Source organism: Bufo bufo (genome assembly GCF_905171765.1).
Source record: "Bufo bufo chromosome 7 unlocalized genomic scaffold, aBufBuf1.1 SUPER_7_unloc_4, whole genome shotgun sequence".
NCBI classification, from domain to species: Eukaryota; Metazoa; Chordata; class Amphibia; order Anura; family Bufonidae; genus Bufo; species Bufo bufo.
Window position 1 is genome coordinate 92,560 of NW_024400006.1, and position 72,089 is coordinate 164,648.

The window sequence follows — 72,089 nt, forward strand, 5'->3', positions numbered from 1 at the left end:
TAGACAGGGCACAGCTCCTATAGACAGGACAGGGCAGAGCTCCTATAGACAGGACACGGCACAGCTCCTATAAACAGCACAGGGCACAGCTCCTATAGACAGCACAGGGCAGAGCTCCTATAAACAGCACAGGGCACAGCTCCTATAGACAGCACAGGGCAGAGCTCCTATAGACAGGGCACAGCTCCTATAGACAGCACAGGGCAGAGCTCCTATAGACAGCACAGGGCAGAGCTCCTATAGACAGCACAGGGCAGAGCTCCTATAGACAGGACAGGACAGTGCGCCTATAGACAGGACACAGCAGAGCTCCTATAGACAGGATAGGACAGTGCTCCTATAGACAGGACAGGGTACAGCTCCTATAGACAGGGCACAGCTCCTATAGACAGGACAGTGCTCCTATAGACAGGACACGGCACAGCTCCTATAGACAGGGCACAGCTCCTATAGACAGGGCACAGCTCCTATAGACAGGGCACAGCTCCTATAGACAGCACAGGGCACAGCTCCTATAGACAGGACAGGACAGAGCTCCTATAGACAGGACAGGACAGTGCTCCTATAGACAGGACAGGGTACAGCTAGACAGGACAGGGTACAGCTCCTATAGACAGGACAGGACAGTGCTCCTATAGACAGGACACGGCACAGCTCCTATAGACAGGCCACAGCTCCTATAGACAGGACACGGCACAGCTCCTATAGACAGGGCACAGCTCCTATAGACAGGGCACAGCTCCTATAGACAGGACAGGGCAGAGCTCCTATAGACAGGACACGGCAGAGCTCCTATAGACAGCACAGGGCAGAGCTCCTATAGACAGCACAGGGCAGAGCTCCTATAGAAAGGACAGGACAGTGCGCCTATAGACAGGACACAGCAGAGCTCCTATAGACAGGACAGGACAGTGCTCCTATAGACAGGACAGGGTACAGCTCCTATAGACAGGGCACAGCTCCTATAGACAGGACAGTGCTCCTATAGACAGGACACGGCACAGCTCCTATAGACAGGGCACAGCTCCTATAGACAGGGCACAGCTCCTATAGACAGGGCACAGCTCCTATAGAAAGGGCACAGCTCCCATAGACAGCACAGGGCACAGCTCCTATAGACAGGACAGGACAGAGCTCCTATAGACAGGACAGGACAGTGCTCCTATAGACAGGACAGGGTACAGCTAGACAGGACAGGGTACAGCTCCTATAGACAGGGCACAGCTCCTATAGACAGGACAGGACAGTGCTCCTATAGACAGGACACGGCACAGCTCCTATAGACAGGCCACAGCTCCTATAGACAGGACACGGCACAGCTCCTATAGACAGGGCACAGCTCCTATAGACAGGGCACAGCTCCTATAGACAGGACAGGGCAGAGCTCCTATAGACAGGACACGGCAGAGCTCCTATAAACAGCACAGGGCACAGCTCCTATAGACAGGACAGGGCACAGCTCCTATAGACAGGACAGGGTACAGCTCCTATAGACAGCACAGGGCACAGCTCCTATAAACAGCACAGGGCACAGCTCCTATAGACAGGACACGGCACAGCTCCTATAAACAGCACAGGGCACAGCTCCTATAGACAGGGCACAGCTCCTATAGACAGGGCACAGCTCCTATAGACAGGACAGGGCAGAGCTCCTATAGACAGGACACGGCAGAGCTCCTATAAACAGCACAGGGCACAGCTCCTATAGACACGGCACAGCTCCTATAGACAGCACAGGGCACAGCTCCTATAGACAGGACAGGGCACAGCTCCTATAAACAGCACAGGGCACAGCTCCTATAGACAGGACAGGACAGTGCTCCTATAGACAGCACAGGGCACAGCTCCTATAGACACGGCACAGCTCCTATAGACAGCACAGGGCACAGCTCCTATAGACAGGACAGGGCACAGCTCCTATAGACAGCACAGGGCACAGCTCCTATAGACAGGACACGGCAGAGCTCCTATAAACAGCACAGGGCACAGCTCCTATAGACAGCACAGGGCACAGCTCCTATAGACAGCACAGGGCACAGCTCCTATAAACAGCACAGGGCACAGCTCCTATAGACAGCACAGGGCACAGCTCCTATAGACAGGACACGGCAGAGCTCCTATAAACAGCACAGGGCACAGCTCCTATAGACAGCACAGGGCACAGCTCCTATAGACAGCACAGGGCACAGCTCCTATAAACAGCACAGGGCACAGCTCCTATAGACAGCACAGGGCACAGCTCCTATAGACAGGACACGGCAGAGCTCCTATAAACAGCACAGGGCACAGCTCCTATAAACAGCACAGGGCAGAGCTCCTATAGACAGGACACAGCAGAGCTCCTATAAACAGCACAGGGCAGAGCTCCTATAGACAGGACAGGACAGTGCGCCTATAGACAGGACAGGACAGAGCTCCTATAGACAGGGCACAGCTCCTATAAACAGCACAGGGCAGAGCTCCTATAGACAGGACACGGCAGAGCTCCTATAGACAGGACAGGACAGAGCTCCTATAGACAGGGCACAGCTCCTATAAACAGCACAGGGCAGAGCTCCTATAGACAGGACACGGCAGAGCTCCTATAGACAGGACAGGGCACAGCTCCTATAGACAGCACAGGGCACAGCTCCTATAGACAGGACACGGCAGAGCTCCTATAAACAGCACAGGGCACAACTCCTATAGACAGCACAGGGCACAGCTCCTATAGACAGCACAGGGCACAGCTCCTATAGACAGGGCACAGCTCCTATAGACAGGACACGGCACAGCTCCTATAGACAGGACAGGACAGAGCTCCTATAGACAGGACAGGGCTCCTATAGACAGGACAGGGCACAGCTCCTATAGACAGGACAGGACAGTGCTCCTATAGACAGAACAGGGCACAGCTCCTATAGACAGAACAGGGCACAGCTCCTATAGACAGCACAGGGCACAGCTCCTATAGACACGGCAGAGCTCCTATAGACAGCACAGGGCACAGCTCCTATAGACAGAACAGGGCACAGCTCCTATAGACAGGACAGGACAGTGCTCCTATAGACAGAACAGGGCACAGCTCCTATAGACAGCACAGGGCACAGCTCCTATAGACACGGCAGACCTCCTATAGACAGCACAGGGCACAGCTCCTATAGACAGGACAAAATGGAATGTCTTTCAAGTATTTGGTTTTCCGTTAAAGCAATTACGTTATTTTCCATTTCAATCCCTTTTTTAACTGAATGCTATAACGGAAATCAAAACGCTAGTATGAGCTCCCCCGTATCCTACACATTATACGCCTCGTCATGAGTTACAAACCCCCCATTTGCTACGACATGGCAGCAGGAGTCCTCACTCCCCCATATTGTATGTGATTGATTATTATTTATGTGATTGTAATGTTTTACCTTATATTTAATCACATTTACTAAATAATTTTATCACTTAACCTGTTAAGCCTATTCATTCTCAAATTGTCAAATTCACATTATAAAGCACCTCATCATACTCCTCATCCTTCTCATCTCCCTCATCATACTCCTCATCCTTCTCATTATACCCCTCATCATAATACTCATCCTTCTCATCTCCCTCATCATCATACTCCCCATTATCCTTCTCATCCTCCTCATGATCCTTCATGCTCCTCATAATTCTCCTTATCATTCTTCATCCTCCTCATGTTTCTCATCCTCCTCAACATCCTTCATCCTGCTTATCTTCCTCCTCCTCATTCTTCATCCTTCTCATTTTCCTCCTCATCTTCCTCCTCCCTGTCAGCAAAGTCATTAGCAGTGCAGTTGGGAGGTCTGAGGACTGATCCCCTTCCCCTGATAAGACGCAGCTTAGATACAAAGCCTTCGGTTTAAGTGCAAGAAATGGAAATTGACAAGATAACACAAGTCGGAGACGGGGATCCCGGGAAGGTGTCGGCTCCGCTCATCCTCTGCATTAACATCCAATCTGCACACCCAGCTCTGCACAATGAGGTGCCGGCTCTGCTCAATGCTTCTCCACATCTCAATGTTCAGCTCAGTAATCTGTATTCCCAGGAGGACGGGGCTGATGCCATTCTGATGCTGAGAGAGTCTGCAGAGACAGGAGCTCCGAGAGGCAGAGACTGATGAGACCAAGGAGGTCAGCAGAGGCACAGGTGGCAGCCCCTAGAGAAAGTACTGGGGGCAGCCACTAGAGAAAGTACTGGGGGCAGCCCCTAGAGAAAGTACTGGGGGCAGCCCCTAGAGAAAGTACTGGGGGCAGCCCCTAGAGAAAGTACTGGGGGCAGCCCCTAGAGAAAGTACTGGGGGCAGCCCCTAGAGAAAGTACTGGGGGCAGCCCCTAGAGAAAGTACTGGGGGCAGCCCCTAGAGAAAGTACTGGGGGCAGCCACTAGAGAAAGTACTGGGGGCAGCCCCTAGAGAAAGTACTGGGGGCAGCCCCTAGAGAAAGTACTGGGGGCAGCCCCTAGAGAAAGTACTGGGGGCAGCCACTAGAGAAAGTACTGGGGGCAGCCACTAGAGAAAGTACTGGGGGCAGCCACTAGAGAAAGTACTGGGGGCAGCTTCAATACACAGTACTGGGGGCAGCTTCTATACACAGTACTGGGGGCAGCCCCTAGAGAAAGTACTGGGGGCAGCCACTAGAGAAAGTACTGGGGGCAGCCACTAGAGAAAGTACTGGGGGCAGCCCCTATACACAGTACTAAGAGCATCTTCTATACACAGGACTGGGGGCAGCTCCTAGAGAAAGTACTGGGGGCAGCTTCAATACACAGTACTGGGGGCAGCTTCTATACACAGTACTGAGGGCAGCTTCTATACACAGTACTGAGGGCAGCTCCTAGACACAGGACTGGGGGCAGCCCCTAGAGAAAGTACTGGGGGCAGCCCCTAGAGAAAGTACTGGGGGCAGCTCCTAGAGAAAGTACTGGGGGCAGCTCCTATACACAGTACTAAGAGCATCTTCTATACACAGGACTGGGGGCAGCTCCTAGAGAAAGTACTGGGGGCAGCTTCAATACACAGTACTGGGGGCAGGTCCTATACATAGCACTGAGGGCAGGTCCTATACATAGCACTGAGGGCAGGTCCTATACACAGGACTGGGGGCAGCTTCTATACACAGGACTGGGGGCAGCTCCTATACACAGTACTGAGGGCAGCTTCTATACAGAGGACTGAGGGCAGCTTCTATACACAGTACTGGGGGCAGCTCCTATACACAGGACTGGGGGCAGCTTCTATACACAGGACTGGGGGCAGCTCCTATACACAGTACTGAGGGCAGCTTCTATACAGAGGACTGAGGGCAGCTTCTATACACAGTACTGAGGGCAGCTCCTATACACAGTACTGGGGGCAGCTCCTATACACAGGACTGAGGACAGCTCCTATACACAGAACTGAGGGCAGCTCCTATACACAGTACTGGGGGCAGCTCCTATACACAGGACTGAGGACAGCTCCTATACACAGTACTGAGGACAGCTCCTATACACAGTACTGGGGGCAGCTCCTATACACAGGACTGAGGACAGCTCCTATACACAGAACTGAGGGCAGCTCCTATACACAGTACTGAGGGCAGCTCCTATACACAGTACTGGGAACAGCTCCTATACACAGTACTGAGGGCAGCTCCTATACACAGTACTGAGGGCAGCTCCTATACACAGTACTGAGGGCAGCTCTTATACACAGGACTGAGAGCAGCTCCTATACACAGTACTGAGGACAGCTCCTATACACAGTACTGAGGACAGCTCCTATACACAGTACTGAGGGCAGCTCTTATACACAGTACTGAGGGCAGGTCCTATACACAGGACTGAGGGCAGCTCCTATACACAGGACTGGGGGCAGCTCCTATACACAGTACTGAGGGCAGCTCCTATACACAGTACTGAGAGCAGCTCCTATACACAGTACTGAGAGCAGCTCCTATACACAGGACTGAGGGCAGCTCCTATACACAGTACTGAGGGCAGCTCCTATACACAGTACTGAGAGCAGCTCCTATACACAGTACTGAGAGCAGCTCCTATACACAGGACTGAGGGCAGCTCCTATACACAGGACTGAGGGCAGCTCCTATACACAGTACTGAGAGCAGCTCCTATACACAGGACTGAGGGCAGCTCCTATACACAGTACTGAGGGCAGCTCCTATACACAGTACTGAGAGCAGCTCCTATACACAGTACTGAGGGCAGCTCCTATACACAGTACTAAGGGCAGCTCCTATACACAGGACTGAGGACAGCTCCTATACACAGTACTGAGGGCAGGTCCTATACACAGTACTGAGAGCAGCTCCTATACACAGTACTGATGACAGCTCCTATACACAGTACTAAGGGCAGCTCTTATACACAGTACTGAGGGCAGCTCCTATACACAGTACTGAGGGCAGCTCCTATACACAGTACTGAGGGCAGCTCCTATACACAGTACTGAGGGCAGCTCCTATACACAGTACTGAGGGCAGCTCCTATACACAGTACTGAGAGCAGCTCCTATACACAGTACTGAGGGCAGCTCCTATACACAGTACTGAGGGCAGCTCCTATACACAGTACTGAGGGCAGCTCCTATACACAGTACTGAGAGCAGCTCCTATACACAGGACTGAGGACAGCTCCTATACACAGTACTGAGAGCAGCTCCTATACACAGTACTGAGGACAGCTCCTATACACAGTACTGAGGGCAGCTCCTATATACAGTACTGAGGGCAGCTCCTATACACAGTACTGAGGGCAGCTCCTATACACAGTACTGAGGACAGCTCCTATACACAGTACTGAGGACAGCTCCTATACACAGTACTGAGGGCAGGTCCTATACACAGTACTGATGACAGCTCCTATACACAGTACTGAGGGCAGCTCCTATACACAGTACTGAGGGCAGCTCTTATACACAGTACTGAGGGCAGGTCCTATACACAGTACTGGGGGCAGCTCCTATACACAGTACTAAGGACAGCTCCTATACACAGGACTGAGGGCAGCTCCTATACACAGGACTGAGGGCAGCTCCTATACACAGTACTGAGGGCAGCTTCTATACACAGTACTGAGGGCAGCTCCTATACACAGTACTGGGGGCAGCTCCTATACACAGTACTGAGGGCAGCTCCTATACACAGTACTGAGGGCAGCTCCTATACACAGTACTGAGGGCAGCTCCTATACACAGTACTGAGGGCAGCTCCTATACACAGTATTGAGGGCAGCTCCTATACACAGTACTGAGGGCAGCTCCTATACACAGTACTGGGGGCAGCTCCTATACACAGTACTGAGAGCAGCTCCTATACACAGTACTGAGGGCAGCTCCTATACACAGTACTGAGGGCAGCTCCTATACACAGTACTGAGGACAGCTCCTATACACTGCGTGCAGAATTATTAGGCAAATGAGTATTTTGACCACATCATCCTCTTTATGCATGTTGTCTTACTCCAAGCTGTATAGGCTCGAAAGCCTACTACCAATTAAGCATATTAGGTGATGTGCATCTCTGTAATGAGAAGGGGTGTGGTCAAATGACATCAACACCCTATATTAGGTGTGCATAATTATTAGGCAACTTCCTTTCCTTTGGCAAAATGGGTCAAAAGAAGGACTTGACAGGCTCAGAAAAGTCAAAAATAGTGAGATATCTTGCAGAGGGATGCAGCACTCTTAAAATTGCAAAGCTTCTGAAGCGTGATCATCGAACAATCAAGCGTTTCATTCAAAATAGTCAACAGGGTCGCAAGAAGCGTGTGGAAAAACCAAGGCGCAAAATAACTGCCCATGAACTGAGAAAATTCAAGCGTGCAGCTGCCAAGATGCCACTTGCCACCAGTTTGGCCATATTTCAGAGCTGCAACATCACTGGAGTGCCCAAAAGCACAAGGTGTGCAATACTCAGAGACATGGCCAAGGTAAGAAAGGCTGAAAGACGACCACCACTGAACAAGACACACAAGCTGAAACGTCAAGACTGGGCCAAGAAATATCTCAAGACTGATTTTTCTAAGGTTTTATGGACTGATGAAATGAGAGTGAGTCTTGATGGGCCAGATGGATGGGCCCGTGGCTGGATTGGTAAAGGGCAGAGAGCTCCAGTCCGACTCAGACGCCAGCAAGGTGGAGGTGGAGTACTGGTTTGGGCTGGTATCATCGAAGATGAGCTTGTGGGGCCTTTTCGGGTTGAGGATGGAGTCAAGCTCAACTCCCAGTCCTACTGCCAGTTTCTGGAAGACACCTTCTTCAAGCAGTGGTACAGGAAGAAGTCTGCATCCTTCAAGAAAAACATGATTTTCATGCAGGACAATGCTCCATCACACGCGTCCAAGTACTCCACAGCGTGGCTGGCAAGAAAGGGTATAAAAGAAGAAAATCTAATGACATGGCCTCCTTGTTCACCTGATCTGAACCCCATTGAGAACCTGTGGTCCATCATCAAATGTGAGATTTACAAGGAGGGAAAACAGTACACCTCTCTGAACAGTGTCTGGAAGGCTGTGGTTGCTGCTGCACGCAATGTTGATGGTGAACAGATCAAAACACTGACAGAATCCATGGATGGCAGGCTTTTGAGTGTCCTTGCAAAGAAAGGTGGCTATATTGGTCACTGATTTGTTTTTGTTGTTTTTGAATGTCAGAAATGTATATTTGTGAATGTTGAGATGTTATATTGGTTTCACTGGTAAAAATAAATAATTGAAATGGGTATATATTTGTTTTTTGTTAAGTTGCCTAATAATTATGCACAGTAATAGTCACCTGCACACACAGATATCCCCCTAAAATAGCTAAAACTAAAAACAAACTAAAAACTACTTCCAAAAATATTCAGCTTTGATATTAATGAGTTTTTTGGGTTCATTGAGAACATGGTTGTTGTTCAATAATAAAATTAATCCTCAAAAATACAACTTGCCTAATAATTCTGCACTCCCTGTACACAGGACTGTGGGCAGCTCCTATACACAGTACTGAGGGCAGCTCCTATACACAGTACTGAGGACAGCTCCTATACACAGTACTGAGGGCAGCTCCTATACACAGAACTGAGGGCAGCTCCTATACACAGTACTGAGGGCAGCTCCTATACACAGGACTGAGGGCAGCTCCTATACACAGTACTGAGGGCAGCTCCTATACACAGTACTGAGGACAGCTCCTATACACAGTACTGAGGGCAGCTCCTATACACAGAACTGAGGGCAGCTCCTATACACAGTACTGAGGGCAGCTCCTATACACAGGACTGAGGGCAGCTCCTATACACAGTACTGAGGGCAGCTCCTATACACAGTACTAAGGGCAGCTCCTATACACAGTACTGAGGGCAGCTCCTATACACAGGACTGAGGGCAGCTCCTATACACAGGACTGAGGACAGCTCCTATACACAGTACTGAGGGCAGCTCCTATACACAGTACTGAGAGCAGCTCCTATACACAGTACTGAGGGCAGCTCCTATACACAGGACTGAGGACAGCTCCTATACACAGTACTGAGGGCAGCTCCTATACACAGTACTGAGAGCAGCTCCTATACACAGGACTGAGGGCAGCTCCTATACACAGAACTGAGGGCAGCTCCTATACACAGTACTGGGGGCAGCTTCTATACACAGTACTGAGGGCAGCTCCTATACACAGGACTGAGGGCAGCTCCTATACACAGTACTGAGAGCAGCTCCAATACCCAGTACTGAGGGCAGCTCCTATACACAGGACTGAGGGCAGCTCCTATACACAGGACTGAGAGCAGCTCCTATACACAGTACTGGGGGCAGCTCCTATACACAGTACTGAGGGCAGCTCCTATACACAGTACTGAGGGCAGCTCCTATACACAGTACTGAGGGCAGCTCCTAAACACAGTACTGGGGGCAGCTCCTATACACAGGACTGAGAGCAGCTCCTATACACAGTACTGGGGGCAGCTCCTATACACAGGACTGAGAGCAGCTCCTATACACAGTACTGAGGGCAGCTCCTATACACAGGACTGAGGGCAGCTCCTATACACAGTACTGAGGGCAGCTCCTATACACAGTACTGAGGGCAGCTCCTATACACAGTACTGAGGGCAGCTCCTATACACAGTACTGGGGGCAGCTCCTATACACAGGACTGAGAGCAGCTCCTATACACAGTACTGAGGGCAGCTCCTATACACAGTACTGAGGGCAGCTCCTATACACAGTACTGAGGGCAGCTCCTATACACAGTACTGGGGGCAGCTCCTATACACAGGACTGAGAGCAGCTCCTATACACAGTACTGGGGGCAGCTTCTATACACTGTACTGAGGGCAGCTCCTATACACAGTACTGAGAGCAGCTCCTATACACAGTACTGAGAGCAGCTCCTATACATAGTACTGAGGGCAGCTCCTATACACAGTACTGAGGGCAGCTCCTATACACAGTACTGAGGGCAGCTCCTATACACAGTACTGAGAGCAGCTCCTATACACAGGACTGAGAGCAGCTCCTATACACAGTACTGAGAGCAGCTCCTATACACAGTACTGAGGGCAGCTCCTATACACAGTACTGAGGGCAGCTCCTATACACAGTACTGAGAGCAGCTCCTATACACAGTACTGAGGACAGCTCCTATACACAGTACTGAGGGCAGCTCCTATACACAGTACTGAGGGCAGGTCCTATACACAGTACTGAGGGCAGCTCCTATACACAGTACTGAGGGCAGCTCCTATACACAGTACTGAGGGCAGCTCCTATACACAGTACTGAGGGCAGCTCCTATACACAGTACTGAGGACAGCTCCTATACACAGTACTGAGGGCAGCTCCTATACACAGAACTGAGGGCAGCTCCTATACACAGTACTGAGGGCAGCTCCTATACACAGGACTGAGGGCAGCTCCTATACACAGTACTGAGGGCAGCTCCTATACACAGTACTGAGGGCAGCTCCTATACACAGTACTGAGGGCAGCTCCTATACACAGGACTGAGGGCAGCTCCTATACACAGGACTGAGGACAGCTCCTATACACAGTACTGAGGGCAGCTCCTATACACAGTACTGAGAGCAGCTCCTATACACAGTACTGAGGGCAGCTCCTATACACAGGACTGAGGACAGCTCCTATACACAGTACTGAGGGCAGCTCCTATACACAGTACTGAGAGCAGCTCCTATACACAGGACTGAGGGCAGCTCCTATACACAGAACTGAGGGCAGCTCCTATACACAGTACTGGGGGCAGCTCCTATACACAGGACTGAGAGCAGCTCCTATACACAGGACTGAGGGCAGCTCCTATACACAGTACTGAGGGCAGGTCCTATACACAGTACTGAGGGCAGCTCCTATACACAGTACTGGGAACAGCTCCTATACACAGTACTGAGAGCAGCTCCTATACACAGTACTGAGGGCAGCTCCTATACACAGTACTGAGGGCAGCTCTTATACACAGTACTGAGGGCAGCTCCTATACACAGTACTGAGGGCAGCTCCTATACATAGTACTGAGGGCAGCTCCTATACACAGTACTGAGGGCAGCTCCTATACACAGTACTGAGGGCAGCTCCTATACATAGTACTGAGGGCAGCTCCTATACACAGTACTGAGGGCAGCTCCTATACACAGGACTGAGAGCAGCTCCTATACACAGTACTGAGAGCAGCTCCTATACACAGTACTGAGGACAGCTCCTATACACAGTACTGAGGGCAGCTCCTATACACAGTACTGAGGGCAGCTCCTATACACAGTACTGAGGGCAGCTCTTATACACAGTACTGAGGGCAGGTCCTATACACAGTACTGGGGGCAGCTCCTATACACAGTACTAAGGACAGCTCCTATACACAGTACTGAGGGCAGCTCCTATACACAGGACTGAGGGCAGCTCCTATACACAGTACTGAGAGCAGCTCCTATACACAGTACTGAGGGCAGCTCCTATACACAGTACTGAGAGCAGCTCCTATACACAGTACTGAGGGCAGCTCCTATACACAGTACTGAGGGCAGCTCCTATACACAGTACTGGGAACAGCTCCTATACACAGTACTGAGAGCAGCTCCTATACACAGTACTGAGGGCAGCTCCTATACACAGTACTGAGGGCAGCTCCTATACACAGGACTGAGGGCAGCTCCTATACACAGTACTGAGAGCAGCTCCTATACACAGGACTGAGGGCAGCTCCTATACACAGTACTGAGAGCAGCTCTTATACACAGTACTGAGTACAGCTCCTATACACAGTACTGAGGACAGCTCCTATACACAGGACTGAGGGCAGCTCCTATACACAGGACTGAGGGCAGCTCCTATACACAGGACTGAGGACAGCTCCTATACACAGTACTGAGGACAGCTCCTATACACAGTACTGAGGACAGCTCCTATACACAGGACTGAGGGCAGCTCCTATACACAGGACTGAGGGCAGCTCCTATACACAGTACTGAGGGCAGCTCCTATACACAGGACTGAGAGCAGCTCCTATACACAGGACTGAGAGCAGCTCCTATACACAGTACTGAGGGCAGCTCCTATACACAGTACTGGGGGCAGCTCCTATACACAGTACTGAGAGCAGCTCCTATACACAGGACTGAGAGCAGCTCCTATACACAGTACTGAGGGCAGCTTCTATACACAGTACTGAGGACAGCTCCTATACACAGTACTGAGGGCAGGTCCTATACACAGTACTGGGGGCAGCTCCTATACACAGTACTGAGAGCAGCTCCTATACACAGTACTGAGGGCAGCTCTTATACACAGTACTGAGGGCAGGTCCTATACACAGTACTGAGGGCAGCTCCTATACACAGTGCTGAGAGCAGCTCCTATACACAGTACTGAGGGCAGCTCCTATACACAGTACTGAGAGCAGCTCCTATACACAGGACTGAGAGCAGCTCCTATACACAGTACTGAGGGCAGCTTCTATACACAGGACTGAGGGCAGCTCCTATACACAGGACTGAGGGCAGCTCCTATACACAGTACTGAGGGCAGCTCCTATACACAGTACTGAGGGCAGCTCCTATACACAGTACTGAGAGCAGCTCCTATACACAGGACTGAGGGCAGCTCCTATACACAGGACTGGGGGCAGCTCCTATACACAGTACTGAGGGCAGCTCCTATACACAGTACTGAGGGCAGCTCCTATACACAGTACTGAGGGTAGCTCCTATACACAGGACTGAGGGCAGCTCCTATACACAGTACTGAGGGCAGGTCCTATACACAGTACTGGGGGCAGCTCCTATACACAGTACTGAGAGCAGCTCCTATACACAGTACTGAGGGCAGCTCCTATACACAGGACTGGGGGCAGCTCCTATACACAGTACTGAGGGCAGCTCCTATACACAGTACTGAGAGCAGCTCCTATACACAGTACTGAGAGCAGCTCCTATACACAGTACTGAGGGCAGCTCCTATACACAGTACTGAGGACAGCTCCTATACACAGTACTGAGGGCAGCTCCTATACACAGTACTGAGGGCAGCTTCTATACACAGTACTGAGGGCAGCTTCTATACACAGTACTGAGGGCAGCTCCTATACACAGTACTGAGGGCAGGTCCTATACACAGTACTGAGGACAGCTCCTATACACAGTACTGAGGGCAGCTCCTATACACAGTACTGAGGGCAGCTCCTATACACAGTACTGAGGGCAGCTCCTATACACAGTACTGAGGGCAGGTCCTATACACAGTACTGAGGACAGCTCCTATACACAGTACTGAGGGTAGCTCCTATACACAGTACTGAGGGCAGCTCCTATACACAGGACTGAGGGCAGCTCCTATACACAGGACTGAGAACAGCTCCTATACACAGTACTGAGGGCAGCTCCTATACACAGTACTGAGGACAGCTCCTATACACAGTACTGAGAGCAGCTCCTATACACAGTACTGAGGGCAGCTTCTATACACAGTACTGAGGGCAGCTCCTATACACAGGACTGAGAACAGCTCCTATACACAGTACTGAGGGCAGCTCCTATACACAGTACTGAGGGCAGCTCCTATACACAGTACTGAGGACAGCTCCTATACACAGTACTGAGGGCAGGTCCTATACACAGTACTGATGACAGCTCCTATACACAGTACTGAGGGCAGCTCCTATACACAGTACTGAGGGCAGGTCCTATACACAGTACTGAGGGCAGCTCCTATACACAGTACTGAGGGCAGCTCCTATACACAGGACTGAGAGCAGCTCCTATACACAGTACTGAGAGCAGCTCCTATACACAGTACTGAGGGCAGCTCCTATACACAGTACTGGGGGCAGCTCCTATACACAGTACTGAGGGCAGCTCCTATACACAGTACTGAGAGCAGCTCCTATACACAGTACTGAGGGCAGCTCCTATACACAGTACTGAGGGCAGCTCCTATACACAGTACTGAGGGCAGCTCCTATACACAGTACTGAGGACAGCTCCTATACACACTACTGAGGGCAGCTCCTATACACAGTACTGGGGGCAGCTCCTATACACAGGACTGAGGGCAGCTCCTATACACAGTACTGAGGGCAGCTCCTATACACAGTACTGAGGGCAGCTCCTATACACAGGACTGAGGGCAGCTCCTATATACAGTACTGAGGGCAGCTCCTATACACAGTACTGAGGGCAGCTCCTATACACAGTACTGAGGGCAGCTCCTATACACAGTACTGAGAGCAGCTCCTATACACAGGACTGAGGGCAGCTCCTATACACAGTACTGAGGGCAGCTCCTATACACAGTACTGGGGGCAGCTCCTATACACAGGACTGAGGGCAGCTCCTATACACAGTACTGAGGGCAGCTCCTATACACAGTACTGAGGGCAGCTCCTATACATAGTACTGAGGGCAGCTCCTATACACAGTACTGAGGGCAGCTCCTATACACAGTACTGAGAGCAGCTCCTATACACAGTACTGAGGACAGCTCCTATACACAGTACTGAGGGCAGCTCCTATACACAGTACTGAGGGCAGCTCCTATACACAGTACTGAGGGCAGCTCTTATACACAGTACTGAGGGCAGGTCCTATACACAGTACTGGGGGCAGCTCCTATACACAGTACTAAGGACAGCTCCTATACACAGTACTGAGGGCAGCTCCTATACACAGGACTGAGGGCAGCTCCTATACACAGTACTGAGAGCAGCTCCTATACACAGTACTGAGGGCAGCTCCTATACACAGTACTGAGAGCAGCTCCTATACACAGTACTGAGGGCAGCTCCTATACACAGTACTGAGGGCAGCTCCTATACACAGTACTGGGAACAGCTCCTATACACAGTACTGAGAGCAGCTCCTATACACAGTACTGAGGGCAGCTCCTATACACAGTACTGAGGGCAGCTCCTATACACAGGACTGAGGGCAGCTCCTATACACAGTACTGAGAGCAGCTCCTATACACAGGACTGAGGGCAGCTCCTATACACAGTACTGAGAGCAGCTCCTATACACAGTACTGAGGACAGCTCCTATACACAGTACTGAGGGCAGCTCCTATACACAGGACTGGGGGCAGCTCCTATACACAGTACTGAGGGCAGCTCCTATACACAGTACTGAGGGCAGCTCCTATACACAGTACTGAGAGCAGCTCCTATACACAGTACTGAGGGCAGCTCCTATACACAGTACTGAGGGCAGCTCCTATACACAGTACTGAGAGCAGCTCCTATACACAGTACTGAGGGCAGCTCCTATACACAGTACTGAGAGCAGCTCCTATACACAGTACTGAGGGCAGCTCCTATACACAGTACTGAGGGCAGCTCCTATACACAGTACTGGGAACAGCTCCTATACACAGTACTGAGAGCAGCTCCTATACACAGTACTGAGGGCAGCTCCTATACACAGTACTGAGGGCAGCTCCTATACACAGGACTGAGGGCAGCTCCTATACACAGTACTGAGAGCAGCTCCTATACACAGGACTGAGGGCAGCTCCTATACACAGTACTGAGAGCAGCTCCTATACACAGTACTGAGGGCAGCTCCTATACACAGTACTGAGGGCAGCTCCTATACACAGGACTGGGGGCAGCTCCTATACACAGTACTGAGGGCAGCTCCTATACACAGTACTGGGGGCAGCTCCTATACACAGTACTGAGAGCAGCTCCTATACACAGGACTGAGAGCAGCTCCTATACACAGTACTGAGGGCAGCTTCTATACACAGTACTGAGGACAGCTCCTATACACAGTACTGAGGACAGCTCCTATACACAGTACTGAGGGCAGCTCCTATACACAGTACTGAGGGCAGCTCTTATACACAGTACTGAGGGCAGGTCCTATACACAGGACTAGGGGCAGCTTCTATACACAGGACTGAGGACAGCTCCTATACACAGCACTGAGGACAGCTCCTATACACAGGACTGAGGGCAGCTCCTATACACAGTACTGAGGACAGCTCCTATACACAGGACTGAGGGCAGCTCCTATACACAGTACTGAGAGCAGCTCCTATACACAGGACTGAGAGCAGCTCCTATACACAGTACTGAGGGCAGCTTCTATACACAGTACTGAGGACAGCTCCTATACACAGTACTGAGGACAGCTCCTATACACAGTACTGAGGGCAGCTCCTATACACAGTACTGAGGGCAGCTCTTATACACAGTACTGAGGGCAGGTCCTATACACAGGACTAGGGGCAGCTTCTATACACAGGACTGAGGACAGCTCCTATACACAGCACTGAGGACAGCTCCTATACACAGGACTGAGGACAGCTCCTATACACAGTACTGAGGGCAGCTCCTATACACAGTACTGAGGACAGCTCCTATACACAGGACTGAGGGCAGCTCTTATACACAGTACTGAGAGCAGCTCCTATACACAGTACTGAGGACAGCTCCTATACACAGGACTGAGGGCAGCTCCTATACACAGGACTGAGGGCAGCTCCTATACACAGGACTGAGGACAGCTCCTATACACAGTACTGAGGACAGCTCCTATACACAGTACTGAGGACAGCTCCTATACACAGGACTGAGGGCAGCTCCTATACACAGGACTGAGGGCAGCTCCTATACACAGTACTGAGGGCAGCTCCTATACACAGGACTGAGAGCAGCTCCTATACACAGTACTGAGGGCAGCTTCTATACACAGTACTGAGGACAGCTCCTATACACAGTACTGAGGGCAGGTCCTATACACAGTACTGGGGGCAGCTCCTATACACAGTACTGAGAGCAGCTCCTATACACAGGACTGAGAGCAGCTCCTATACACAGGACTGAGGGCAGCTCTTATACACAGTACTGAGGGCAGGTCCTATACACAGTACTGAGGGCAGCTCCTATACACAGTGCTGAGAGCAGCTCCTATACACAGTACTGAGTGCAGCTCCTATACACAGTACTGAGAGCAGCTCCTATACACAGGACTGAGAGCAGCTCCTATACACAGTACTGAGGGCAGCTTCTATACACAGGACTGAGGGCAGCTCCTATACACAGGACTGAGGGCAGCTCCTATACACAGTACTGAGGGCAGCTCCTATACACAGTACTGAGGGCAGCTCCTATACACAGTACTGAGAGCAGCTCCTATACACAGGACTGAGGGCAGCTCCTATACACAGGACTGGGGGCAGCTCCTATACACAGTACTGAGGGCAGCTCCTATACACAGTACTGAGGGCAGCTCCTATACACAGTACTGAGGGCAGCTCCTATACACAGGACTGAGGGCAGCTCCTATACACAGTACTGAGGGCAGGTCCTATACACAGTACTGGGGGCAGCTCCTATACACAGTACTGAGAGCAGCTCCTATACACAGTACTGAGGGCAGCTCCTATACACAGGACTGGGGGCAGCTCCTATACACAGTACTGAGGGCAGCTCCTATACACAGTACTGAGAGCAGCTCCTATACACAGTACTGAGAGCAGCTCCTATACACAGTACTGAGGGCAGCTCCTATACACAGTACTGAGGACAGCTCCTATACACAGTACTGAGGGCAGCTCCTATACACAGTACTGAGGGCAGCTTCTATACACAGTACTGAGGGCAGCTTCTATACACAGTACTGAGGGCAGCTCCTATACACAGTACTGAGGGCAGGTCCTATACACAGTACTGAGGACAGCTCCTATACACAGTACTGAGGGCAGCTCCTATACACAGTACTGAGGGCAGCTCCTATACACAGTACTGAGGGCAGCTCCTATACACAGTACTGAGGGCAGGTCCTATACACAGTACTGAGGACAGCTCCTATACACAGTACTGAGGGTAGCTCCTATACACAGTACTGAGGGCAGCTCCTATACACAGGACTGAGGGCAGCTCCTATACACAGGACTGAGAACAGCTCCTATACACAGTACTGAGGGCAGCTCCTATACACAGTACTGAGGACAGCTCCTATACACAGTACTGAGAGCAGCTCCTATACACAGTACTGAGGGCAGCTCCTATACACAGGACTGAGAACAGCTCCTATACACAGTACTGAGGGCAGCTCCTATACACAGTACTGAGGGCAGCTCCTATACACAGTACTGAGGACAGCTCCTATACACAGTACTGAGGGCAGGTCCTATACACAGTACTGATGACAGCTCCTATACACAGTACTGAGGGCAGCTCCTATACACAGTACTGAGGGCATGTCCTATACACAGTACTGAGGGCAGCTCCTATACACAGTACTGAGGGCAGCTCCTATACACAGGACTGAGGGCAGCTCCTATACACAGGACTGGGGGCAGCTCCTATACACAGTACTGAGTGCAGCTCTGGAGTATAATACAGGATGTAACTCAGGATCAGTGCAGGATAAGTAATGTATGTACACAGTGACTGCACCAGCAGAATAGTGAGTGCAGCTCTGGAGTATAATACAGGATGTAACTCAGGATCAGTACAGGATAAGTAATGTATGTACACAGTGACTGCACCAGCAGAATAGTGAGTGCAGCTCTGGAGTATAATACAGGATGTAACTCAGGATCAGTACAGGATAAGTAATGTATGTAGACAGTGACTCCACCAGCGGAATAGTGAGTGCGGCTCTGGAGTGTAATACAGGATGTAACTCAGGATCAGTAATGTATGTACACAGTGACTCCACCAGCGGAATAGTGAGTGCAGCACTGGAGTATAATACAGGACGTAACTCAGGATCAGCACAGGATAAGTAATGTATCTACACAGTGACTGCACCAGCAGAATAGTGAGTGCAGCTCTGGAGTATAATACAGGATGCAACTCAGGATCAGTACAGGATAAGTAATGTATGTACACAGTGACTGCACCGGCAGAATAGTGAGTGCAGCTCTGGAGTATAATACAGGATGTAACTCAGGATCAGTAATGTATGTGCACAGTGACTGCACCAGCAGAATAGTGAGTGCAGCTCTGGAGGATAATACAGGATGTAACTCAGGATCAGTAATGTATGTGCACAGTGACTGCACCAGCAGAATAGTGAGTGCAGCTCTGAAGTATAATACAGGATGTAACTCAGGATCAGTACAGGATAAGTAATGTATGTGCACAGTGACTGCACCAGCAGAATAGTGAGTGCAGCTCTGGAGTATAATACAGGATGTAACTCAGGATCAGTACAGGATAAGTAATGTATGTACACAGTGACTGCACCAACAGAATAGTGAGTACAGCTCTGGAGTATAATACAGGATGTAACTGAGGATCAGTACAGGATAAGTAATGTATGTACACAGTGACTGCACCAGCAGAATAGTGAGTGCAGCTCTGGGGTATAATACAGGATGTAACTCAGGATCAGTACAGGATAAGTAATGTATGTACACAGTGACTCCACCAGCAGAATAGTGAGTGCAGCTCTGGAGTATAATACAGGATGTAACTCAGGATCAGTACAGGATAAGTAATGTATGTACACAGTGACTGCACCAGCAGAATAGGGAGTGCAGCTCTGGAGTATAATACAGGACGTAACTCAGGATCAGTACAGGATAAGTAATGTATGTACACAGTGACTGCACCAGCAGAATAGTGAGTGCAGCTCTGGAGTATAATACAGGATGTAACTCAGGATCAGTACAGGATAAGTAATGTATGTACACAGTGACTAAACCAGCAGAATAGTGAGTGCAGCTCTGGAGTATAATACAGGATGTAACTCAGGATCATTACAGGATAAGTAATGTATGTACACAGTGACTGCACCAGCAGAATAGTGAGTGCAGCTCTGGAGTATAATACAGGATGTAACTCAGGATCAGTACAGGATAAGTAATGTATGTACACAGTGACTGCACCAGCAGAATAGTGAGTGCAGCTCTGGAGTATAATACAGGATGTAACTCAGGATCAGTACAGGATAAGTAATGTATGTAGACAGTGACTCCACCAGCGGAATAGTGAGTGCAGCTCTGGAGTATAATACAGGATGTAACTCAGGATCAGTAATGTATGTACACAGTGCCTCCACCAGCGGAATAGTGAGTGCAGCACTGGAGTATAATACAGGACGTAACTCAGGATCAGCACAGGATAAGTAATGTATCTACACAGTGATTGCACCAGCAGAATAGTGAGTGCAGCTCTGGAGTATAATACAGGATGCAACTCAGGATCAGTACAGGATAAGTAATGTATGTACACAGTGACTGCACCGGCAGAATAGTGAGTGCAGCTCTGGAGTATAATACAGGATGTAACTCAGGATCAGTAATGTATGTGCACAGTGACTGCACCAGCAGAATAGTGAGTGCAGCTCTGGAGTATAATACAGGATGTAACTCAGGATCAGTACAGGATAAGTAATGTATGTACACAGTGACTACACCAGCAGAATAGTGAGTGCAGCTCTGGAGTATAATACAGGATGTAACTCAGGATCATTACAGGATAAGTAATGTATGTACACAGTGACTGCACCAGCAGAATAGTGAGTGCAGCTCTGGAGTATAATACAGGATGTAACTCAGGATCAGTACAGGATAAGTAATGTATGTACACAGTGACTGCACCAGCAGAATAGTGAGTGCAGCTCTGGAGTATAATACAGGATGTAACTCAGGATCAGTACAGGATAAGTAATGTATGTACACAGTGACTGCACCAGCAGAATAGTGAGTGCAGCTCTGGAGTATAATACAGGATGTAACTCAGGATCAGTACAGGATAAGTAATGTATGTACACAGTGACTGCACCAGCAGAATAGTGAGTGCAGCTCTGGAGTATAATACAGGATGTAACTCAGGATCAGTACAGGATAAGTAATGTATGTACACAGTGACTACACCAGCAGAATAGTGAGTGCAGCTCTGGAGTATAATACAGGATGTAACTCAGGATCATTACAGGATAAGTAATGTATGTACACAGTGACTGCACCAGCAGAATAGTGAGTGCAGCTCTGGAGTATAATATAGGATGTGACTCAGGATCAGAGCAGGATAAGTAATGTATGTACACAGTGACTGCACCAGCAGAATAGTGAGTGCAGCTCTGGAGTATAATACAGGATGTAACTCAGGATCAGTACAGGATAAATAATGTATGTACACAGTGACTGCACCAGCAGAATAGTGAGTGCAGCTCTGGAGTATAATACAGGATGTAACTCAGGATCAGTACAGGATAAGTAATGTATGTACACAGTGACTGCACCAGCAGAATAGTGAGTGCAGCTCTGGAGTATAATACAGGATGTAACTCAGGATCAGTACAGGATAAGTAATGTATGTACACAGTGACTGCACCAGCAGAATAGTGAGTGCAGCTCTGGAGTATAATACAGGATGTAACTCAGGATCAGTACAGGATAAGTAATGTATGTACACAGTGACTACACCAGCAGAATAGTGAGTGCAGCTCTGGAGTATAATACAGGATGTAACTCAGGATCATTACAGGATAAGTAATGTATGTACACAGTGACTGCACCAGCAGAATAGTGAGTGCAGCTCTGGAGTATAATATAGGATGTGACTCAGGATCAGAGCAGGATAAGCAATGTATGTACACAGTGACTGCACCAGCAGAATAGTGAGTGCAGCTCTGGAGTATAATACAGGATGTAACTCAGGATCAGTACAGGATAAATAATGTATGTACACAGTGACTGCACCAGCAGAATAGTGAGTGCAGCTCTGGAGTATAATACAGGATGTAACTGAGGATCAGTACAGGATAAGTAATGTATGTACACAGTGACTGCACCAGCAGAATAGTGAGTGCAGCTCTGTAGTATAATACAGGATGTAACTCAGGATCGGTATAGGATAAGTAATGTATGTACACAGTGACTGCACCAGCAGAATAGTGAAAGCAGCTCTGGAGTATAATACAGGATGTAACTCAGGATCATTACAGGATAAGTAATGTATGTACACAGTGACTGCACCAGCAGAATAGTGAGTGCAGCTCTGGAGTATAATATAGGATGTGACTCAGGATCAGAGCAGGATAAGTAATGTATGTACACAGTGACTGCACCAGCAGAATAGTGAGTGCAGCTCTGGAGTATAATACAGGATGTAACTCAGGATCAGTACAGGATAAGTAATGTATGTACACAGTGACTGCACCAGCAGAATAGTGAGTGCAGCTCTGTAGTATAATACAGGATGTAACTCAGGATCAGTACAGGATAAGTAATGTATGTACACAGTGACTGCACCAGCAGAATAGTGAGTGCAGCTCTGGAGTATAATACAGGATGTATCTCGGGATCAGTACAGGATAAGTAATGTATGTGCACAGTGACTGCACCAGCAGAATAGGGAGTGCAGCTCTGGGGTATAATACAGGATGTAACTCAGGATCAGTACAGGATAAGTAATGTATGTACACAGTGACTGCACCAGCAGAATAGTGAGTGCAGCTCTGGAGTATAATACAGGATGTAACCCAGGATCGGTATAGGATAAGTAATGTATGTACACAGTGACTGCACCAGCAGAATAGTGAGTGCAGCTCTGGAGTATAATACAGGATGTAACTCAGGATCAGTACAGGATAAGTAATGTATGTACACAGTGACTGCACCAGCAGAATAGTGAGTGCAGCTCTGGAGTATAATACAGGATGTAACTCAGGATCAGTACAGGATAAGTAATGTATGTACACAGTGACTGCACCAGCAGAATAGTGAGTGCAGCTCTGGAGTATAATACAGGATGTAACTCAGGATCAGTACAGGATAAGTAATGTATGTACACAGTGACTGCACCAGCAGAATAGTGAGTGCAGCTCTGGAGTATAATACAGGATGTAACTCAGGATCAGTACAGGATAAGTAATGTATGTACACAGTGACTGTAGCAGCAGAATAGTGAGTGCAGCTCTGGAGTATAATACAGGATGTAACTCAGGATCAGTACAGGATAAGTAATGTATGTGCACAATGACTGCACCAGCAGAATAGTGAGTGCAGCTCTGGAGTATAATACAGGATGTAACTCAGGATCCGTACAGGATAAGTAATGTATGTACACAGTGACTGCACCAGCAGAATAGTGAGTGCAGCTCTGGAGTATAATACAGGATGTAACTCAGGATCAGTACAGGATAAGTAATGTAATGTATGTACACAGTGACTGTAGCAGCAGAATAGTGAGTGCAGCTCTGGAGTATAATACAGGATGTAACTCAGGATCAGTACAGGATAAGTAATGTATGTGCACAGTGACTGCACCAGCAGAATAGTTATATATTCAGCACATCCAGATTGAGGCCGTACACTGTTTCTCTGTTTTTTATTTATTTTAGTTTTTTTAGGGAACTGCAGTCATCGCTTCCAACACGACCTCCACAGCCTTCTTGCTTGCTGTTTCCTTGATGGGTTTCTAGTCAAAGTCAGAACATTTCCTGGGATACGAGAACTAACTATAAGAAATGGCGTCGGCACAGCTCATGGGATCTCCACTGACAAGTTCCATGTTCACACCGCGGCCTCTCCTCTCAGTCTTTGTGTCACTTTCGATAGAACAATCTTCCTGTGAATTATGGACCTTTATTATATTTGGTGCGCTACTTTGGGGGGGTGGTAGCGTTGGGGTGTAGTTTGTGGGGAGGACGTCACGTTTATCACTCGTTGTCTTACGTTTGCCGGGTGTAGGTCGATTGCCCTAGGTCAGGGCGGTCACGTCTGTCATCTGTAGGTCAGGACGGTCACGTATGTCATCTGTAGGTCAGGGCGGTCACGTCTGTCATCTGTAGGTCAGGGCGGTCACGTCTGTCATCTGTAGGTCAGGACGGTCACGTATGTCATCTGTAGGTCAGGGCGGTCACGTCTGTCATCTGTAGGTCAGGGCGGTCACGTCTGTCATCTGTAGGTCAAGATGGTCACGTATGTCATCTGTAGGTCAGGACGGTCACGTATGTCATTTGTAGGTCAGGGCGGTCACGTCTGTCATCTGTAGGTCAAGATGGTCACGTATGTCATCTGTAGGTCAGGACGGTCACGTATGTCATCTGTAGGTCAGGGCGGTCACGTATGACATCTGTAGGTCAGGACGGTCACGTATGTCCTCTGTAGGTCAGGGCGGTCACGTATGTCCTCTGTAGGTCAGGGCGGTCACGTATGTCCTCTGTAGGTCAGGACGGTCACGTATGTCCTCTGTAGGTCAGGACGGTCACGTATGTCCTCTGTAGGTCAGGACGGTCACGTATGTCCTCTGTAGGTCAGGGCGGTCACGTATGTCATCTGTAGGTCAGGGCGGTCACGTATGTCCTCTGTAGGTCAGGGCGGTCACGTATGTCATCTGTAGGTCAGGACGGTCACGTCTGTCATCTGTAGGTCAGGGCGGTCACGTATGTCATCTGTAGGTCAGGGCGGTCACGTCTGTCATCTGTAGGTCAGGGCGGTCACGTCTGTCATCTGTAGGTCAGGACGGTCACGTATGTCATCTGTAGGTCAGGACGGTCACGTCTGTCATCTGTAGGTCAGGGCGGTCACGTCTGTCATCTGTACGTCAGGGCGGTCACGTATGTCATCTGTAGGTCAGGGCGGTCACGTCTGTCCTATGTAGGTCAGGGCGGTCACGTATGTCATCTGTAGGTCAGGGCGGTCACGTATGTCCTCTGTAGGTCAGGGCGGTCACGTATGTCCTCTGTAGGTCAGGTATATTTGAACAGGATGTGGTTTCCCATTGGTGCTTGTAGTCCAGGTACGGTGGAGGATGAGTGTGATCTTCTCCTGGGTTCATGGCGGTGCATGGAGCTCTGTACACACCCGTGAGTGTTCATGTGTAAGCGCTCGGCACTGGCAGCGGCAGGTTTGTCCCGGCGCAGCGCTGGAGGCCGCCCCTTTAGTCCGGGTATAAGATGAATCCGGAGAAGGTGCTGTATTTATTGTTGTTCCCGCCGTGAGCTTTCCCGCCATCCAACTTCACGTAGATCTCGTCTCCGGAGTCCAGGTGAAGCACCACGCTGTTACTGGCGTAGTCGTAGTTCTGATCCGCGTCCTGCGCAATCGCACTGGCCCGGACCTGCAGAGAGACAGCAGAAGAGAAGTGAGGGGCAGCAGCAAAGTCCTCACCCGGGTCTAGCCATGGCCACCACCTATCAACCCCCAGGATGCCAGGGACGATATATTATTATTAACCCCCAGGATGACAGGGACGAGATATTATTATTAACCCCCAGGACGCCAGGGACAATATATTATTATTAACCCTCAGGACGCCAGGGGGGATATATTATTATTATTATTGTGGTAGGTTGTGGTGGCTCACTAGCAAGTAGTTGAGGTATGGTGCTGCAAGCTCCTATAGAGGGAATCACCCCACCCTCTCTGTAATAGAGTAATGAGCGAGCACTCATACACTGGGCAACCAGATTGACATGTGCAGAAAATATTTATTAAATCCCCATAAAATACAAGTAATAAAATGTATAAGAACAATGTAGCAATAATATACAACATTACAGTCACATATATTGTGGTAGATATGATCGACACTATATTCATATGACTCAATAGTGTCGATAAATTCAATAATATATATCACACCAAGAAACTTCCAGTATCTGCTGTTATTTGGGAAGAGGGGGTATTATCTTCTATCCCAATTTGGGAAACTGAATGTCACTGAGAATGCTGTAGGTGTATTCACTGGGAGCGGAATATGTTCATAAAGTGTTCACAGGAATCCTGATGATGTGAAAAGTCTCTTATAGCGGATCCTTCTAAGGTCGATATGAGCTTTAAATCGATGTTTGGCTTACCGTCTAGCGTCTGCTTTCTCCCTATTGCTTCAATGGAGCTTTAAATATTTGCCGGCTTATTCAGTCGCTCCGTACAGCAAGCTGGTTTAAATTTCGCGGGAGTTCCAAAGATCGCGGGAGTCGCCACTCTGTTCCGCAATTTCCTTCGGTGCAGCTTTCGGCGATACGAATAGTTAGTCCTTTACTGTAGAGATTTTCTTCTGTATGGCCATACAGTATTATCGGAGGCTTTTCAGGTCCATCACTTGTTTCACCAGACGCGTTACGGGTAGATTCGCTCTCCCTTCCTCAGTGGTCCAGTGTCTGCCTGCTCTGCCTCTACTCGACCACTGAGGAAGGGAGAGCGAATCTACCCGTAACGCGTATGGTGAAACAAGTGATGGACCTGAAAAGCCTCCGATAATACTGTATGGCCATACAGAAGAAAATCTCTACAGTAAAGGACTAACTATTCTTATCGCCGAAAGCTGCACCGAAGGAAATTGCGGAACAGAGCGGCGACTCCCGCGGTCTTTGGAACTCCCGCGAAATTTAAACCAGCTTGCTGTACGGAGCGACTGAATAAGCCGGCAAATATTTAAAGCTCCATTGAAGCAATAGGGAGACAGCAGACGCTAGACGGTAAGCCAAACATCGATTTAAAGCTCATATCGACCTTAGAAGGATCCGCTATAAGAGACTTTTCACATCATCAGGATTCCTGTGAACACTTTATGAACATGTTGCGCTCCCAGTGAATACACCTACAACATTCTCAGTGACATTCAGTTTCCCAAATTGGGATAGAAGATAATACCCCCTCTTCCCAAATAACAGCAGATACTGGAAGTTCTTTAGTGTGATATATATTATTGAGTCATATGAACATAGTGTCGATCATATCTACCACAATATATGTGACTGTAATGTTGTATATTATTGCTACATTGTTCTTATACATTTTATTACTTGTATTTTATGGGGATTTAATAAATATTTTCTGCACATGTCAATCTGGTTGTCAAGTGTATGAGTGCTCGCTCATTACTCTATTACTACATTATTATTATTATTAACCCTCAGGACGCCAGGGATAATATATTATTATTATTAACCCCCAGGACACCAGGGATAATATATTATTATTAACCCTCAGGACACCAAGGACATTACATTATAATTACCCACTGGACATAAGGGATATTATTATATTATCAACCCCCAGGACACCAGGGATAATATATTATTAACACTTGGGACACCATAGATATTATATTATTATTAACCCTCAAGACACCAAGAATACTACATTATTATTAACCTTATGATGAACAGAGACACTTGCGCTGCCGTTAGATATCTCTCTGAGGCTGATGTTATCACCTTGATTGCCGCTGCCTAGTATTGGGGTGAGTGTCCAACCTGTTCTCACCTTTAATAGGTGGCTAATAGCTATATATATATATGTATATAATACCGGCGCTGGTATACACAGAGGGTAGGGGAGAGTGAGGATTATTATATGTATATACACAGGACGCTAATTACAAGATCTCTACCTGTATTCCTGGAACAGCGGGATCACATCACGGAATGACTATTCACCAGATACAGGTAGAGACCTTGTAATTAGCGTCCTGTGTATATACATATAATAATCCTCACTCTCCCCTACCCTCTCTGTATACCAGCGCCGGTATTATATACATATATATATATAGCTATTAACCTACTAGACACCAGGGATGATATATTATTAACCCTCCAGACAACGGAGATATTACATTATTATTAACCCTCAGGAGAAATGGGGTATTATTATTAACCCCCACCCCCCAGTGGTATTAAATCAGTATTCACATTGCTATCAAATTAGAGAGCAATAATGTAGGGAGGGGTTGGAATTATTACTAATAGCCTCCAGACACCAGGGATGTTGTATATTAACCCTGTAGATACCAGTGATATTACTAATAGCCTCCAGACACCAGGGATGTTGTATATTAACCCTGTAGATACCAGTGATATTACTAATAGCCTCCAGACACCAGGGATGTTCTATATTAACCCTGTAGATACCAGTGATATTACTAATAGCCTCCAGACACCAGGGATGTTGTATATTAACCCTGTAGATACCAGTGATATTACTAATAGCCTCCAGACACCAGGGATGTTGTATATTAACCCTGTAGATACCAGTGATATTACCAATAGCCTCCAGACACCAGGGATGTTCTATATTAACCCTGTAGATACCAGTGATATTACTAATAGCCTCCAGACACCAGGGATGTTGTATATTCACCTTGTTAATGTGTCATGTTCAGTATCCTTCCAAATACACACACTGTGGAATTAACCTTGTACATACAAGATCTGTAAAACGTTCCGGAGTCCCAAGACAGCAATTATCTCCATATATCTGTGTGTCACTCAGTACTGACTGCCAGGGCCAGAAAGCATCATATAATACACACATATTCTATATGATACTACGGTTAAATGTCTACCACAAAAACACCGCTGAACCATGGCTGCCCACTGCGGAATCATGAGTGCCCTACACTGAATGCTGACTGTTGTCTGCAAAACCAAGACGGTCCACTGCTGAACAATGACTATCCACTGCTGAATAATGACTGTCCACTGCTGAACAATGACTGTCCACTGCTGAACCATTACTGTCCACTGCTGAACAATGACTGCCCACTGCTGAACAATGACTGTCCACTGCTGAATAATGACTGCCCACTGCTGAACCATTACTGTCCACTGCTGAACCATGACTGTCCACTGCTGAACAATGACTGTCCACTGCTGAATAATGACTGTCCACTGCTGAATAATGACTGTCCACTGCTGAATAATGACTATCCACTGCTGAATAATGACTATCCACTGCTGAACCATTACTGTCAACTGCAAAACCATTACTGTCCACTGCTGAATAATGACTGTCCACTGCTGAATAATGACTGTCCACTGCTGAATAATGACTATCCACTGCTGAACCATTACTGTCCACTGCTGAACCATTACTGTCCACTGCTGAACAATGACTGTCCACTGCTGAATAATGACTGTCCACTGCTGAACAATGACTGTCCACTGCTGAACCATTACTGTCCACTGCTGAACAATGACTGTCCACTGCTGAATAATGACTGCCCACTGCTGAACCATTACTGTCCACTGCTGAACCATGACTGTCCACTGCTGAACAATGACTGTCCACTGCTGAATAATGACTGTCCACTGCTGAATAATGACTGTCCACTGCTGAATAATGACTATCCACTGCTGAATAATGACTATCCACTGCTGAACCATTACTGTCAACTGCAAAACCATTACTGTCCACTGCTGAATAATGACTGTCCACTGCTGAATAATGACTGTCCACTGCTGAATAATGACTATCCACTGCTGAACCATTACTGTCCACTGCTGAACCATTACTGTCCACTGCTGAACAATGACTGTCCACTGCTGAATAATGACTGCCCACTGCTGAATAATGACTGCCCACTGCTGAACCATTACTGTTCACTGCTGAACCATGACTGTCCACTGCTGAACCATTACTGTCCACTGCTGAACAATGACTGTCCACTGCTGAATAATGACTGTCCACTGCTGAAGCATTACTGTCCACTGCTGAAGCATTACTGTCCACTGCTGAACCATTTGTCACAGCCAGACAGCTGAGAAGCGCTCACAGGAGCTTCTCAGATCCTCCTCCTTGAATTTCTTTGTTTTGGTTTAGTTTCTCATCTCGTTAGTCTATCTCAGCTGTCATGCAGTCAGACTGATTGCTACCCTTTAAGTTCCTCCCCATAATGCAGTAGTGTGCGGCTGATACAACTTCCTGGAGTGTGTGTGCATGCAGTTCCCAGTTCCCAGTCCTCAGTCGTCTGCAGATAAGTGCTGTTTATGTATTTATGTTTTTGTCTTTTCTGGATCCAGGTGACCCTGACTCCCTCCGTGTCAGTGTAGGGAGCCGGTGGTAGTGTCCCTTCACTATTGTAGGGTCTTCAGGTAATAGATAGCCGAGGAACGTGGATATGCGGCCATCCACCTTTAGGGTGTTCGCATAGGCTGAGCAGTGAGGGAGAGCGGCAGGTCTATTGCAGGGGTCTCCCTTTGTTCCTTAGTTGTGGATCCAGAGAGACATTGTTTATATGGTTTTGTCTTGTTTCCTGTACACCATCCGTGACATTATCAGCCGCCAAAACCGTCTCAAGCATGGATCCGGTTTCACTTTTGGCTGAACGCCTCCAGGGTCTTTCATTGGAGGTAGCTGATCTCCGTAGGATTTTTTCTCAGTTTCAAGTGACCGGTTCAGCTTGCGTTCATGGAGTTTGTGCTGAGCCCAAGATCTCGCTCCCGGATACGTTCTCTGGGGGTAGTGAGAATTTTGTGCGTTTTAAAGAGGCTTGCAAACTCCATTTTCGCCTTCTTCCCCATTCTTCTGGTGATGAAGAACGGAGGGTGGGGATCATTGTATCGCTGCTCAGGGGTAACGCTCAGTCTTGGGCCTTTTCGCTACCTGAGGGGGCATGGCCCCTCCGTTCAGTGGATGAATTCTTTTTAGCCCTGGGTCAGATATATGATGATCCGGATCGTATTGCTCTGGCTGAGTCTAGACTACGTCTGTTATGCCAGGGTAAACAATCCGCAGAGATATACTGCTCCGAATTTCGGAGATGGGCAGCTGATACTGGTTGGAATGATGCTGCACTCCGAAGTCAATTTTGCCATGGTCTTTCAGAGGGATTGAAAGATGCATTTTCCTTTCATGAGAGACCTACCTCCTTGGATTCTGCTATGTCTCAGGCTGTTCGTATTGACAGGCGTCTTAGAGAGAGACGAGAGATCTCTCCTTCCTGTCCTACTCAGTCTCGGAACAGTGCAGCGGTCTCATTCTGTGCGCAGGAGTCTCAGTCGCTGTCAGCCCCTTCTGAGCAGGAGCCCATGCAGCTGGGGTTGATTGCCTCTGACAATAGAAGATTCAGCCCGCATGGGAGGGTTTGTTTTTGTTGTGGAGGTATAAATCATTTGGCAAATGTTTGTCCCTCTAAGAGATTCAGGCAGTTTTCTGGGAGTAATAAAGAGACAAAAAGGAAAAAATCTCTTAAAAATGTTCCGTCTGTTACTATTGGCAGGGTTGAGGCGGAAATTGAAGGTTTTCCGTTTGCTTGTAGTTCCCGTTTTGTCCTGCCTGCTAGGGTGGCGCTAGACAGCAAGAGCATTTTTGGTGAGATTTTTGTGGATAGTGGAGCAGCTGTCAATCTCATTGATAATCAATTTGCAATAACTCATGGTTTCCAGGTATGCACTTTGGGAAAGGATATTCCTGTTTTTGCTATTGATTCAGCTCCACTTTCTCAGAAATCATTAAAGGGCATAGTTCACAATATCTGTTTAATTGTGAGTGATGCTCATGTTGAGGATGTGTCATGTTTCGTCCTTAGCGGTTTGCCTACTCCTCTAGTGTTGGGGCTACCCTGGCTCACTAAACATAACCCCACCATTGATTGGCAAGCGAGGCAAATAAATGGTTGGAGTGACTTTTGCAGAGAGAATTGCCTCATGACATCTGTTTCTGAGGTTTCTACTAAGACTGTACCACCTTTCCTCTCTGAATTTTTGGATGTTTTCTCTGAGAGTGGAGTTCAGGGTTTACCTCCGCACAGGGAGTATGATTGCCCTATTAATCTCATCCCAGGCGCCAAGCTGCCTAAATCTCGTTTATACAATCTCTCCCAACCTGAGAGGGTCGCTATGCGGGCTTATATCTCTGAGAGTCTGAGAAAAGGACACATACGACCCTCGAAGTCACCTGTTGCCGCTGGTTTTTTCTTTGTTAAGAAAAAAGATGGTTCTTTAAGACCTTGTCTGGATTTCAGGGAGCTGAACAGTATCACTATTTGTGACCCTTATCCGCTTCCTCTGATCCCGGACCTGTTTAACCAGGTTGTTGGGGCTAAAGTCTTTTCCAAATTAGACCTAAGAGGGGCATACAACCTGGTCAGGGTCAGAGAAGGAGACGAATGGAAGACGGCTTTCAATACCCCTGAAGGCCATTTTGAGAATTTGGTTATGCCTTTTGGTTTGATGAATGCCCCAGACGTTTTTCAGCATTTCGTGAACAGCATTTTTTATCATTTAATGGGAAAATTTGTATTAGTGTATTTGGATGACATTTTGATTTTTTCTCCTGATTTCAAGACTCATAAGGAACACTTACGTCAGGTCTTGCTCATTCTGCGGGAGAATAAATTATACGCGAAACTGGAAAAATGTGTGTTTGCGGTTCCAGAAATCCAATTTCTGGTGTTTCTTGTCTCCGCTTCTGGTTTTCGCATGGACCCCGAGAAGGTCCGCGCTGTGCTTGAGTGGGAGCTTCCTGAGAATCAGAAGGCGCTGATGCGTTTTTTGGGCTTTGCTAATTATTACAGGAAATTTATTTTGAATTATTCCTCTGTTGTTAAACCACTCACTGATATGACCAGAAAGGGGGTAGATTTTTCTTCCTGGTCGGTAGAGGCGCGTAAGGCCTTTTCTAATATCAAGGAGAGTTTTGCTTCCGCTCCCATCCTGGTACAACCTGATGTTTCCTTACCCTTCATAGTTGAGGTTGATGCTTCTGAGGTGGGTGTGGGTGCGGTCTTGTCTCAGGGTTCCTCTCCTGCCAAATGGCAACCGTGTGCCTTTTTCTCTAAGAAACTCTCCTCCGCAGAAAGAAATTATGATGTGGGAGATAGGGAATTGTTGGCCATCAAGTTGGCTTTTGAGGAATGGCGCCATTGGCTAGAGGGAGCCAGACACCCTATTACCGTGTTTACTGACCATAAAAATCTGGCCTACTTGGAGTCAGCCAAGCGTCTGAACCCGAGACAGGCCAGATGGTCTTTGTTCTTTTCAAGGTTTAATTTTGTTGTTACGTTCCGCCCTGGGGTTAAGAATGTGAAGGCAGATGCCCTGTCACGTTGTTTTCCGGGAGGGGGGAATTTTGAAGACCCGGGTCCCATTTTGGCTGAAGGTGTGGTGGTCTCTGCTCTTTTTCCTGAATTGGAGGCAGAGGTGCAGGCAGCCCAGTCAGAAGCTCCTGATCTTTGTCCTCCTGGGAGGTTGTTTGTGCCTCTCGCTTTGAGACACAAGATTTTTAAAGAACACCACGACACGGTCCTTGCTGGGCACCCGGGGGCAAGAGCCACACTGGATCTCATCGCTCGGAGATTCTGGTGGCCTGCGCTTCGTAAGTCGGTTGAGGGTTTTGTGGCAGCTTGCGAGACTTGCGCTCGTGCCAAGGTCCCTCATTCACGGCCATCAGGTCCTCTCCTTCCTTTGCCCATTCCTTCCCGTCCTTGGACACATCTATCCATGGACTTCATAACGGACCTGCCTCGTTCCTCGGGGGAGTCTGTGATTCTGGTGGTGGTGGACCGTTTTAGCAAAATGGTGCATTTTATCCCTTTTCCTGGTTTGCCCAATGCTAAGACGCTGGCGTAGGCATTTATTGACCACATTGTCAAATTGCATGGGATTCCTTCAGACATAGTCTCTGATAGGGGCACGCAGTTTGTTTCCAGATTCTGGAAGGCTTTCTGTTCTCGCTTGGGGGTTCGGTTGTCATTCTCTTCTGCTTTCCATCCGCAGTCGAATGGCCAGACAGAGCGCGTCAATCAGAGTCTGGAGACATATCTGCGCTGTTTTGTGGCGGAGAATCAGGAGGATTGGTGTTCTTTTTTGTCCCTTGCTGAGTTTGCTTTAAATAACCGTCGTCAGGAGTCCTCTGATAAGTCACCATTTTTTGGTGCATATGGGTTCCATCCGCAGTTTGGGACTTTCTCGGGAGAGGGGTCTTCTGGTTTACCTGATGAGGACAGATTCTCCTCGTCTTTGTCATCTATTTGGCAAAAGATTCAGGATAATCTAAAGAGCATGAGTGAGAGATATAAGCGTGTGGCGGATAAGAGACGTGTGCCTGGTCCGGACCTGAATGTTGGTGATCTGGTGTGGCTGTCTACCAAGAATATCAAATTGAAGGTTCCCTCCTGGAAGTTGGGTCCTAGGTTTATTGGGCCTTACAAGATCCTGTCTGTCATCAATCCTGTTGCCTACCGTCTTGACCTTCCTCAGACTTGGAAGATCCATAATGTTTTTCATAAGTCCTTATTGAAACCTTATGTTCAACCTATTGTACCCTCGCCTTTGCCTCCTCCTCCGATTATGGTTGATGGAAATCTTGAATTTCAGGTCTCTAGGATTGTGGATTCTCGTCTTGTCCGCGGTTCCCTCCAGTACCTCGTTCATTGGGAGGGTTATGGTCCTGAGGAGAGGATGTGGGTCCCAGTGACGGACATTAAGGCCTCTCGTCTCATCAGGGCTTTCCATAGGTCCCATCCTGAGAAGGTGGGCTCTGAGTGTCCGGAGTCCACTCCTAGAGGGAGGGGTACTGTCACAGCCAGACAGCTGAGAAGCGCTCACAGGAGCTTCTCAGATCCTCCTCCTTGAATTTCTTTGTTTTGGTTTAGTTTCTCATCTCGTTAGTCTATCTCAGCTGTCATGCAGTCAGACTGATCGCTACCCTTTAAGTTCCTCCCCATAATGCAGTAGTGTGCGGCTGATACAACTTCCTGGAGTGTGTGTGCATGCAGTTCCCAGTTCCCAGTCGTCAGCAAGATAAGTGCTGTTTATGTATTTATGTTTTTGTCTTTTCTGGATCCAGGTGACCCTGACTCCCTCCGTGTCAGTGTAGGGAGCCGGTGGTCGTGTCCCTTCACTATTGTAGGGTCTTCAGGTAATAGATAGCCGAGGAACGTGGATATGCGGCCATCCACCTTTGGGGTGTTCGCATAGGCTGAGCAGTGAGGGAGAGCGGCAGGTCTATTGCAGGGGTCTCCCTTTGTTCCTTAGTTGTGGATCCAGAGAGACATTGTTTATATGGTTTTGTCTTGTTTCCTGTACACCATCCGTGACACCATTACTGTCCACTGCTGAACCATTTCCTGCCCACTGCTGAATAATGACTGCCCACTGCTGAATAATGACTATCCACTGCTGAACCATTACTGTCCACTGCTGAACAATGACTGCCCACTGCTGAATAATGACTATCCACTGCTGAACCATGACTGTCCACTGCTGAACCATGACTATCCACTGCTGAACCATTACTGTCCACTGCTGAATAATGACTATCCACTGCTGAACCATGACTGTCCACTGCTGAATAATGACTATCCACTGCTGAATAATGACTATCCACTGCTGAACCATTACTGTCCACTGCTGAATAATGACTATCCACTGCTGAATAATGACTATCCACTGCTGAACCATGACTGTCCACTGCTGAATAATGACTATCCACTGCTGAATAATGACTATCCACTGCTGAATAATGACTATCCACTGCTGAACCATTACTGTCCACTGCTGAATAATGACTATCCACTGCTGAATAATGACTATCCACTGCTGAACCATTACTGTCCACTGCTGAATAATGACTATCCACTGCTGAACCATTACTGTCCACTGCTGAACAATGACTATCCACTGCTGAATAATGACTATCAACTGCTGAATAATGACTGTCCACTGCTGAATAATGACTATCCACTGCTGAATAATGACTATCCACTGCTGAACCATTACTGTCCACTGCTGAACAATGACTATCCACTGCTGAATAATGACTATCCACTGCTGAATAATGACTATCAACTGCTGAATAATGACTGTCCACTGCTGAATAATGACTATCCACTGCTGAATAATGACTATCCACTGCTGAACCATTACTGTCCACTGCTGAATAATGACTATCCACTGCTGAATAATGACTGTCCACTGCTGAACCATGACTGTCCACTGCTGAATAATGACTATCCACTGCTGAATAATGACTATCCACTGCTGAATAATGACTATCCACTGCTGAATAATGACTATCCACTGCTGAATAATGACTATCCCCTGCTGAACCATTACTGTCCACTGCTGAATAATGACTATCCACTGCTGAACCATTACTGTCCACTGCTGAACAATGACTATCCACTGCTGAATAATGACTATCCACTGCTGAATAATGACTGTCCACTGCTAAATAATGACTATCCACTGCTGAACCATTACTGTCCACTGCTGAACAATGACTATCCACTGCTGAATAATGACTGTCCACTGCTAAATAATGACTATCCACTGCTGAACCATTACTGTCCACTGCTGAACAATGACTGCCCACTGCTGAATAATGACTATCCACTGCTGAATAATGACTATCCACTGCTGAACCATGACTGTCCACTGCTGAATAATGACTGTCCATTGCTGAACCATTACTGTCCACTGCTGAACCATTACTGTCCACTGCTGAATAATGACTGTCCATTGCTGAACCATTACTGTCCACTGCTGAACCATTACTGTCCACTGCTGAATAATGACTGTCCACTGCTGAACCATTACAGCCCACTGCTGAGCAAAGACTGCCAACTGCTGAGCCATGACTGCCCTATGCTAAATCACTACTGCACTATACTGTCCACTGCTGAACCAAGATTATCCACTGCGGAATCATGAGTGCCCTATACTGAATGATGACTGTTGACTGCAAAACCTAGACTATCCACTGCTGAAAAATGATGGTCCACTGCTGAACTATTACTGTCCACTGCTGACCCATGATTGCACTAAACTGAAAAATGACGGTCCACTGCTTTATAATGACTGTCCACTGCTGAACCATGACTGTCCACTGCTGAACCATGACTGTCTACTGCTGAATAATGACTATCCACTGCTGAATAATGACTATCCACTGCTGAACCATTACTGTCCACTGCTGAACAATGACTATCCACTGCTGAACCATTACTGTCCACTGCTGAACAATGACTATCCACTGCTGAATAATGACTGTCCACTGCTGAATAATGACTATCCACTGCTGAATAATGACTGTCCACTGCTGAATAATGACTGTCCACTGCTGAATAATGACTGTCCATTGCTGAACCATTACTGTCCACTGCTGAACCATTACTGTCCACTGCTGAATAATGACTGTCCATTGCTGAACCATTACTGTCCACTGCTGAACCATTACTGTCCACTGCTGAATAATGACTGTCCACTGCTGAACCATTACAGCCCACTGCTGAGCAAAGACTGCCAACTGCTGAGCCATGACTGCCCTATGCTAAATCACTACTGCACTATACTGTCCACTGCTGAACCAAGATTATCCACTGCGGAATCATGAGTGCCCTATACTGAATGATGACTGTTGACTGCAAAACCTAGACTATCCACTGCTGAAAAATGATGGTCCACTGCTGAACTATTACTGTCCACTGCTGACCCATGATTGCACTAAACTGAAAAATGACGGTCCACTGCTTTATAATGACTGTCCACTGCTGACCCATGATTGCACTAAACTGAAAAATGACGGTCCACTGCTTTATAATGACTGTCCACTGCTGAACCATGACTGTCTACTGCTGAATAATGACTATCCACTGCTGAATCATGACTGTCCACTGCTGAACCATTACTGTCCACTGCTGAACAATGACTATCCACTGCTGAATAATGACTGTCCACTGCTGAATAATGACTATCCACTGCTGAATAATGACTGTCCACTGCTGAATAATGACTGTCCACTGCTGAATAATGACTGTCCACTGCTGAATAATGACTGTCCACTGCTGAATAATGACTGTCCACTGCTGAATAATGACTGTCCACTGCTGAACCATTACTGTCCACTGCTGAACAATGACTGCCCACTGCTGAATAATGACTATCCACTGCTGAATAATGACTATCCACTGCTGAACCATGACTGTCCACTGCTGAATAATGACTGTCCACTGCTGAATAATGACTGTCCACTGCTGAATAATGACTGTCCACTGCTGAATAATGACTGTCCACTGCTGAACCATTACTGTCCACTGCTGAGCAAAGACTGCCCTATGCTAAATCACTACTGCACTATACTGTCCACTGCTGAACAAAGATTATCCACTGCGGAATCATGAGTGCCCTATACTGAATGATGACTGTTGACTGCAAAACCTAGACTATCCACTGCTGAATAATGATGGTCCACTGCTGAACTATTACTGTCCACTGCTGACCCATGATTGCACTAAACTGAAAAATGACTGTCCACTGCTTTATAATGACTGTCCACTGCAGAACCATGACTGTCCACTGCAGAACCAAGATTATCCACTGCAGAACCAAGATTATCCACTGCAGAACTAAGACTGTCCATTGCACAAGCATCACTGTCCACTGAACCATCACTGTCCTATACTGAACCATCACTGTCCACTGAACCATGACTGTCCACTGAACCATGACTGTCCTATACTGAACCATGACTGTCCTGTACTGAACCATGACTGTCCTATACTGAACCATGACTGTCCTATACTGAACCATGACTGTCCTATACTGAACCATGACTGTCCTATACTGAACCATGACTGTTCTATACTGAATCATGACTGTCCTATACTGAACCATGACTGTCCTATACTGAACCCTGACTGTCCTATACTGAACCCTGACTGTCCTATACTGAACCCTGACTGTCCTATACTGAACCCTGACTGTCCTATACTGAACCATGACTGTCCTATACTGAACCATGACTGTTCTATACTGAATCATGACTGTCCTATACTGAACCATGACTGTCCTATACTGAACCATGACTGTCCTATACTGAACCATGACTGTCCTATACTGAACCATGACTGTCCTATACTGAATCATGACTGTCCTATACTGAACCATGACTGTTCTATACTGAATCATGACTGTCCTATACTGAACCATGACTGTCCTATACTGAACCATGACTGTCCTATACTGAACCATGACTGTCCTATACTGAATCATGACTGTCCTATACTGAACCATGACTGTCCTATACTGAACCATGACTGTTCTATACTGAATCATGACTGTCCTATACTGAACCATGACTGTCCTATACTGAATCATGACTGTCCTATACTGAACCATGACTGTTCTATACTGAATCATGACTGTCCTATACTGAACCATGACTGTCCTATACTGAACCATGACTGTCCTATACTGAACCATGACTGTCCTATACTGAACCATGACTGTCCTATACTGAACCATGACTGTCCTATACTGAACCCTGACTGTCCTATACTGAACCATGACTGTCCTATACTGAACCATGACTGTCCTATACTGAATCATGACTGTTCTATACTGAATCATGACTGTTCTATACTGAACCATGACTGTCCTATACTGAACCATGACTGTCCTATACTGAATCATGACTGTCCTATACTGAATCATGACTGTCCTATACTGAACCATGACTGTCCTATACTGAACCATGACTGTCCTATACTGAACCATGACTGTCCTATACTGAACCCTGACTGTCCTATACTGAACCCTGACTGTCCTATACTGAACCATGACTGTCCTATACTGAACCATGACTGTCCTATACTGAACCATGACTGTCCTATACTGAATCATGACTGTCCTATACTGAACCATGACTGTTCTATACTGAATCATGACTGTCCTATACTGAACCATGACTGTTCTATACTGAATCATGACTGTCCTATACTGAACCATGACTGTCCTATACTGAACCATGACTGTCCTATACTGAACCATGATCACCCCCTGCTGAGTCATATCTTTCCACTGCTGAACTGCAGCTAATCATTTCTGAGCCATGACTAGTCACTACTAACCATGGCAAACTAGAGTTGAACCACCACTGGCCGGTAATTAGCCATGGTTTACCACTGCTGATCTATGTGTGAGGCCTGGTGAAGGATGCAGGGCAGGATGACAGCAGTAACACCACAAGACGATGAATGGAGTAGTACCAGCCACACTGCAGGATGATGGGATTACTACCATCCACACATTCAAATCTTCTGAATTACATGAGAACCTGACAGTATCCAGCAGTACCTGACAATATCCAGAAGTACCTGACAGCAGCCAGCAGTACCTGACAGTACCTAGCAGTACCTGACAGTAGTCAGAAGTACCTGACAGCAGCTAGTAGTACCTGACAGAAGCCAGAAGTACCTGACAGAAGCCAGCAGTACCTGACAATATTCAGAAGTACCTGACAGCAGCCAGCAGTACCTGACAATATCCAGAAGTACCTGACAGCAGCCAGCAGTACCTGACAGTACCTGACAGAAGCCAGAAGTACCTGACAGAAGCCAGCAGTACCTGACAATATTCAGAAGTACCTGACAGTATCCAGCAGTACCTGACAATATCCAGAAGTACCTGACAGCAGCCAGCAGTACCTGACAGTACCTAGCAGTACCTGACAGTAGTCAGAAGTACCTGACAGCAGCTAGTAGTACCTGACAGAAGCCAGAAGTACCTGACAGAAGCCAGCAGTACCTGACAATATTCAGAAGTACCTGACCGTATCCAGCAGTACCTGACAGTATCCAGCAGTACCTGACAGTATCCAGCAGTACCTGACAGTATCCAGCAGTACCTGACAGTATCCAGCAGTACCTGACAGTATCCAGAAGTAGCTGACAGTATACAGAAGTACCTGACAGTAGCCAGCAGTACCTGACAGTAGCCAGCAGTACCTGACAGTATCCAGAAGTACCTGACAGTAGTCAGCGGTACCTCACAGTATCCAGAAGTACCTGACAGTAGCCAGAAGTAGCTGACATTAGTCAGCAGTACCTGACAGTAGCCAGCAGTACCTGCCAATATCCAGGAGTACCTGACAGCAGTCAGCAGTACTTGACAGTATCCAGCAGTACCTGACAGTATCCAGTAGTTCCTGACAGTAGCCAGCAGTACCTGACAGTAGCCAGCAGTACCTAACAGTATCCAGAAGTACCTGACCGTATCCAGAAGTACCTGACAATATCCAGAAGTACCTGACAATATCCAGAAGTACCTGACAATATCCAGAAGTACCTGACAGTAGCCAGCAGTACCTGACAGTATCCAGAAGTACCTGACAGTATCCAGAAGTACCTGACAGTATCCAGAAGTACCTGACAGTAGCCAGCAGTACCTGACAGTAGCCAGCAGTACCTGACAGTAGCCAGCAGTACCTGACAGTATCCAGCAGTACCTGACAGTATCCAGCAGTACCTGACAGAAGCCAGCAGTACCTGACAGTATCTAGAAGTACTTGACAGTAGTCAGCAGTACCTGACAGTAGCCAGCAGTACCTGACAGTAGCCAGCAGTACCTGACAATATTCAGAAGTACCTGACAGCAGTCAGCATTACTTGACAGTATCCAGCAGTACCTGACAATATCCAGCAATACCTGACAGTAGTCAGCTGTACCTGAAAGTATCCAGCAGTACATGACAGTATCCAGCAGTACATGACAGTATCCAGCAGTACCTCACAGTATCTAGAAAAACCTCACAGTATCCAGCATTACCTAACAGTAGCCAGAAGCAACTGACAGTATCCAGCAGCACCTGACACTAGTCAGAAGTACCTGACAGTATCTATCAGTACTTGACAGTAGCCAGCAGTACATGACAGTATCCAGCAGTACATGACAGAAGCCAGCAGTACCTGCCAATATCCAGAATTAACTGACAGCAGTCAGCAGTACCTCACAGTATCTAGCAGTACCTGACAGTATCCAGAAGTACCTCACAGTATCCAGAAGTACCTGACAGTATCCAGCAGTACCTGACAGTAGCCAGCAGTACCTGACAGTAGCCAGCAGTACCTGACAGTATCAATCAGTACCTGACAGAAGCCAGCAGTACCTGACAGAAGCCAGCAGTACCTGACAGTATCCAGAAGTACCTGACAGTAGTCAGCAGTACCTGACAAAATTCAGAAGTACCTTACATTAGCCAGCAGTACCTGACAGCAGTCAGCAGTAACTGACCGTGTCCAGCAGTACCTGACAATATCCAGAAGTACCTGACAGTAGCCAGAAATACCTGAGGTAGTCAGCAGTACTGACAGTATCCTGCAGTACCTAACAGTACCTGACAGTAGTCAGCAGTATCTGACAGTATCCAGAAGTACCTGATAGTGGTCAGCAGTACCTGACAGTAACCAGCAGTACCTGACAATATCCAGAAGTACCTGACAGTAGTAAGCAGTACCTGACAGTATCCAGCAATACCTGAAAGTAGCCAGCAGTACCTGACAGTATCCAGCAGTACCTGACAATAGCCAGCCGTACCTGACAGTAGCCAGCAGTACCTGACAGTAGTCAGCTGTATCTGACAATATCCAGAAGTACCTGACAGTAGTCAGCAGTACCTGACAGTAGCCAGCAGTACCTGACAATAGCCAGCCGTACCTGACAATATCCAGCCGTACCTGACAGTAGCCAGCAGTACCTGACAGTAGCCAGCAGTACCTGACAGTAGCCAGCAGTACCTGACAGTAGTCAGCTGTACATGGAAGTATCTAGCAGTACATGACAGTAGTCAGCAATACCTGACAGTATCCAGCAATACCTGACAGCAGCCAAGAGTATCCAGCAGTACCTGACAATAGTCAGCAGTACCTGACAGTATCCAGAAGTACCTGACAGTATCCAGCAGTACGTGACAATATCCAGAAGTACCTGACAGTAGTCAGCAGTACCTCACAGTATCCAGCAGTACCTGACAGTATCCAGAAGTACCTGACAGTATCCAGCAGTACCTGACAGTAGCCAGAAGTACCTGACAGTAGTCAGCAGTACTGACAGTATCCTGCAGTACCTGACAGTATCTAACAGTACCTGACAGTATCCAGCAGTATCTGACAGTATCCAGAAGTACCTGAAAGGAGTCAGCAGTACCTGACAGTAGTCAGCAGTACCTGACAATATCCAGAAGTACCTGACAGTAGCCAGAAATTCCTGACAGTATCCAGCAGTACCTGACAGTATCCAGCAGTTCCTGACAGTAGTCAGTAGTACCTGACAGTATCCAGCAGTACCTGACAGTATCCAGCAGTACCTGACAGTATCCAGCAGTACCTGACAGTATCCAGCAGTTCCTGACAGTATCCAGCAGTTCCTGACAGTATCCAGCAGTACCTGACAGTAGTCAGCAGTACCCGACAGTAGCCAGCAGTACCCGACAGTAGCCAGCAGTACCCGACAGTAGCCAGCAGTACCCGACAGTAGTCAGCAGTACCTGACAGTAGCCAGCAGTACCTGACAGTAGCCAGCAGTACCTGACAGTAGCCAGCAGTACCTGACAGTATCCAGCAGTTCCTGACAGTAGTCAGTAGTACCTGACAGTATCCAGAAGTACCTGACAGTATCCAGAAGTACCTGACAGTATCCAGAAGTACCTGACAGTAGCCAGAAATACCTGACAGTAGTCAGCAGTACTGACAGTATCCTGCAGTACCTGACAGTATCTAACAGTACCTGACAGTATCCAGCAGTATCTGACAGTATCCAGAAGTACCTGAAAGGAGTCAGCAGTACCTGACAGTAGTCAGCAGTACCTGACAATATCCAGAAGTACCTGACAGTATCCAGAAATTCCTGACAGTATCCAGCAGTACCTGACAGTATCCAGCAGTTCCTGACAGTAGTCAGCAGTACCTGACAGTATCCAGCAGTACCTGACAGTAGTCAGCAGTACCTGACAGTAGTCAGCAGTACCTGACAGTATCCAGCAGTTCCTGACAGTATCCAGCAGTTCCTGACAGTATCCAGCAGTTCCTGACAGTATCCAGCAGTTCCTGACAGTATCCAGCAGTTCCTGACAGTATCCAGCAGTTCCTGACAGTAGTCAGTAGTACCTGACAGTATCCAGCAGTACCTGACAGTATCCAGCAGTTCCTGACAGTATCCAGCAGTACCTTACATTAGCCAGCAGTTCCTGACAGTATCCAGCAGTTCCTGACAGTATCCAGCAGTTCCTGACAGTATCCAGCAGTACCTGACAGTATCCAGCAGTTCCTGACAGTATCCAGCAGTTCCTGACAGTAGTCAGCAGTACCTGACAGTATCCAGCAGTACCTGACAGTATCCAGCAGTTCCTGACAGTATCCAGCAGTACCTGACAGTATCCAGCAGTACCTGACCGTATCCAGCAGTACCTGACAGTATCCAGCAGTACCCGACAGTATCCAGCAGCGTGTTTCCGACGATAATCCTGAAGACCGATGCAGCTAAAGCTCAGAAAACGTTCCTTTATCCGCTGCCGGCGCGCTTCTCTAGTCAGGCTTGAAGTCAAGTGGGCGGTGGCCTCGCTTCAAGTCAAGATAACCACGCCCCCTTCCCTGTGATTGACAGCCGTCAGATTGGCTGGCTTTGCCGAACTCTCTGCATAAGTGCTGTCAGTCACAGAGAAGGGGCAGGGAAGGGGCGTGGTTATCTTGACTTAAAGCGAGGAAACACGCTGCTGGATACTGTCAGGTACTGCTGGCTAATGTAAGGTACTGCTGGATACTGTCAGGTACTGCTGGCTACTGTCAGGTACTGCTGGCTAATGTCAGGTACTGCTGGCTAATGTCAGGTACTGCTGGATACTGTCAGGTACTGCTGGATACTGTCAGGAACTGCTGGCTAATGTAAGGTACTGCTGGATACTGTCAGGAACTGCTGAATACTGTCAGGAACTGCTGGATACTGTCAGGTACTGCTGGCTAATGTAAGGTACTGCTGGATACTGTCAGGTACTGCTGGCTACTGTCAGGTACTGCTGGCTAATGTCAGGTACTGCTGGCTAATGTCAGGTACTGCTGGATACTGTCAGGTACTGCTGGATACTGTCAGGAACTGCTGGCTAATGTAAGGTACTGCTGGATACTGTCAGGAACTGCTGAATACTGTCAGGAACTGCTGGATACTGTCAGGTACTGCTGGCTAATGTAAGGTACTGCTGGATACTGTCAGGTACTGCTGGCTACTGTCAGGTACTGCTGGCTAATGTCAGGTACTGCTGGATACTGTCAGGTACTGCTGGCTAATGTAAGGTACTGCTGGATACTGTCAGGAACGGCTGGATACTGTCAGGTACTGCTGGATACTGTCAGATACTGCTGGATACTGTCAGATACTGCTGGCTACTGTCAGGAACTGCTGGATACTGTCAGGTACTGCTGGATACTGTCAGGTACTGCTGACTACTGTCAGGAACTGCTGGATACTGTCAGGTACTGCTGGATACTGTCAGGTACTGCTGACTACTGTCAGGAACTGCTGACTACTGTCAGTTACTGCTAGGTACTGTCAGGTACTGCTGGATACTGTCAGGAACTGCTGGATACTGTCAGGTACTGCTGGATACTGTTGGCTACTATCAGGTACTGCTGGATACTTTCAGGTATTGCTGACTACTGTCAGGTACTGCTGGATGCTGTCAGGTACTGCTGGCTACTGTCAGGTTTTGCTGGCTACTGTCAGGTACCGCTGGATACTGTCAGGTACTGCTGGATACTGTCAGGTAATGCTGGTTAATGTCAGGTACTGCTGGATACTGTCAGGTACTGCTGGATACTGTCAGGTACTGCTGGATATTGTCAGGTACTACTGGATACTGTCAAGTAATGCTGGTGGCTTGGGATGGTTTTTGGAGGTGACCGGTTCCAAAAAATCTGTAGAAAACCTGAAGAGTGAACCCAAATAGGACAATGTGAAGGCTCCAGCCCCCACAAATCTCCCGAGAACTCCCAGATCTCCCGGGACCTCCGAGACCCCCCCAGATCTCCCGGGACCTCCCAGACACCCCACTGATCTCCGTGGACCTCCCAGACACCCCACTGATCTCCCAGGACCTCCCATACACCCCACAGAGCTCCTCATCCTCTCCCCCAGCTCCTCACCCTCTCTCCTTGTTCCTCCCCCGGCTCCTCACCCTCTCCCCCTGTTCCTCCCCCGGCTCCTCACCATCTCACCCTGTTCCTCCGCCAGCTCCTCACCCTCTCCCCGGCTCCGTACCCTCTCCCCGGCTTCTCACCCTCTTCCCAGCTCCTCTTCCTCTCCCCCAGCTCCTCACCCTCTCCCCCAGCTCCTCACCCTCTCCCCCAGCTCCTTACCCTCTCCCCAGCTCCTCATCCTCTCCCCCTGTTCCTCTCCCGGCTCCTCGTCTTTTCCCCCTGTTCCTCTCCTGGCTCCTCACCCTTTTCCCAGGCTCCTCACCCTCTCCCCAGCTCCTCACCCACTCCCCATCCTCTCCCCCTGTTCCTCTCCCGGCTCCTCGTCCTCTCCCCCTGTTCCTCTCCTGGCTCCTAACCCTCTCCCCCGGCTCCTCATCCACTCTCCCGGCTCCTCACCCTCTCCCAAGATCCTCATCCTCTCCCCCTGTTCCCCTCTCGGCTCCTCGTCCTCTCCTGGCTCCTCACCCTCCCCCAGCTCCTCACCCTCTCCCGGCTCCTCACCATCTCCCTCCGCTCCTGGCCCTCTCCTCCTGTTCCTCCCCAGGCTCTTCACCCTCTGTCCCAGATCCTCACCTTCTCCCCCTGTTCCTCGCCCTCTCCCCAGCTCCTCATTCTCTCCCAGGCTCTGCACCCTCTCCCCCGGCTCCTCACCCTCTCCCCAACTCCTCATCCTCTCCCCCTGTTCCTCTCCCGGCTCCTCATTCTCTCCCCCAGACTCCTCACTCTCTCTCCCCCCCCTCCTCACCCTCTCACCCGGCTCCTCACCCTCTCCCCAGCTCCTCATCCTCTCCCTGCTCCTCCCCCTCTTCCTTCCACAGCTCCTCACCCTCTCCCGGGCTCCTCACCCTTTCCCCCGCTCCTCACTCTCTTCCCCGGCTCCTCCCCCTGTTCCTCGGCTCCTCACCCTCTCCCCAGCTCCACCCCCTGTTCCTCGGCTCCTCACCCTCTCCCCCGGCTCCTCACTCTCTCTCCCCCTGGCTCCTCATCCTCTCCCCAGCTCCTCATCCTCTCCCCCTGTTCCTCTCCCGGCTCCTCACCCTCTCCCCCGCTCCTCACTCTCTTCCCCGGCTCCTCCCCCTGTTCCTCGGCTCCTCACCCTCTCCCCAGCTCCTCCCCCTGTTCCTCGGCTCCTCACCCTCTCCCCCGGCTCCTCACTCTCTCCCCCTGGCTCCTCATCCTCTCCCCAGCTCCTCATCCTCTCCCCCTGTTCCTCTCCCGGCTCCTCACCCTCTCCCCAGCTCCTCATCCTCTCCCTGCTCCTCCCCCTCTTCCTTCCACAGCTCTTCACCCTCTCCCGGGCTCCTCACTCTCTTCCCCGGCTCCTCACCCTCTCCCCAGCTCCTCCCCCTGTTTCTCGGCTCCTCACTCTCTCCCCCCGGCTCCTCACTCTCTCCCCCTGGCTCCTCATCCTCTCCCCCTGTTCCTCTCCCGGCTCCTCACTCTCTTCCCCGGCTCCTCCCCCTGTTCCTCGGCTCCTCACCCTCTCCCCAGCTCCTCCCCCTGTTCCTCGGCTCCTCACCCTCTCCCCCTGGCTCCTCACTCTCTCCCCCTGGCTCCTCATCCTCTCCCCAGCTCCTCATCCTCTCCCCCTGTTCCTCTCCCGGCTCCTCACTCTCTTCCCCGGCTCCTCACTCTCTTCCCCGGCTCCTCACCCTCTCCCCAGCTCCTCCCCCTGTTTCTCGGCTCCTCACCCTCTCCCCCGGCTCCTCACTCTCTCCCCCTGGCTCCTCACTCTCTCCCCCCAACTCCTCACTCCCCCCCCTCCTCACCCTCTCTCCTGCTCCTCACTATCTCCCCAGCTCCTCCCCCTGTTCCTCTCCCGGCTCCTCACTCTCTCCCCCAGACTCCTCACTCTCTCCCCCCCCCCCTCCTCACCCTCTCACCCGGCTCCTCACCCTCTCCCCAGCTCCTCCCCCTCTTCCTTCCACAGCTCCTCACCCTCTCCCGGGCTCCTCACCCTTTCCCCCGCTCCTCACTCTCTTCCCCAGCTCCTCCCCCTCTCCCCAGCTCCTCCCCCTGTTCCTCGGCTCCTCACCCTCTCCCCCGGCTCCTCACTCTCTCCCCCTGGCTCCTCATCCTCTCCCCAGCTCCTCATCCTCTCCCCCTGTTCCTCTCCCGGCTCCTCACCCTCTCCCCAGCTCCTCACCCTCTCCCTGCTCCTCCCCCTCTTCCTTCCACAGCTCTTCACCCTCTCCCGGGCTCCTCACTCTCTTCCCCGGCTCCTCACCCTCTCCCCAGCTCCTCCCCCTGTTTCTCGGCTCCTCACTCTCTCCCCCCGGCTCCTCACTCTCTCCCCCTGGCTCCTCATCCTCTCCCCCTGTTCCTCTCCGGGCTCCGCACCCTCTCCCCCTGTTCCTCTCCCGGCTCCTCACCCTCTCCCGGGCTCCTCATCCTCTCCCCCTGTTCCTCTCCCGGCTCCTCACCCTCTCCCCAGCTCCTCCCCCTGTTCCTCGGCTCCTCACCCTCTCCCCCGGCTCCTCACTCTCTCCCCCTGGCTCCTCATCCTCTCCCCGGCTCCTCACCCTCTCCCGGGCTCCGCACCCTCTCCCCCTGTTCCTCACCTGGCCGTTCTTGCACAGGTCTGCCCACATGCTGGTCCCGTCGCCCCCGCGCATCAGGATGTGGTAGGTGAAGTAGTAGATCCCCGGGACCTGACAGGTGAATTTTCCGGTGCTCGGGTCGTAGTGCTCCCCGACATTAGTCACGACATCGTCAAACTTCAGCAGCTCGTATCCCTCGTGTGGACTCTTCAGCCCGACATAGAAGGCGATGCGGGGTGAAGGGAGAACGGGGGACACGGCGGTACCGGAGCCCCCCAACCTGCCCGGCTCACCCCGCTCTCCCGGGGGTCCGCGCGGCCCGGGCTCTCCAGGGGGTCCCCGTGGTCCCGGCTTGCCTGTCCTGCCAGGATCCCCTCTTGGTCCCTGGATGAAGGGCGGAGGGGCCCCGCTGAGGTCCTGCAGAGCTTCTCCCGGGGAGCTGGGTGGGTGCCCGGTGTACGGGTCACAGATCATCCGGCAGGTGCCCAGCATCTCGTAGTGTCCGGCGCCGGGCGGGGGCAGCGCCAGCAGCGGCACGACGATGGCCAGGACCAGCAGCATGGCCACCCCAAGGGCAACCAGCAGCGCCAGGGTGAGGAGCGGCGGAGGACGGAGAAGTGAGCGGCGGCGAGACCGGGACCGGGAGAGTGAGGGAGGAGGGGGAGGAGCGGCCACTGCCCAGGAAGGAGGACACCGGGGGGGCAGAGTACACAGAGGGGGCACTGGAGGGGCAGAGTATATAGGGGGGGCACTGGAGGGGCAGAGTATATAGGGGGGGCACTGGAGGGGCAGAGTACATAGAGGGGGCACTGGAGGGGCAGAGTATATAGGGGGGGCACTGGAGGGGCAGAGTATATAGGGGGGGCACTGGAGGGGCAGAGTACATAGAGGGGGCACTGGAGGGGCAGAGTACATAGAGGGGGCACTGGAGGGGCAGAGTATATAGAGGGGGGCACTGGAGGGGCAGAGTACACAGAGGGGGCACTGGAGGGGCAGAGTATATAGGGGGGGGGCACTGGAGGGGCAGAGTATATAGGGGGGGGGGCACTGGAGGGGCAGAGTACACAGAGGGGGCACTGGAGGGGCAGAGTACATAGAGGGGGCACTGGAGGGGCAGAGTACATAGAGGGGGCACTGGAGGGGCAGAGTACATAGAGGGGGCACTGGAGGGGCAGAGTACATAGAGGGGGCACTGGAGGGGCAGAGTACATAGAGGGGGCACTGGAGGGGCAGAGTACATAGAGGGGGCACTGGAGGGGCAGAGTACATAGAGGGGGCACTGGAGGGGCAGAGTACATAGAGGGGGCACTGGAGGGGCAGAGTACATAGAGGGGGCACTGGAGGGGCAGAGTACATAGAGGGGGCACTGGAGGGGCAGAGTACATAGAGGGGGCACTGGAGGGGCAGAGTACATAGAGGGGGCACTGGAGGGGCAGAGTACATAGAGGGGGCACTGGAGGGGCAGAGTACATAGAGGGGGCACAGTATATAGAGGGGGCACTGGAGGGGCAGAGTACATAGAGGGGGCACTGGAGGGGCAGAGTACATAGAGGGGGCACTGGAGGGGCAGAGTACATAGAGGGGGCACTGGAGAGGCAGAGTATATAGAGAGGGCACAGTATATAGAGGGGGCACTGGAGGGGCAGAGTATATAGAGGGGGCAGCAGAGGGGCAGAGTATATAGAGAGGGCACAGTATATAGAGGGGGCACTGGAGGGGCAGAGTATATAGAGGGGGCACTGGAGGGGCAGAGTATATAGGGGGGGGCACTGGAGGGGCAGAGTACATAGAGGGGGCACTGGAGGGGCAGAGTACATAGAGGGGGCACTGGAGGGGCAGAGTACATAGAGGGGGCACTGGAGGGGCAGAGTACATAGAGGGGGCACTGGAGGGGCAGAGTATATAGAGGGGGCACTGGAGGGGCAGAGTATATAGAGAGGGCACAGTATATAGAGGGGGCACTGGAGGGGCAGAGTATATAGAGGGGGCAGCAGAGGGGCAGAGTATATAGAGTGGGCAGCAGAGGGGCAGAGTATATAGAGAGGGCACAGTATATAGAGGGGGCACTGGAGGGGCAGAGTATATAGAGGGGGCACTGGAGGGGCAGAGTATATAGAGGGGGCACTGGAGGGTCAGAGTATATAGAGGGGGCACTGGAGGGGCAGAGTACATAGAGGGGACACTGGAGGGGCAGAGTACATAGAGGGGACACTGGAGGGGCAGAGTACATAGAGGGGGCACTGGAGGGGCAGAGTATATAGAGGGGGCACTGGAGGGGCAGGGTATATAGAGGGGGCACTGGAGGGGCAGGGTATATAGAGGGGGCACAGTATATAGAGGGGGCACAGGAGGGGCAGAGTATATAGAGGGGGCACTGGAGGGGCAGAGTATATAGAGGGGGCACTGGAGGGGCAGAGTATATAGAGTGGGCACTGGAGGGGCAGAGTATATAGAGGGGGCAGCAGAGGGGCAGAGTATATAGAGGGGGCAGCAGAGGGGCAGAGTATATAGAGAGGGCACAGTATATAGAGGGGGCACTGGAGGGGCAGAGTATATGGAGGGGCAGAGTATATAGAGGGGGCACTGGAGGGGCAGAGTATATAGAGAGGGCACAGTATATAGAGGGGGCACTGGAGGGGCAGAGTATATAGAGAGGGCACAGTATATAGAGGGGGCACTGGAGGGGCAGAGTATATGGAGGAGCAGAGTATATAGAGGGGCACTGGAGGGGCAGAGTATATGGAGGAGGCACTGGAGAGGCACAGTATATAGGGAGGGCACTGGAGGGGCAGTGTATATAGAGGGGGCACTGGAGGGGCAGAGTATATAGAGGGGCACTGGAGGGGCAGAGTATATAGAGGGGGCACTGGAGGGGCAGAGTATATAGAGGGGCACTGGAGGGGCAGAGTATATAGAGGGGGCACTGGAGAGGCACAGTATATAGAGAAGGCACTGGAGAGGCAGAGTATATAGAGGAGGCACTGGAGAGGCACAGTATATAGGGAGGGCACTGGAGGGGCAGAGTATATAGGGAGGGCACTGGAGAGGCACAGTATATAGGGAGGGCACTGGAGAGGCAGAGTATATAGAGGAGGCACTGGAGAGGCACAGTATATAGGGAGGGCACTGGAGGGGCAGAGTATATAGAGGGGGCACTGGAGGGGCAGAGTATATAGAGGGGGCACTGGAGGGGCAGAGTATATAGAGGGGGCACTGGAGGGGCAGAGTATATAGGGGGCAGAGTATATAGAGAGGGCACAGTATATAGAGGGGGCATTGGAGGGGCAGAGTATATAGAGGGGCACTGGAGGGGGGCAGAGTATATAGAGGGGCACTGGAGGGGGGCAGAGTATATAGAGGAGGCACTGGAGATGCACAGTATATAGGGAGGGCACTGGAGGGGCAGAGTATATAGAGGGGGCACTGGAGGGGCACAGTATATAGAGGGGCACAGTATATCGAGGAGGCACTGGAGAGGCACAGTATATAGGGAGGGCACTGGAGGGGCAGAGTATATAGAGGAGGCACTGGAGAGGCACAGTATATAGGGAGGGCACTGGAGGGGCAGAGTACATAGAGGGGGCACTGGAGGGGCAGAGTACATAGAGGGGGCACTGGAGGGGCAGAGTACATAGAGGGGGCACTGGAGGGGCAGAGTACATAGAGGGGGCACTGGAGGGGCAGAGTACATAGAGGGGGCACTGGAGGGGCAGAGTATATAGAGAGGGCACAGTATATAGAGGGGGCACTGGAGGGGCAGAGTATATAGAGGGGGCACTGGAGGGGCAGAGTATATAGAGTGGGCAGCAGAGGGGCAGAGTATATAGAGAGGGCACAGTATATAGAGGGGGCACTGGAGGGGCAGAGTATATAGAGGGGGCACTGGAGGGGCAGAGTAAATAGAGGGGGCACTGGATGGGCAGAGTATATAGACGGGGCACTGTAGGGGCAGAGAATATAGAGGGGGGAAACTGGCAGATTTTTTAGAGGGGGGCAGTATATAGAGGGGGCACTGGAGGGGCAGAGTATATAGAAGGGGCTGCAAATATAGGGGGGGAAGAGTATATAGAGGGGGCAGCGAATATAGGGGCAGAGTATATAGAGGGGGCAGCAGAGGGGCAGAGTATATAGAGGGGGCAGCGGAGGGACAGAATATATAGAGGGGGCACCCGAGGGGCAGAGCATATAGAGGGGGCACCCGAGGGGCAGAGCATATAGAGGGGGTACCGGAGGGGCAGAATATATATGCAGTGGTCGGGTCCCCCGGACACCGTTGAGGTGTCATCACATATTGCTGCTCTCTGGAAGGGGTGGTAAGGCATGGAGCACCCCTATGGGAAATAAGTCCAGAGAGTCAGGGTCTGCAGTAACCAGGGGGCTTCTTTACTGGAGGAACTCGAGTGCAAAACAATAGAGAAGAGGCATAAGGCCGGCTTCTCCAGTCTCCTCCCTGAGACGAGTCATAAGGCCGGCTTCTCCAGTCTCCTCCCTGAGACGAGGCATAGGGCCGGCTTCTCCAGTCTCCTCCCTGAGGCGAGACATTTGGCCGACTTCTCCAGTCTCCTCCCTGAGACGAGGCATAGGGCCGGCTTCTCCAGTCTCCTCCCTGAGACGAGGCATAGGGCCGGCTTCTCCAGTCTCCTCCCTGAGACGAGGCATAGGGCCGGCTTCTCCAGTCTCCTCCCTGTGATGAGGCATAGGGCCGGCTTCTCCAGTCTCCTCCCTGAGACGAGGCATAGGTCCGGCTCCTCCAGTCTCCTCCCTGAGACGAGGCATAGGGCCGGCTTCTCCAGTCTCCTCCCTGAGACGAGGCATAGGTCCGGCTCCTCCAGTCTCCTCCCTGAGACGAGGCATAGGGCCGGCTTCTCCAGTCTCCTCCCTGAGACGAGGCATAGGGCCGGCTTCTCCAGTCTCCTCCCTGAGACGAGGCATAGGGCCGGCTTCTCCGTCTCCTCCCTGGCAGAAGAAGGGTTTGATGCTCAGGAAAGGCCTGAGCTAGCTGTCCCTCTCTCTCTCTCAGAAGTCTGTTTCCCTGGCCAAAGGCTGGAGGCCCATGGTCTTTAGCTTAGTAGTCTTCTTCTGGTCACTCAGTAGTCCAATCACTACTCTGACTGTTCTCCTTATATACAGTTTCTGGCTGAAGTAGACCCTTCTAGTGGGGGATGGAGTGGAGAAACACAGCAAAAAGAAATACAATGTTACACTTTCCTTCTCTCATAGACTTAGGCTATTTTCACACTGGTGTTTTGGGCGGATCCGTCATGGATCTGCAAAAACAGATCCGTTACAATAATACACCCGCATGCATCCGTCATGGACGGATCTGTTTGTATTATCTGTAACATAGCCAAGATGGATCCGGCTTGAACACCATTGAAAGTCAATGGGAGACGGATCCGTGTTCTATTGTGTCATAGAAAACGGATCCGTCCCCATTGACTTACATTGTGTGTCAGGACGGATCCGTTTGGCTCAGTGTCAGACACCAAAACGCTGCGGGCGGCCTCCAGAGCCGAATGGAGACTGATCGGAGGCAAACTGAGGCATTCTGAGCGGATCCTTTTCCATTCACATTGCATTAGGGCAAAACTGATCCATTTTAAACCGCTTGTGAGAGCCCTGAACGGATCTCACAAACGGAAAGCGAAAACGCCAGTGTGAAAGTAGCCTCACATTAGAGCTTCAATGACACTCAGTGGTAATGACACCGCAGGTTTGCCAGACAAAAACACGTTTCCAGACATAACAGCAGAGCTAAACCGGACAGTCGCAAGGTCCGTCTGGTTTTGGTGGTAAACAACGTCTGGGTTTTTCCCTCCAAAACATGCTCTTCTTTAAACCCTATTACCAGCTTCTCAATCAAAGTCCTAACAGTCTCTCAGTATTCATTAACCCTTTCCACAGAGATTTGTAAATACAGGGATAATGAACAGGATATATATCACAACATATAAAATGCAGTTAAACACTAATAAACAGTATAAGTTATCCATTTCAAGAGAAATAAAGTAAAAAGTTTTAACGTTGCATAGGGGAAACAGGGGCAAATATCCACAAATCTTCAAACTTCAAAGTACCCCCTGCTCCAGGGCACTACATATACAGGGAGCAACGGAGGGGCAAAGTATAAAGAGGGGGCAACAGAGAGGCACAGTATATAGAGGTGGCCGAGTATATAGAGGGGAACAGGAGGGGCACGATATACAGAGGAGGCACAGTATATAGAAGGGACACTGGAGGGGAACAATATAAAAGGGGAAGCAGAGAGGCAGAATATATAGGGAACGCAGTATAAAGGGGATACAGAGGGGTGCTTGACTATATGGCTATAGCGGCCAATATCACCATATAGTACACCCAGAAATGGAACGATGTGGAGCGATCATTACGTCTACATTGTGGAGGTCTGTACTGTAAGAGCGGTCACACTGCGGAGGTCTGTACCGTAAGAGCGGTCACACTGCGGAGGTCTCTACCGTAAGAGCGGTCACACTGCGGAGGTCTCTACTGTAAGAGCGGTCACACTGCGGAGGTCTGTACTGTAAGAGCGGTCACACTGCGGGGGTCTGTACTGTAAGAGCGGTCACACTGCGGAGGTCTGTACTGTAAGAGCGGTCACACTGCGGAGGTCTCTACTGTAAGAGCGGTCACACTGCGGAGGTCTCTACTGTAAGAGCGGTCACACTGCGGAGGTCTGTGCTGTAAGAGCGGTCACACTGCGGAGGTCTGTGCTGTAAGAGCGGTCACACTGCGGAGGTCTGTACTGTAAGAGCGGTCACACTGCGGAGGTCTGTACTGTAAGAGCGGTCACACTGCGGAGGTCTGTACTGTAAGAGCGGTCACACTGCGGAGGTCTGTACTGTAAGAGCGGTCACACTGCGGAGGTCTGTACTGTAAGAGCGGTCACACTGCGGAGGTCTGTACTGTAAGAGCGGTCACACTGCGGAGGTCTGTACTGTAAGAGCGGTCACACTGCGGAGGTCTGTACTGTAAGAGCGGTCACACTGCGGAGGTCTGTGCTGTAAGAGCGGTCACACTGCGGAGGACTGTACTGTAAGAGCGGTCACACTGCGGAGGTCTGTACTGTAAGAGCGGTCACACTGCGGAGGTCTGTACTGTAAGAGCGGTCACACTGCGGAGGTCTGTACTGTAAGAGCGCTCACACTGCAGAGGTCTGTACTGTAAGAGCGGTCACACTGAGGAGGTCTCTACTGTAAGAGCGGTCACACTGCGGAGGTCTCTACTGTAAGAGCGGTCACACTGCGGAGGTCTCTACTGTAAGAGCGCTCACACTGCGGAGGTCTGTACTGTAAGAGCGGTCACACTGAAAACGATTCTGCTGGTTATGATTATGGTGACTGTGTACGATAATGATGGGTGTTGTTATTAAGGATGATAATTATTCGGGGGTGGGCCCCGGAGTGGAGCGGCTGGAGGATGTTGGGGGCTGTGGTTGTCACTTGCTCGCATCTTCTTTTGTGCAGGAGATGAATTGTCGTCACTGTCATTCAGATGTGCGCTGATAATAACCGGCGCGGTAGATGGAGTTGAAACGACACCCCCGTCCCAGATTCTCAGCTGTTTGATGCATGCTCCGGGCCCTCGAGGGCCCCACAGGGAATTGCACCATGCTCCGTCTCCTTTTGCTGAGCTCGATTCTAGGCGTCCTTTAAAGAGTGAGGCAGATTGGCTTTCATGTCCTGGTCTACGTGTCGCAGCTTAATTAACGCTCCTCTGAGAAAATCAGGAAGGTCAAAGACGAGACAACGATTTATCTCCAAGAGCCCCCAAATATTCACATCAAGACAGATCCTCATACTGGGGGGCTTACCCCACCATCCATGAAGATCACGCCCATCATCCCCGACCCGAGGAGCTCACAATCTAATGTCCCTATCTCACACACAGTCTATCACTCCCATCATCTGCACTCATAGGGAGGGGTATCTGGTCCTCTAAACTGGGAGAGGTAAGGTCGGTGCTGCCTCTCTCCTGGGCCAGGAGGCTGCACTCTCTGTTATCTGCTGCTCAGCGCCTGCACCTCACCATACAGAGGCCGGCGGGCGCCAACACGCAGAGTCACGTGATGAGAGTGCCCACTCTGTGCCTGCCAGCTGTGTCCCCTCAGATAATGAGAGCACAAGGCCCCGGGTAACTGTCCAGAGACGATGATGACTCCGGACACATCGCCCGAGGAGGCTCCACAAATAGACGACCCTCCTCCTCCCTGTAGGACAACAGCTGCTATCAGGAGATAAGCGGCGCCAGGCGCTTAGAATCACATCACAATAACATAAACCCTCTGTAATGTCGCATGAAACGCTTCCGCCTTCCAAGCCGAGCAATCCTGCACATAGGGCACCACTGAGACAAGGTACAGGACAGAGAGGAGTAGGAGAGTAAAGCAAGGGGGATTTAAGAAAAAGATTTCAGCACTGGAGATACATGACCATGATGAGTGATCATGACGGACAGAGGTATCTGCACGTCCAACTAAAAGAGAGCAATAGACTGTATTCTCCTGTCCTACAGTCATCCTCTCCCCTGAAATGGCTGATAACAGGGAGCAATAGACTGTATTCTCCTGTCCTACAGTCATCCTCTCCCCTGAAATGGCTGATAACAGGGAGCAATAGATTGTATTCTCCTGTCCTACAGTCATCCTCTCCCCTGACATGGCTGATAACAGGGGCAATAGACTGTATTCTCCTGTCCTACAGTCATCCTCTCCCCTGAAATGGCTGATAACAGGGAGCAATAGATTGTATTCTCCTGTCCTACAGTCATCCTCTCCCCTGAAATGGCTGATAACAAGGAGCAATAGATTGTATTCTCCTGTCCTACAGTCATCCTCCCCCCTGACATGGCTGATTACAGGGAGCAATAGACTGTATTCTCCTGTCCTACAGTCATCCTCTCCCCTGAAATGGCTGATAACAGGGGGCAATAGACTGTATTCTCCTGTCCTACAGTCATCCCCTCCCTGAAATGTCTGATAACAGGGGGATATAGACTGTATTCTCCTGTCCTACAGTCATCCTCTCCCCTGAAATGGCTGATAACAGGGAGCAATAGATTGTATTCTCCTGTCCTACAGTCATCCTCTCCCCTGAAATGGCTGATAACAAGGAGCAATAGATTGTATTCTCCTGTCCTACTGTCATCCTCTCCTCTGAAATGGCTGATAACAGGGGGCAATAGTCTGTATTCTCCTGTCCTACAGTCATCCTCTCCCCTGAAATGGCTGATAACAGGGGACAATAGACTGTATTCTCCTGTCCTACAGTCATCCTCTCCCCTGAAATGGCTGATAACAGGGGGCAATAGACTGTATTATCCTGTCCTACAGTCATCCTCCCCCCTGAAATGGCTGATAACAGGGAGCAATAGACTGTATTCTCCTATCCTACAGTCTTCCTCTCCCCTGAAATGGCTGATAACAGGGGGCAATAGACTGTATTCTCCTGTCCTACAGTCATCCTCTCCCCTGAAATGGCTGATAACAGGGGGCAATAGACTGTATTCTCCTGTCCTACAGTCATCCTCTCCCCTGAAATGGCTGATAACAGGGAGCAATAGACTGTATTCTCCTGTCCTACAGTCATCCTCTCCTCTGAAATGGCTGATAACAGGGGGCAATAGACTGTATCCTCCTGTCCTACAGTCATCCTCTCCCCTGAAATGGCTGATAACAGGGGGCAATAGACTGTATTCTCCTGTCCTACAGTCATCCTCTCCCCTGAAATGGCTGATAACAGGGGACAATAGACTGTATTCTCCTGTCCTACAGTCATCCTCTCCCCTGAAATGGCTGATAACAGGGGGCAATAGACTGTATTATCCTGTCCTACAGTCATCCTCCCCCCTGAAATGGCTGATAACAGGGAGCAATAGACTGTATTCTCCTATCCTACAGTCATCCTCTCCCCTGAAATGGCTGATAACAGGGGGCAATAGACTGTATTCTCCTGTCCTACAGTCATCCTCTCCCCTGAAATGGCTGATAACAGGGGGCAATATATTGTATTCTCCTGTCCTACAGTCATCCTCTCCCCTGAAATGGCTGATAACAGGGAGCAATAGACTGTATTCTCCTGTCCTACAGTCATCCTCTCCTCTGAAATGGCTGATAACAGGGGGCAATAGACTGTATCCTCCTGTCCTACAGTCATCCTCTCCCCTGAAATGGCTGATAACAGGGGGCAATAGACTGTATTCTCCTGTCCTACAGTCATCCTCCCCCCTGAAATGGCTGATAACAGGGGGCAATAGACTGTATTCTCCTGTCCTACAGTCATCCTCTCCCCTGAAATGGCTGATAACAGGGAGCAATAGACTGTATTCTCCTGTCCTACAGTCATCCCCTCCCCTGAAATGGGTGATAACAGGGAGCAATAGACTGTATTCTCCTGTCCTACAGTCATCCTCTCCCCTGAAATGGCTGATAACAGGGGGCAATAGACTGTATTCTCCTGTCCTACAGTCATCCTCTCCCCTGAAATGGCTGATAACAGGGGGCAATAGACTGTATTCTCCTGTCCTACAGTCATCCTCTCCCCTGAAATGGCTGATAACAGGTGGTAATAGACTGTATTCTCCTGTCCTACAGTCATCCTCTCCCCTGAAATGGCTAATAACAGGTGGTAATAGACTGTATTCTCCTGTCCTACAGTCATCCTCTCCTCTGAAATGGCTGATAACAGGGGGCAATAGACTGTATTCTCCTGCCCTACAGTTATCCTCTCCCCTGAATTGGCTGATAACAGGGGGCAATAGATTGTATTCTCCTGTCCTACAGTCATCCTCTCCCCTGAAATGGCTGATAACAGGGGCAATAGACTGTATTCTCCTGTCCTACAGTCATCCTCTCCCCTGAAATGGCTGATAACAGGGGGCAATAGACTGTATTCTCCTGTCCTTCAGTCATCCTCTCCCCTGAAATGGCTGATAACAGGGGGCAATAGACTGTATTCTCCTGTCCTACAGTCATCCTCTCCCCTGAAATGGCTGATAACAGGGGGCAATAGACTGTATTCTCCTGTCCTACAGTCATCCTCTCCCCTGAAATGGCTGATAACAGGGGGCAATAGACTGTATTCTCCTGTCCTACAGTCATCCTCTCCCCTGAAATGGCTGATAACAGGGGGCAATAGACTGTAGGACAGGAGAATACAGTCTATTGCTCCCTGTTATCAGCCATTTCAGGGGAGAGGATGACTGTAGGACAGGAGAATACAGTCTATTGCCCCCTGTTATCAGCCATTTCAGGGGAGAGGATGACTGTAGGACAGGAGAATACAGTCTATTGCTCCTTGTTATCAGCCATTTCAGGGGAGAGGATGACTGTAGGACAGGAGAATACAGTCTATTGTCCCCTGTTATCAGCCATTTCAGGGGAGAGGATGACTGTAGGACAGGAGAATACAGTCTATTGCCCCCTGTTATCAGCCATTTCAGGGGAGAGGATGACTGTAGGACAGGAGAATACAGTCATCCTCTCCCCTGAAATGGCTGATAACAGGGGGCAATAGACTGTATTCTCCTGTCCTACAGTCATCCTCTCCCCTGAAATGGCTGATAACAGGGGGCAATAGACTGTATTCTCCTGTCCTACAGTCATCCTCTCCCCTGAAATGGCTGATAACAGGGAGCAATAGACTGTATTCTCCTGTCCTACAGTCATCCTCTCCCCTGAAATGGCTGATAACAGGGGGCAATAGACTGTATTCTCCTGTCCTACAGTCATCCTCTCCCCTGAAATGGCTGATAACAGGGGGCAATAGACTGTATTCTCCTGTCCTACAGTCATCCTCTCACCTGAAATGGCTGATAACAGGGGGCAATAGACTGTATTCTCCTGTCCTACAGTCATCCTCTCCTCTGAAATGGCTGATAACAGGGGGCAATAGACTGTATTCTCCTGTCCTACAGTCATCCTCCCCCCTGAAATGGCTGATAACAGGGGGCAATAGACTGTATTCTCCTGTCCTACAGTCATCCTCTCCTCTGAAATGGCTGATAACAGGGAGCAATAGACTGTATTCTCCTGTCCTACAGTCATCCCCTCCCCTGAAATGGGTGATAACAGGGAGCAATAGACTGTATTCTCCTGTCCTACAGTCATCCCCTCCCCTGAAATGGCTGATAACAGGGAGCAATAGACTGTATGCTCCTGTCCTACAGTCATCCTCTCCCCTGAAATGGCTGATAACAGGGAGCAATAGACTGTATTCTCCTGTCCTACAGTCATCCTCTCCTCTGAAATGGCTGATAACAGGGGCAATAGACTGTATTCTCCTGTCCTACAGTCATCCTCTCCCCTGAAATGGCTGATAACAGGGGGCAATAGACTGTATTCTCCTGTCCTACAGTCATCCTCTCCCCTGAAATGGCTGATAACAGGGAGCAATAGACTGTATTCTCCTGTCCTACAGTCATCCTCTCCCCTGAAATGGCTGATAACAGGGAGCAATAGACTGTATTCTCCTGTCCTACAGTCATCCTCTCCCCTGAAATGGCTGATAACAGGGAGCAATAGACTGTATTCTCCTGTCCTACAGTCATCCTCTCCCCTGAAATGGCTGATAACAGGGGGCAATAGACTGTATTCTCCTGTCCTACAGTCATCCTCTCCCCTGAAATGGCTGATAACAGGGGGAATAGACTGTATTCTCCTGTCCTACAGTCATCCTCTCCCCTGAAATGGCTAATAACAGGTGGTAATAGACTGTATTCTCCTGTCCTACAGTCATCCTCTCCCCTGAAATGGCTGATAACAGGGAGCAATAGACTGTATTCTCCTGTCCTACAGTCATCCTCTCCTCTGAAATGGCTGATAACAGGGGGCAATAGAATGTATTCTCCTGTCCTACAGTCATCCTCTCCCCTGAAATGGCTGATAACAGGGAGCAATAGACTGTATTCTCCTGCCCTACAGTTATCCTCTCCCCTGAATTGGCTGATAACAGGTGGTAATAGACTGTATTCTCCTGTCCTACAGTCATCCTCTCCTCTGAAATGGCTAATAACAGGTGGTAATAGACTGTATTCTCCTGTCCTACAGTCATCCTCTCCCCTGAAATGGCTGATAACAGGGAGCAATAGACTGTATTCTCCTGCCCTACAGTTATCCTCTCCCCTGAATTGGCTGATAACAGGGGGCAATAGATTGTATTCTCCTGTCCTACAGTCATCCTCTCCCCTGAAATGGCTGATAACAGGGGCAATAGACTGTATTCTCCTGTCCTACAGTCATCCTCTCCCCTGAAATGGCTGATAACAGGGGGCAATAGACTGTATTCTCCTGTCCTTCAGTCATCCTCTCCCCTGAAATGGCTGATAACAGGGGGCAATAGACTGTATTCTCCTGTCCTACAGTCATCCTCTCCCCTGAAATGGCTGATAACAGGGGGCAATAGACTGTATTCTCCTGTCCTACAGTCATCCTCTCCCCTGAAATGGCTGATAACAGGGAGCAATAGACTGTATTCTCCTGTCCTACAGTCATCCTCTCCTCTGAAATGGCTGATAACAGGGGGCAATAGACTGTAGGACAGGAGAATACAGTCTATTGCTCCCTGTTATCAGCCATTTCAGGGGAGAGGATGACTGTAGGACAGGAGAATACAGTCTATTGCCCCCTGTTATCAGCCATTTCAGGGGAGAGGATGACTGTAGGACAGGAGAACACAGTCTATTGCTCCTTGTTATCAGCCATTTCAGGGGAGAGGATGACTGTAGGACAGGAGAATACAGTCTATTGTCCCCTGTTATCAGCCATTTCAGGGAAGAGGATGACTGTAGGACAGGAGAATACAGTCTATTGCCCCCTGTTATCAGCCATTTCAGGGGAGAGGATGACTGTAGGACAGGAGAATACAGTCATCCTCTCCCCTGAAATGGCTGATAACAGGGGGCAATAGACTGTATTCTCCTGTCCTACAGTCATCCTCTCCCCTGAAATGGCTGATAACAGGGGGCAATAGACTGTATTCTCCTGTCCTACAGTCATCCTCTCCCCTGAAATGGCTGATAACAGGGAGCAATAGACTGTATTCTCCTGTCCTACAGTCATCCTCTCCCCTGAAATGGCTGATAACAGGGGGCAATAGACTGTATTCTCCTGTCCTACAGTCATCCTCTCCCCTGAAATGGCTGATAACAGGGGGCAATAGACTGTATTCTCCTGTCCTACAGTCATCCTCTCACCTGAAATGGCTGATAACAGGGGGCAATAGACTGTATTCTCCTGTCCTACAGTCATCCTCTCCTCTGAAATGGCTGATAACAGGGGGCAATAGACTGTATTCTCCTGTCCTACAGTCATCCTCCCCCCTGAAATGGCTGATAACAGGGGGCAATAGACTGTATTCTCCTGTCCTACAGTCATCCTCTCCCCGGAAATGGCCGATAACAGGGGGCAATAGACTGTATTCTCCTGTCCTACAGTCATCCTCTCCCCTGAAATGGCTGATAGCAGGGGGCAATAGATTGTATTCTCCTGTCCTACAGTCATCCTCTCCTCTGAAATGGCTGATAACAGGAGGCAATAGACTGTATTCTCCTGTCCTACAGTCATCCTCCCCCCTGACATGGCTGATAACAGGGAGCAGTAGAGATCTTTTGTAGGGCACACAATGTCCTGGTGAATAGCGTGCGCTTCCCATCCCCCGATGCCACTAAACCCTCTCCTGCATGCGCTGAGCCCGCTGCTGAAGCCTCCCTGGTGGCGCCTCGCCTGCTCGCAGTGTCTGCAGAATTGGATGGCCGCGATTATCTGCGCACAATAATCTGCATTGATTTCTGCTTGAACTCACAGGTTACAATTAAAGAGCCCTCTGTTCTGGAGAGAGGGGGCCCCAGAACCAGAGGGCCCAGCAGCACCGTCTCACTGACATCTGCTACCTTTCTGTCAGCAGACAACAAGCCGACACATCCAGAATTGAAAGGTTCTAATCTGCTGCTAAGGAGCAACCGAAGAGCAAGTGACCGGATCAGGAGTCTAGAGAACAGCGGGGCCCTCTGCACCGGGAATTTACACAGAAAGGGGCCCCAGTCTATAAAAGGGGCCCTGGCATATAAAGTGGCCTATGAGGGGCTACCAAGTTCATAAAGTTTCATTATTGTAAAGAAGACGAGTTCTACATTTTCCTGACAGACTTTGTCTTTCCATTTCAAGGCCTCTGCTTGCTGTCAGTGAGAGAGTAATCTTGTATATAGCTGGTCTTGTTTTCAACTGAGGTTTTGCTACATTGTGTCCTGTCTATATGATGTTCTGTGAGTGAAGCACATCAGCAGCACAATATCTGCTAAGAAAAACCAAAAAAGGGGGTCAGTCAGCACATACCAAACCGCAGAAGCACATTGCTAAGGCAGGGAACAACATTGAAAGACAGAAACAAGCAATGCGACAATTAACTGCAATATAGAGTACAACATTGCATAATAATAACAAGTGCTACACTATAAGTGCGAGATACTTGGCAAATTGTTTTGTACCAAATTATTTGAGCCCGTCTGCCGAGCGTCAAGGCGATCTCTGTTAGACGGGTTCCTACGCTAAATTCTACCTGTTAGGTGCCATGACGGCTACCATACACTTCAGGGAGTGTAGGTTACACAGCAGGCCCACTCCACGACATCACCGGCGCCAAATGGCTACCAAGGACTGCAGTGAGAGTCCACAAACTATCCCACTCCTGGTGCCATGGCTTCAGTGAGTGAAGGGGAGCAGGCCTGACTATGTACTAACACTAATTAAAATCAGCCTATAGGGCAGACAGGGTGGTCAGGAGTGCATGACTGAGGAGGCAGCCACACCTCCAGTACAAACTGCAAAGAAAAGCCAATCTGCTAGTTTGTTACAATGTATCAGTCTAGGTTTCTACACTGGAAACAATTGTAGCAAACCGTCAGCTGAGAGGAGGCCTATCTTTGTAGTGTACAGTCAGAAGCCATGTAAAGAATGTTCCCATTCACTGACAGCAAACAGAAGCAAGCAATGAAAACACAAATGAGGAAGCGGCAGCATGTTCACTGACATGAAGCAGGACCCGGGCTCCGGAGGGTAATGGCTGCACTTGGCGGTTATGAGACGCCAGTGATCGGATGGCTGCGTCTAATTAACCGCTGAAACACAGGAGAGACAAATTACCCAGGAGCAGAGGAGGCAACTGGCGGGGATTTAGGGATTACCAGCAACGCAAATAAAGAGAATGCCGCTCATTATGGAGTCTCGGGGTGCACTCTGACAGCAGATCGCAGGAAGGGGCCCCAGGAGCCCCACAGAGATCACAGGGCAGCATTTCTCCACAATACCCTGCTCTGCAGCCCCCCCCCCCCCATATCTGGAAAGGACTGGTAATGGTGCTCACTCTAGGCCTCCTGATTTATGAAGAGAATGCCAGAACTGCAGTGAAGACTGACACAAGTAGGAAAAGACTAAGGCCAGGTTCACATATATGTGGCAGTCCGGCCAAGGTCCCCTCTGGAGAGGTGCAGAAAACGTCACGGGGAAATCGAAGCTAGAACTGATCCCACAGTTTTCTATGGCATCGCTCATATTCATCCGGGGCATCACTAATAATGCGGGATGTCAGACCGCGCCGCCAGAAAAAACGATGAAGAGCTATCAGCGGATGTACACCGGATCTGGAGCTGTGCATATCCATCAGTTGTGATCCCGGATAGTGCTGCACGCTCGGCTCTTCTGTCCAGCACTATCAGCGGATATACACTGGATCTGGAGCTGTGCATATCCATCAGATGTAATCCCGGATAGTGCTGCACACTCGGCTCTTCTGTCCGGCACCATCAGCGGATATACACCGGATCCAGAGCTGTGCATATCCATCAGTTGTGATCCCGGATAGTGCTGCACACTCGGCTCTTCTGTCCGGCACTATCAGCGGATATACACCGGATCCAGAGCTGTGCATATCCATCAGTTGTGATCCCGGATAGTGCTGCACGCTCGGCTCTTCTGTCCGGCACCATTAGCAGATACACATGGGACCCGGAGCTGTACATATCCATCAGTTGTGATCCGGGATAGTGCTGCAGGCTCGGCTCTTCTGTCCGGCACTATCAGCGGATATACACGGGGTCCGGAGCTGTGCATATCCATCAGATGTGATCCCGGATAGTGCTGCACGCTCGGATCTTCTGTCCGGCACTATCAGCGAATATACACCGGATCCAGAGCTGTGCATATCCATCAGTTGTGATCCGGGATAGTGCTGCACGCTCGGATCTTCTGTCCGGCACTATCAGCGAATATACACCGGATCCAGAGCTGTGCATATCCATCAGTTGTGATCCGGGATAGTGCTGCACGCTCGGATCTTCTGTCCGGCTCTATCAGCGGATATACACGGGGTCCGGAGCTGTGCATATCCATCAGTTGTGATCCAGGATAGTGCTGCACGCTCGGCTCTTCTATCCGGCACCATCAGCGGATATACATGGGATCCGGAGCTGTACACAATCATCATTTGTGATCCGGGATAGTGCTGCACGCTCAGCAATTCTGTCCAGGTCCTTGATATCTGTGAAGTTTACTGTAAGTCATGCATATGTGGGAAGCTGTGAGACCGGGGGGTTATCGGTGCACTCAGACTCCTATTAATGGGTGTGTCAGCCACTATCACACCCACACCGCTATCAGGAGCGTGTCAGAAGGTCAGGGAGCAAACTGGAGGTGTATCATTAGCAGTATATATATACAGGGGGAGTATCATTAGCAGTATATACAGTACAGACCAAAAGTTTGGACACACCTTCTCATTCAAAGAGTTTTCTTTATTTTCATGACTATGAAGGCATCAAAACTATGAATTAACACATGTGGAATTATATACATAACAAACAAGTGTGAAACAACTGAAAATATGTCATATTCTAGGTTCTTCAAAGTAGCCACCTTTTGCTTTGATTACTGCTTTGCACACTCTTGGCAATCTCTTGATGAGCTCCAAGAGGTAGTCCCCTGAAATGGTCTTCCAACAGTCTTGAAGGAGTTCCCAGAGATGCTTAGCACTTGTTGGCCCTTTTGCCTTCACTCTGCGGTCCAGCTCACCCCAAACCATCTCGATTGGGTTCAGGGCCGGTGACTGTGAAGGCCAGGTCATCTGGCGCAGCACCCCATCACTCTCCTTCATGGTCAAATAGCCCTTACTTTCAAAGTTTTCCCAATTTTTCGGCTGACTGACTGACCTTCATTTCTTAAAGTAATGATGGCCACTCGTTTTTCTTTACTTAGCTGCTTTTTTCTTGCCATAATACAAATTCTAACAGTCTATTCAGTAGGACTATCAGCTGTGTATCCACCTGACTTCTCCTCAACGCCACTGATGGCCCCAACCCCATTTATAAGGCAAGAAGACACTAGAAGTGCGAGATACTTGGCAAATCGTTTTGTACCAAATTATTTGAGCCCGTCTGCCGAGCGTCAAGGCGATCTCTGTTAGACGGGTTCCTACGCTAAATTCTACCTGTTAGGCGCCATGACGGCTACCATACACTTCAGGGAGTGTAGGTTACACAGCAGGCCCACTCCACGACGCCACCAAGGACTGCAGTGAGAGTCCACAAACTATCCCACCACTCCTGGTGCCATGGCTTCAGTGAGTGAAGGGGAGCAGGCCTGACTATGTACTGACACTAATTAAAATCAGCCTATAGGGCAGACAGGGTGGTCAGGAGTGCATGACTGAGGAGGCAGCCACACCTCCAGTACAAACTGCAAAGAAAAAACAATCTGCTAGTTTGTTACAATGTATCAGTCTAGGTTTCTACACTGGAAACAATTGTAGCAAACCCTCAGCTGAGAGGAGGCCTATCTTTGTAGTGTACAGTCAGAAGCCATGTAAAGAATGTTCCCATTCACTGACAGCAAACAGAAGCAAGCAATGAAAACACAAATGAGGAAGCGGCAGCATGTTCACTGACATGAAGCAGGACCCGGGCTCCGGAGGGTAATGGCTGCACTTGGCGGTTATGAGACGCCAGTGATCGGATGGCTGCGTCTAATTAACCGCTGAAACACAGGAGAGACAAATTACCCAGGAGCAGAGGAGGCAACTGGCGGGGATTTAGGGATTACCAGCAACGCAAATAAAGAGAATGCCGCTCATTATGGAGTCTCGGGGTGCACTCTGACAGCAGATCGCAGGAAGGGGCCCCAGGAGCCCCACAGAGCAGCATTTCTCCACAATACCCTGCTCTGCAGCCCCCCCCCCCCCCCATATCTGGAAAGGACTGGTAATGGTGCTCACTCTAGGCCTCCTGATTTAAGAAGATAATGCCAGAACTGCAGTGAAGACTGACACAAGTAGGAAAAGACTAAGGCCAGGTTCACATATATGTGGCAGTCCGGCCAAGGTCCCCTCTGGAGAGGTGCAGAAAACGTCACGGGGAAATCGAAGCTAGAACTGATCCCACAGTTTTCTATGGCATCGCTCATATTCATCCGGGGCATCACTAATAATGCGGGATGTCAGACCGCGCCGTCAGAAAAAACGATGAAGAGCTATCAGCGGATATACACCGGATCTGGAGCTGTGCATATCCATCAGTTGTGATCCCGGATAGTGCTGCACGCTCGGCTCTTCTGTCCAGCACTATCAGCGGATATACACCGGATCTGGAGCTGTGCATATCCATCAGTTGTGATCCGGGATAGTGCTGCACACTCGGCTCTTCTGTCCGGCACTATCAGCGGATATACACCGGATCTGGAGCTGTGCATATCCATCAGTTGTGATCCCGGATAGTGCTGCACACTCGGCTCTTCTGTCCGGCACCATTAGCAGATATACACGGGGTCCGGAGCTGTGCATATCCATCAGTTGTGATCCCGGATAGTGCTGCACGCTCGGCTCTTCTGTCCGGCACCATCAGCGGATATACACCGGATCCAGAGCTGTGCATATCCATCAGTTGTGATCCCGGATAGTGCTGCACGCTCGGCTCTTCTGTCCGGCACTATCAGCGGATATACACCGGATCCAGAGCTGTGCATATATATCAGTTGTGATCCCGGATAGTGCTGCACGCTCGGCTCTTCTGTCCGGCACCATTAGCAGATACACATGGGACCCGGAGCTGTGCATATCCATCAGATGTGATCCCGGATAGTGCTGCACGCTCGGATCTTCTGTCCGGCACTATCAGCGAATATACACCGGATCCAGAGCTGTGCATATCCATCAGTTGTGATCCGGGATAGTGCTGCACGCTCGGATCTTCTGTCCGGCACTATCAGCGGATATACACGGGGTCCGGAGCTGTGCATATCCATCAGATGTGATCCCGAATAGTGCTGCACGCTCGGATCTTCTGTCAGGCACTATCAGAGGATATACACGGGATCTGGAGCTGTGCATATCCATCAGTTGTGATCCGGGATAGTGCTGCAGGCTCGGATCTTCTGTCCGGCACCATCAGCGGATATACACGGGATCTGGAGCTGTGCATATCCATTAGTTGTGATCCGGGATAGTGCTGCACGCTCAGCTCTTCTATCCGGCACCATCAGCGGATATACATGGGATCCGGAGCTGTACACAATCATCATTTGTGATCCGGGATAGTGCTGCACGCTCAGCAATTCTGTCCGGGTCCCTGATATCTGTGAAGTTTACTGTAAGTCATGCATATGTGGGAAGCTGTGAGACCGGGGGGTTATCGGTGCACTCAGACTCCTATTAATGGGTGTGTCAGCCACTATCACACCCACACCGCTATCAGGAGCGTGTCAGAAGGTCAGGGAGCAAACTGGAGGTGTATCATTAGCAGTATATATATACAGGGGGAGTATCATTAGCTGAATATACAGTACAGACCAAAAGTTTGGACACACCTTCTCATTCAAAGAGTTTTCTTTATTTTCATGACTATGAAGGCATCAAAACTATGAATTAACACATGTGGAATTATATACATAACAAACAAGTGTGAAACAACTGAAAATATGTCATATTCTAGGTTCTTCAAAGTAGCCACCTTTTGCTTTGATTACTGCTTTGCACACTCTTGGCATTCTCTTGATGAGCTTCAAGAGGTAGTCCCCTGAAATGGTTTTCCCTTCACAGGTGTGCCCTGTCAGGTTTAATAAGTGGGATTTCTTGCCTTATAAATGGGGTTGGGACCATCAGTGGCGTTGAGGAGAAGTCAGGTGGATACACAGCTGATAGTCCTACTGAATAGACTGTTAGAATTTGTATTATGGCAAGAAAAAAGCAGCTAAGTAAAGAAAAACGAGTGGCCATCATGACTTTAAGAAATGAAGGTCAGTCAGTCAGCCGAAAAATTGGGAAAACTTTGAAAGTAAGGGCTATTTGACCATGAAGGAGAGTGATGGGGTGCTGCGCCAGATGACCTGGCCTCCACAGTCACCGGACCTGAACCCAATCGAGATGGTTTGGGGTGAGCTGGACCGCAGAGTGAAGGCAAAAGGGCCAACAAGTGCTAAGCATCTCTGGGAACTCCTTCAAGACTGTTGGAAGACCATTTCAGGGGACTACCTCTTGGAGCTCATCAAGAGAATGCCAAGAGTGTGCAAAGCAATAATCAAAGCAAAAGGTGGCTACTTTGAAGAACCTAGAATATGACATATTGTCAGTTGTTTCACACTTGTTTGTTATGTATATAATTCCACATGTGTTAATTCATAGTTTTGATGCCTTCATAGTCATGAAAATAAAGAAAACTCTTTGAATGAAAAGGTGTGTCCAAAATTTTGGTCTGTACTGTATATGGAGGTGTATTATTAGCAGTATATATATATATATATATATATATATATAGGAGGAGTATCATTAGCAGTATATATATATGGGGTGTCATTAGCAGTATATATATAGGAGGTGTATCATTAACAGTATATATATAGGAGGTGTATCATTAGCAGTATATATATAGGAGGTGTATAATTAGCAGTATATATATAGGAGGTGTATCATTAGCAGTATATATATATAGGGGGTGTATCATTAGCAGTATATATATAGGGGGTGTATCATTAGCAGTATATATATAGGAGGTGTATCATTAGCAGTATATATATATATATACAGGGGGTGTATCATTAGCAGTATATATAGGAGGTGTATCATTATCAGTATATATATAGGAGGTGTATCATTAGCAGTATATATATAGGGGGTGTATCATCAGCAGTATATATATATATATATATATATATATAGGAGGTGTATCATTAGCAGTATATATATAGGAGGTGTATCATTAGCAGTGTATATATAGGAGGTGTATCATTAGCAGTATATATATAGGGGGTGTATCATCAGCAGTATATATATATAGGAGGTGTATCATCAGCAGTATATATATATAGGAGGTGTATCATTAGCAGTATATATATAGGAGGTGTATCATTAGCAGTATATATATATAGGAGGAGTATCATTAGCAGTATATATATAGGAGGTGTATCATTAGCAGTATATATATATAGGGGGTGTATCATCAGCAGTATATATATATAGGGGGTGTATCATTAGCAGTATATATAGGGGGTGTATTATTAGCAGTATATATATATAGGGGGTGTATTATTAGCAGTATATATATATAGGAGGTGTATCATTAGCAGTATATATATAGGAGGAGTATCATCAGCAGTATATATATATAGGAGGTGTATCATTAGCAGTATATATATATATATATATATATATATATATATAGGAGGTGTATCATTAGCAGTGTATATATAGGAGGTGTATCATTAGCAGTATATATATAGGAGGTGTATCATTAGCAGTATATATATAGGAGGTGTATCATCAGCAGTATATATATATAGGAGGTGTATCATTAGCAGTATATATATATATATATATATATATAGGAGGTGTATCATTAGCAGTATATATATAGGGGGTGTATCATTAGCAGTATATATATATAGGGGGTGTATCATTAGCAGTATATATATATATAGGAGGTGTATCATTAGCAGTATATATATAGGGGGTGTATCATCAGCAGTATATATATATAGGGGGTGTATCATTAGCAGTATATATATATATATATAGGAGGTGTATCATTAGCAGTATATATATAGGGGGTGTATCATTAGCAGTATATATACAGGGGGTGTATCATTAGCAGTATATATATATATATAGGGGGTGTATCATTAGCAGTATATATATAGGAGGTGTATCATTAGCAGTATATATATAGGAGGTGTATCATTAGCAGTATATATATAGGAGGTGTATCATTAGCAGTATATATATAGGAGGTGTATCATTAGCAGTATATATATAGGAGGTGTATCATTAGCAGTATATATATATAGGAGGAGTATCATTAGCAGTATATATATAGGGGGTGTATCATCAGCAGTATATATATATAGGGGGTGTATCATTAGCAGT

The 72,089-nt window shown here is 49.3% G+C and overlaps 1 protein-coding gene across 1 annotated transcript; it reads right to left on the minus strand.

Annotated features, from left to right (window-relative positions):
* Window positions 1-25,106: 25,106 nt before the first annotated feature.
* On the minus strand, window positions 25,107-49,262 carry C1QL2 (complement C1q like 2). The gene is made up of 2 exons (XM_040413070.1): window positions 48,700-49,262; window positions 25,107-25,507 (listed from the first exon to the last, which is right to left on the minus strand). The coding sequence occupies exons 1-2, from the start codon at window positions 49,237-49,239 to the stop codon at window positions 25,328-25,330; spliced, it is 720 nt and encodes a 239-aa protein (XP_040269004.1). The 5' UTR covers window positions 49,240-49,262; the 3' UTR covers window positions 25,107-25,327.
* Between the last annotated feature and the right edge of the window lie 22,827 nt (window positions 49,263-72,089).

What these genes read in the sequence shown, in the direction of transcription:
- C1QL2 (XM_040413070.1), bottom strand. Translation starts at nt 49,239, where the DNA reads ATGCTGCTGGTCCTGGCCATCGTCGTGCCGCTGCTGGCGCTGCCCCCG. An exon ending in ACCTGTGCAAGAACGGCCAG is followed by an intron (nt 25,508 to 48,699) that starts GTGAGGAACAGG and finishes GTCTCTCTGCAG; the next exon opens with GTCCGGGCCAGTGCGATTGC.